The sequence below is a fragment of the Manis javanica genome, chromosome 8, assembly GCF_040802235.1.
Source record: "Manis javanica isolate MJ-LG chromosome 8, MJ_LKY, whole genome shotgun sequence".
Taxonomy (NCBI): Eukaryota; Metazoa; Chordata; class Mammalia; order Pholidota; family Manidae; genus Manis; species Manis javanica.
In genome coordinates this window covers 1,283,294-1,344,916 of record NC_133163.1, presented here as the reverse complement: position 1 = coordinate 1,344,916, position 61,623 = coordinate 1,283,294, and the positions used below count along the sequence as shown (strand labels likewise).

At 57.4% G+C, this 61,623-nt stretch overlaps 2 protein-coding genes across 5 annotated transcripts; both read right to left on the bottom strand.

Annotated features, from left to right (window-relative positions):
* Positions 1-3,481: 3,481 nt before the first annotated feature.
* CDCA4 (cell division cycle associated 4) lies at positions 3,482-32,069 on the bottom strand. 4 transcript variants are annotated; one of them, XM_036991818.2, is made up of 3 exons: positions 32,047-32,069; positions 29,053-29,161; positions 3,482-4,665 (listed from the first exon to the last, which is right to left on the bottom strand). In XM_036991818.2, exon 3 carries the CDS (start codon positions 4,657-4,659, stop codon positions 3,958-3,960), a length of 702 nt encoding a protein of 233 aa, XP_036847713.1. In that variant the 5' UTR covers positions 4,660-4,665; positions 29,053-29,161; positions 32,047-32,069; the 3' UTR covers positions 3,482-3,957. The 4 variants fall into 4 exon arrangements, with proteins under 4 accessions (XP_036847713.1, XP_073097840.1, XP_036847712.1 ...); XM_073241739.1 differs by lacking the exons at positions 29,053-29,161; positions 32,047-32,069 and adding an exon at positions 6,233-6,374; XM_036991817.2 differs by lacking the exons at positions 29,053-29,161; positions 32,047-32,069 and adding an exon at positions 9,629-9,738 and having other exon boundaries at positions 3,483-4,665.
* On the bottom strand, positions 21,571-29,161 carry GPR132 (G protein-coupled receptor 132). The gene is made up of 2 exons (XM_017674053.3): positions 29,053-29,161; positions 21,571-24,048 (listed from the first exon to the last, which is right to left on the bottom strand). The coding sequence occupies exons 1-2, from the start codon at positions 29,057-29,059 to the stop codon at positions 22,940-22,942; spliced, it is 1,116 nt and encodes a 371-aa protein (XP_017529542.3). The 5' UTR covers positions 29,060-29,161; the 3' UTR covers positions 21,571-22,939.
* Positions 32,070-61,623: the final 29,554 nt, after the last annotated feature.

Genomic DNA, 61,623 nt, shown 5'->3' with positions numbered 1-61,623 from the left:
TGGACAGCTGGGCTAGTAGAGGTGCCGCAGGGCGGGGCAGGCCTGGACCCAACCTCCAGCTCTTGGTCTTTGCGCAGAGCCCAGTGTAGAATGCCAAGAGCTCCATGGATGGAAGGAGAGCTGAGAGAAATTCTCCTAAAGTGTGAGGCCCCCAGGAAGAAGGCGGGGAGCTGGAGGGCTGAAACCCCTTAGCAGGCACCTGGGGATTCTGCTACCAAGTCTACAATTTGCACAGGGCAGCTGTGCTCTCCAGGGCATTCCAGGCCTTCAGAGTGGGGGGACCGCCCTCCACAGGCTGAGGAAGGGGCAGAGGAAAGACCCAGAATGGAGACTGAGAAGAGCCCCACAGTGGGCTACACACACAGCACCAGGCGCCAAGTAAGTGCAGGCTAGTCTCCAGAACCTCGCCAGCGCTCAGACCTCAGGTCCGGAGCACCAGTCCTGACACCACCCTGTGGACATGTGCCATCCTCACTGAAGCTGCAGCAAAGTGCAGACCCAGCTTGATGGCCTCCCGGGAACCTGAAGGCTGAATACAATTTGGTTCTTTTATGCAAAACATCCAATGTACAGTAAAATGTACTAGATAATGAAAATTTTGGAAGAAAATGTGACCCACAGTCAGCAGAGCAGAACCAGAGGCGGCCCGTATGGTGAAAGTCAGACTGAAATAGCTCATAAGAGCCGCCCATAAGTGGCGATGGCCCAGTGAGCTGGAGAATTTCAGTAGAAACATGCAAGTTATAAAAAAAAAAAAAAAATGGAAATAACGCTAGGAATGGAGAACACAGGATCATAAACGAACAGTTTAGATGGGCTTAGCAGCAGAACAGATCAGTGAACCTGAAGGCAGATCAGCAGAAGATACCGAACAGAACGCGGAGGAGATACGGCAGAGTCCAGGGTCCGAGGGACGGCACAGACAGTCCGACCTGGGTAGAGCTGCAACCCCATAGCAGAAGCAGAGAGCAAATACTGGAGACTTAATGGCTAAGAACTTCCCAAAACTAAAGAAAGAATGCACAGAGCACAAATCTCTGCGACCGCAAATGGATAAATATGCAGAAAACCATACACAACCTCAGGACTGTGGGGCGGTCACACAAAGCCACACACACACACACACACACACACACATACAGATGCGTGCACACACAGCGCAAAGCAGCAGGACTCAGCTGACTTTGACAGGACGTTTATTACTGATGGGCCAGAAGATTCAACTTAAGGACCAGTTACTGGCCAAACTGTGTGAATACGGGGGCTGTTGGCTGAGGACCCTCGGGAATTTCTTCTCTGACATGACGGCTGCTGGCTCTGCCTGTGAGCCCCACCTCCCCTGCTCCACGTGCCCTGAGCCGCGATGGTGGGGGTAGCAGCTTCCCCGAAGTCCTTCCTGGCCAAAGACAGCTGGCAGCGGCCACAGAAAACCCCTAGCCATGCCCCGCTGTGCTCAGACCCAGCCTCCCTTACCCCCTGCCCAGGCCCGGGGCGGAACACAGTGTACCTTCCTCCTGTGAGGTTCACAGGAGCTGCACCCGGAGCGCGTGGGGCCTGCCCTTCACATCCAAGCCCACTGTCGGTGGCTGGCCACCCGCCTCTGCTCCTCTCAGAACCGCAGGTGTCTCCGGGACAGCGTTCAGGTGCCCTTCAGCCGGCCGCCGAGGGCCCTGAGAGGGGTGGGGAGCAAGGCCCAGAAGAGCTGGGGGAGGGGCTGCCCAGCCTCCCTCCCAGCACGCCAGGGCCCAGTATGCGCGCCCTCTGCTTCTGAAGGCCGGCAGAACACACCGCAGCTGCTATCGAGACAGAGTGAATCCATCAGGACACAAAGTACCACTTTAGGTCTTTTGCTTATAAAATGCCTACACTTAAACTATTTTCCACCAGAAGGAAATACTCTGACTAGGGAGAAAGCTGCCTGTGCAGGCAGAGCCGGCCCTATATTTTGCTGGCAGCTTCTGGTCCCGGTGAGGCGCCCGAGGCCTCAGCCTGCGCCTGCTCCTTGCTTGGGCTCCAGGGCCACTGGCCATGCTCCCCACACTCATCCTGCGCCCCCATCCTGCTCTGGAGCCTGGGAGAACGCAGACGCGCCCTGGCCTGGGTAACACAGACTGCCCACTGAAACGACCAGGACAACGATGTGGCGGGAGACAAACGTATCTCCATTCTGTTTGCTGGGTACTTTTCTAATAAAGTGAGGTATACGTCGCTGATTACGAATGGTCATATGCACAAAAAAACCCTTCTGGCTGAGGCCTGGGGAGAAACACATTAGAATCGGGGAGCTGGGTGGGGCGAGGCGGGTGAGGACAGTCTTACTCGTAAGCCTGAGGAAAAGATCTAGAAGGGGTGGGTGGTCTCAGTGCTCATGGCAGGTCAGAGGGCGCATGCACTGCACCCCCGAGCTCGCCTAAGAGGCACCAACCCCACCCCCCCACCCACTGCCCCCAGTTGAGGGCCCATCGATGAATGTGTCCAGATTTCTTTAATCTTAATCTGAAAAAAATTTTGTCCCAGCACCAGTTCCAGAGAAAGTGTGAGCATCTTCCAAACTAGTGGGACAGACAGGCGCCCTTTTCAGACAGCCCAGCACACTGCAGCATCCGTGCAGCCGGCCAAGGGATCACGGTCCAGCAGCAAGGCGAGTGCTCACCTTAAAAATAAAACAGTAGTTACTTTACCAGCAAAATGGGTGTGCTCAGGAGTGGCAGAGACCTGCAGTCCAGGACATGCGAGCTACCGCGCCCAGGCAGGTGCCGCTGAGGAGCTGGCGCTTCGCCGGAGAGCTGCAGGGGCTGTTTTGAATGAAGTGTCTTGGAGGGATGTGCGAGGTCAGGGTGGTGACGGCGCCTCTGGCTAAGGTGCAGGGGTGGTGGGCTTCTTGAAGGAGATGCTGTGCACATCTTGCCCTGGTGGGGCCTGTGATTAACTATCCCTTCCTGTTGCTAATTTCTTCTTTGGGGTCCACCACTGAAAATTCCTGTAACTGGTGTGGGGTGCTCAGCAGCCCCTGATGGCCTCCTCTTACTGAGGGGGTCCTTCACTCATGTTCACACAAGGCAGCGGCTGTACCAGGTGGGCACCAGAAGGCAGCACCTTCCAGGGAAAGGCCAGTTGTATTGGGAAAACCTCACGAGACCCCGAGCCAGAGCCTCTGGAGGCCCTGCCCCAGACACCTGGGCACCTGAAGATCAACTGTACCACAGATCTGCAGGAGGGCTACACCTGACCTTCACCTCCAGCGCTTACACCTAGTAGGTGTACACAGACCTGCCAAAGCCTACACCAATTCCAGCAGAGACACGCTTGCACCACAGGCCTGGGGCCGAGGTGTCGCTGTGCAGGCCCTGGGCCCTGATGGCCTCTCGCGCACGCCACAGACGTCAGTGAGGTCATGACCGCAAATGCTGCCACCTGGGCGGGCAGTGAAGCTCGCCATGAGACAGGCAAGCTCTTATTTAAACCTTAAAAAATGAAACGCACCAACTGCAATCGTTTAGGCTGTAAAAGTTTCTAATGTAGCAGCAAAGAATGTTTACAGAAAAAATATACTTTTAAGGATATAGCTGAAAAATTCTAGAGATAAAAGTTTAAAAAATATATTTTAAGATAAAATATTGCCCCAAACATAAAAAACTTAATTTTTAAAAGTAAACATAAAGTTAAACGAGGCTGAGTGCATGTGGCAACTTGAGTCCTCCACGAAGCCACAGCAGGACACAGAGGGGCGAGGGCGCTGGGCTGGAGCGACCGGCCCCAGGACTGCCCAGCCGCTCAGGAGGGGCCGGGGTGGGGAGCAGACCGACCAGACTCCCCTCCAGACATGTTAGTCACAGGCAAGCCAGAGGCTGGCCCTGAGGCTGTGGGCGGCCAGCGTCCACAGACCGAGAGCTCTGGGCATCCATGGGTCTTACAAGTCCGCCTGCTTCGTGTCCCGTGGGCTGCACAGGCAGAGGCTCAGGTCTCTACCAGGATCTCCACCACGTGGTCCAGGTCGCCCAGGTCCGACCTGAAGCTGGAGCTGGGAGGTGGGGCGGCCGCGGAGGCGAAGGCCTGGAGCCCGTCTCCGCAGTGGCCCGCCACCCCCGTCAGCATGGCATCCAGGTCGTAGTAGGAGCTATCCGCGTCAGCAAACAGCTCTTCCACGGAGCCGGGGGTCTTGCTCTCCAGCGTCTCGAGTATTTGATCGAGAGACTTCTGGAAGCTTCCTCTGCTTCCGGGAGGGCTGTCCACTTCCAGGGGACCACTCTGCGGGCTCCCTGGGGCCTGTGCAGACGGGACCATGGCAGGTCCAGAAACCAGGTCTGGCGCGTGGCTGTCTCCCAGGTCAGGGCTGGGGCGCCACCCCTCCTGCTCCCGAGCTGCCGTGCGACAAAGGAGCTCCGTGGAGACCAGGCGGTCAAGGGGCGCCCGTCCGGCAGCCTGGGGCACCACCACCTGCCACGCCCCATCCTGGGTCATCTCTCTCTGAATGTGCCGGACAGTGTTGGCTATGAGGACAGAGCGGCAGAGACTGGGCTCGACCAGCATGTGGCACAGCTGCAGCTTGACCAGGGACATATCCAGGAGCGACTGCCGCTGCAGGCTGTGGCCAGCCAGGCCCCCTTCCACGGCTTCCTCGGGGTCCACGCACTTTCTCTTCAGCCCTCTTGTAAACATTGTGTCCTGTGGAAACAAGATGCGATTTAGAATGCCTCAGTCCCTAGCAGACACAGGGGACATGGATGGGAGGCGGGGTGGGGCAGCTCCAGCTACTGCGTTCCTGCAGGCCCATCTGTGGAGGGGTGCAAACCGCACACCTCTGAACAGCAGCACAACCAACTCCATCAGAAAAGGTGATGGGGCTAAAAGCAGGAGAAATTGTTTTTAATGAGCTGAAAACCTACACCAAAATTCTAAGGGTTGCTGCTTCTAAGACAAGAATTTGCGCAAAGCAGGATATCTGCCTACCGTGCAACCTGGCCAGACTCAGGGCCGTGGGGTGGGACAGGCGGGTGCAGTGAAGGGTCACGGTGCTGATGGTGGCGCCCTGGCTGCAGAGCCACCTCGAGTGTCACATGGGAGGCTCCCACCCCTCGCGGCCTTCAGAATGAAGTCCTTGCACAGTGGGACAGCCCTACAAAAAAGCTGCACAGGCGCAAGGCCCTGGGACCCCCGGGCGGCCACCACTCGGGAACCAGCCCCCCGGCCAATGCCTGACCACCACGTTCCCTCCCTCCCTCAAGGAGCAGCAGGCCCTAACTCTCCTGGGCTCAGTGCAGCAAGGGCCTCCATGCCTCCGGGCCACATCACCCCCATGCCAACCCTTGCCTCCCACAAAGCACCCAGCTGCTGTGGGGAGGCTGCTCTGTGTCTTCTCTTAGAAGCAAAAATACGAGGGACCAGTCCTTTTGAATGGATTCTGAGTGGAGAGATCTTCGAGGAATTAAAATCCAAGCAAGAGGGGCGGGGGCCTGGCTTCCCACTGCACCTGGCTGTGCACTGCGCTGGGCAGTCTGCCACACCCCAGCCTGCTGCCCATCAGGACCACCCTTTCTAGAACAAAGCTATGAGATAGTGCTCTCTCTCAGGTTTACCAAGTGCCTAAACATTTTTATCTCAAGTAATTTATCTGAGTTACTCATAAAGAGGTTAGAATCTTTTAAATATGCAAATTTTTAGATTTCCTTTTTATAAAATCAATCCTGTGGCTCCCAGGACTGCTGCTGGCCTATTACTGTGGCATGCCCAGGGGCTCCCCAAGAACTGGGGTGGGGGTGCTTAGGGCCCGGGGCCAAAGCTGAGACAGTTCTGCCAGGCCAGAAGAAGAGGCTGCCACCTGCCCTGGGGAACTCTCTGTAGGCCCGGCAGATCTCACTTCCCATGTATTTACTATTTAAAGACATTTTAAATTAAGTGACTTCTTGGGCATTTATCCCAGAGCAATGAAAACCAATGTTTCATGCAAAGACATGTGCAAGAATGTTCACAGTAGCTGTGCACGTAACAGCCCCTCCATGGGGAGTGGTCATCCTATGGCACACCCACACCACGTGCCACGCTCAGCACTACACAGAAGGGCCCATGCACGCGGCTGAGTGAGAAGCTGATGGCAAAGGGCGGCGCTGTGACCTGCCGTCTCTGTAACCTTCCCAACATGGCAGACGGGGCGAGCTCGGGGACATCTCGGCAGGGAGGGACTCGCCCGCTTCTGGACCGCGGGGAGTGGATCCAGGAGGCTGCACACACTCACACATGCTGAGCGGAGGCTGGCTTCTGGGTGTGGGCGCTGCGTCCATGCGCCTTGTGTAGATGCCAACTCTGGGGAGGCAGGCGAAGCCTGTACCAGCTTCCTGTGGATCCAGACTTATCTCACAGCAAAAGGTCTAAGCAACTAAGGAGCCGCAGTGCACTCCCCTCCAAGACTAATTTCCCGACGAGCAGACCCGTCCTCACCCGCACAGCCCCTGAAACTGCCCGCCAGTCCGTCGTGACGCCCATACACACCAGCTCAGCAACTATTTTAAAATGAACAAAAGGAAGAGTTTACCGCCAAACACATGTAAAATATCTCAGCCACTTCTGGTTATAAGGATTCAGGTTTTCTTGGCTGCAAATTCGACTTTTACATTTCCCCCCCTTAATCACTCGTGTAAAAGTCATTGGCTTAAAATTGCCAAGTATGCTGAAAATACAAGATTACGTCAAACTATGAAGATAGCCTGTGTTGGGGGAAAAAGTCAAGTTCCAAGAGTTCCCCTGTGGTCGTGAACTTCACTTTTTGGCCCTTAGTATCTCATCCACCAGGTGTACAATTCCAACTCTGCACAATGAGCCATTTAATTTAGGGACCCAACCAAACTCATTCAAATGACATGACGCTCTAGTTTAGGGGTGAAGCTGCCTGCCTGCTGGCCTGTATCACACAGCTCTATAGAAGGTGGGGGATACCACGAGGGCTGGCGGGGTGACCACAGCTCACACACAGTGCCCAGCACCACCAGACTCTACCTGTTCCTCCAGGGGTCCTTGGAAAGCCCGGGGTGCACATTCATGAGTGGTCAACCCACTGGAAGCCCTTCAGCGCAGACATGGGGGACAACACTAGGGTCAGGTCACTGCCAGGAGAGCAGCCTGACTGCCCTTGTTGACATGCTGAGGCTGACTGATGACCAGGTCCCCCGGGCACCAACCCCTCACTGCAGCAGCCTGCCCTGCATCACACCCGTGGGTAGGGCTGCCAGACCTCTACCCCAAAGGCTTCTCTAACAGGGCCCCAAGGCCGGGCTAGGTCATGGACTGAGGGCTTTGGGCTTGAGCCCAACCTAGGACACACAGGAGGGCCAAATGCGCTCCCCAAGCCATCCTGCGGGCCACCGGCTGCCCCAGCCCCCCAGGTGCCCGAGCCCCTTCCCCTGGGCAGTGCTCCCTTTCCTCTGCCTGGTGGTGGGGGCTGCATCCCTGGCCACAGCAGCTCTGATTATACACCCTTTGCTCTTCCCAGGAGGCCGCCTGTGTCACCAGGAAGAGCCCCGCAAGGTACAAGCCCGCGCTGACCCCTGCCCCTGCAGCCAGGCCTCCGCACTCTCCTCCCCTCCCGTGGAGCTTAGGCTCATCTCAGGTTTTGCCTGTCTTACCACGGTTTCCGCATCACATGCGACGGTGACGGGTGCTGCACTAATCCTTCCATGCAAACACAGCCAGCTGTACTGGCCCCTTACCCAGGGTGTTCACACCCACTCACTACCTTCCCGCGTGCGAGCTTTGGTTGTGTCGCTACTTCCAGTACTTGAGTTTCGATCTTATTCCTTAGAGATTGTACCAGGGCAAGGGGCAGGAGCATTTTTAAGGCACACGGTGAACACCTTCAAGCTGCTTCTGGGACAGCTGAGCCAGTGCCCTCCACCGGTTTTCTCCCCCACTGATTTTTCCCCTTCCCCTGGGCAGCGCTCCCCTCTCTCTGCCCCAGACTCTGAGCAGTAGGGCTGGGCAAGCCAGTGACAGACTCGCCTCTGACCTGTCACTGTGACCTCTGGCCACTGCCAAGCATCCAGTGAGCCTTGGTTTTTCAGACAAATGCACAGGAACACTCCTCGTTTCTGTCACACCGTCAGACTTGCTGAAATGCTTCATCAGAGAAAAACAGAAAGATGGAGCACGCGGAGCCACTTGGGGCTGCTCAGCCTGCCTGACATTTCTCAGAAGTTAGTATCAGAAAGTTAATTTGGGGTACTTTTGTTATGCGGAATGAAATACACAAAACTTTGCCTGGAAACATATTTCAATAGGAAGTTGAGGTGAACTTGCTTGTCCTCTTTCCATGAGAAAGCCGGCCACTACTTCTAGAAAAAGATCTTAATTGCCTTTTTACTCGATTTCAACTTTAATTATAAAACACAGTGAAACGTGAAATAAAAGAGTAGTTGTATGCAGGAAGCTGTCCCGTGCAAGCAACACAAGGTCCTGGGAAGGGGAAACGCAGCCAGAAAGTCCTCTTTGTGGACCAGAGCATCTCCCAGCAAACTGGTACCCGAAGACCTTTTTTCCTGGTACTCCTATTTTAGGGGCAATAAACTGCTGAAATGTAGGGTAAGCCTGCCTGTGACTTGTGGAAGGGAGTTTCTGGTACCTTCCCCAGTCGCAGCACGGCCACCTCCCAAGTCTGGCTGGCTGCTAGGCGGGGCAGGCACAAAGACCACAGACACGGTTCACTTAGCAGCCGGGGTCTGGAAACCCTCCTCCCCAACATCCAGTCCATCCCTGGTGCCGGTCTTGGGTGGACAGGGCAGCCTGGGCTAGCTGCACAGGAAGAGAGCCAGCCTCAGGCCACCCAAGGCTGGCATCACGCACTCCCTGACATTCCTGTAAAGACGAGCTGGTTACTGCACTTGGGGGAGAGAAGCCCTCGCAAAATATCTTCGATGTTCCTTTCCGAAGCCATTAACACCAAGAAACAAAGGAAAAGATCTCAAACTGAACACTCACAGGCAGGCCGCCTGCGAGAGGCCACCCTGCCCTCCTCGGGTCCAGAGAAGGGTGCTCCCGGCCGGGCCATCCTGGCGGGCATTATATTCCCAGCAAAGCCCGGTTTTGCTAGAGGGAAAATTCCAGTTTTCCACCGCTAACATCCTTCAGACCCCTCGTTCTACAAGGAACGCAGATGAGGAAGGAGACCTGGAAACGCGGCCAGGGAACCCCCGCGGTGATGGTAAGAGGGGGGCGGCGTGGGCAGGAGCGCGGGCAGCTGCGGGCACTGGTCGGGGCTGGACGCCCGGGTGGGTCGGGCACGGGCCCGCCGCGCGCCCGCCGGGAGGTCTTCGGCAGCGCCTCCGCGGGCAGCGCGCACCGCCCCTTCCCAAGCCGGGGGGAAGCCGGCAGCCCAGGAGCTCACCTCGGTGGTTCTCTTAGGAGGAGCCCCAGCGCTAGAGCCGACGAGTTAGTTCTTGGTTACAATGTTACCGAACAACCAAAGTTGAGGCGGTGGCGGCACGAGAAGGAATGCCCAGACGGCGGGCGACCGGCGGGGGCTGGCGGGGGCCCAGTGGCGGGGTCGCGCCCTCTCCCGTGACGCTCCCGTCCCGCGCCCCCTCCCGCCGGCGCCCAAGGCTGCCCGCGCTGGCCCGCAGCCCCCCGCGTCCCGGCCGCTCACCTCGCCGCCGCCACCATCCGCGCCGCTCAGAGCCCACGCCCACGGAGGGGCGGGGCTGGGGGCGGGCCGGGCGGGCCGCGCCCACGAAGGGTCGCCTTGGCGCCCACCGCCCCGCCCTCTGATTGGCCAGGCGCGGAGGCGGGGCCTTGGTTCAAACCGCGGGCGGGGCCTAGCGGGCGAGTTCCCGCGCGGCCGCGTTGGCCGTTGGGGCCCGCGCCCTCGGCCGCCCCGCCCCCGCCGGCTCCCAGGTCCCCGCGCGCGGCTCTAGCGCGCCTGCGCCCGGTGACGGGGGCGGGTCGTTCAGGAGGGGCGGGGAGGTATCCGCCCTCTGGAAGTCCCGCTCAGGCTGGCGTGCTCTCGGGTTGTCCTGTAAGGAATGAAACCGTAAAAGGTGAAAGGACGTTAAAAAAAAATGATCACTTCTTAGTGGGAAAGTGTCAAAAAGGATACAAAACCCTGGATCCATAAATACAAGTAACATCTTGAGTGCAGGCCAGGGCTGCTGTGACAACCACGTGCAAGCCACAGTCCCCTGTGTCACGTGATGGGGGCCGGACGCAAGCAGATGCCTGCAGCACCCGTGGGAAGTGCTGTCAGAACCTGGGAGGTGGGGGCCCTGGCCCTACAGGCCCCTAGGGTAAGGGGCATCTGCGGAGACTCCAGAGGAAGGAGCGCATTCCAGGCAGGAGCGTGGCTGGGTGCGGTGGGAGGGAGTCTGTCACCCAGGTGTGGGTGAAATTGTAACATTTCCGGAGTATCTCTCCTGGCCTTAGTGCATCTGCATATCCTCAGGGGTGGAGAGAAGTTCATCTCACGTCACCTGGGCAACCGAGGGCGTGTCTGAACCTGAGAGATTTGAGGGAGGGGCCGGCCTGCTTGCTCCCTGGCTTCTTCCAGAGCAGGGGAGAAGGACGGCCCGGGACTGCAGTTTGTGAGCAATAAACGGGTTTTAAACTTTATTTCTCCCTTTCACTGATTTCGGTTTTTAGAGGTATTTTGCCCCGGGATTTCCTTTCCCCGGACAGGGGCATCTGTGAAGATTCCAGAGGAGAAAAGAATGTGCCTGGGTGCGGTGGGAGGGAGTCTGTCACCCCAGGGAAGTTTGGGGGGACTTGAATGGGTTGGAGAGCCCTGAAGGGTTGCGCAGTAGAGGGGTGGGTGCTGAACTGGGCTTGAAAGGAACTACTGCTGAGAATAGGTTTGCCCGTGGTGACCGTGGAAGTGTTAAACTCAACCCCCAACAGAAGTAGGAAGTCCAAGCAGGTCAGGTTCCCACCGTACTCTGGGAGTAAAGACTGGACGGTAAGAAATGTGATTACATGCCAATTAAAAATGCATGCATGCCGAAGGGAGTGGCAGGACGAGGGAAGAGTTTATTCCTAGAAACAGTCACACAGAAGGTTCCATTCTTCCGACCACAGGTGTCCTGCAACTGAATACAAGAACAAACCAGTGGAAAGTGGACAAAGGATATTAATACACAGCTCAGAGCAGAAGAACCAAAATTCTCTTGAGCTAGTGAAAAGCTGCACAGCCTCAGAGTAAGAGCACACTGATGCCTGTTACACCACGCCAGGTACTTCAACATATGGATTTGGGGTTACTCGACCTGTAGCACATTTCTGGAAAAACAGATTAAATTAATAGTCAAGCACAACCATCAAGTGAACAGTCAATACAGGGATATCAGTTATAATTCTATATACAAGTAACAAACCATTATAAAATAAAATTTTAAAGTTTTTCATGGAAATTGACAGGTTGATTCTAAAATTTATAAGGAAATACAAAGGGCCAGGGCGAGCCAGAACAATCTTGTAGATCTGCAAAGCTGTGAGTTGGGGTGATCAGTTGCTTTGGAGAACCACGTCGGGGAAGCACGCACGGCCTCTAAGAACAGTTCTGCGGCTATGCGTGTGCCTCTGGAAGTGTGTACACAGGTTCACAAGGAGGTGTGTGCAGGTGTGTTTGTAGGAGGATTATCCATGACACCACCAAACTGCAAACAACTCAAATACTCCCAAAAGGGAATGGACACGCAAAGCAGGGTATTCCAGCCACCGCACACCGTCAACTGAGAGAATAAGTAACCCTTGCTGTACACGACCAAGTGGTAGATCTCAAAACATAATGTTTAGAAGAAGAAGCCAGACTCCAAAGTGCACAGATGGAAAGTTCCAATCGGGGTGGGGGAGCTATGCGTGGATGGGGGTGTGAGGGGGTCACAGGGAGTCTGCTGGGTCCCCCGGTGACTGTCTGTATCTTGATCTGAGAGGAGATGGCTAATCTTTGTTTAATGTGCTCCATTTGGGAACATTCTCTATTTGTGCCTCAATAAATAAGCTAATCGAAACATCTAAGGCAGGGCCCACAGGAGCTGCCCCAGTGCCACCTCAGGAGGCGCACCTGCTGTGGTGCCCAGGCTGGGCTGGGGCCTCAGTATCTATTTTGTACCCTTGGAATTACTTACTGTGCATGTGTATTACCTAGTTAAAGAATACAGCCTTTTCTTTAATAAATAAAAACATGCCGTCCAGCCTCACAGCTCGACCCCTTTGCCCAGGAATAGCCTTGCTGCATGGGACAGGAGATGAGGAGGTGTAGCCCCGATCTGCCCTGTCAACCCCTCAACTCCTGGGCTCAGCAGGCCCACACTGTGGGGAGTCCACTTCTCTGCCTCCGTGGTTGGGGCGGGGCAGCAATAGATCTGCTGCCAAATAAAATAGGATTTTATTTAATCAGAGGATTTAGCTTACCAATCCCATTTCATTTACCCAGCCCTCTGGATATGGCATGCTCAGAATTACACTTTGATAAGTCAAGTTTGCTTAAATTTCTAGAGCTTTTAACACATAAATGTGTGGCTTATTTTGGTGAACTTTCCACAAGACACCTTTAAGCAGCTAGGCCTGGAAGTTCCATCATCTGTCGTCTGTACCATTTACAAAAAATGGGGGAAAAAAAAGAAGAATGAGGCTAAGAAAAGGCTTCCTTTGTATTGTTTGGTATTTTTATCAGGAGCCATGGTCACTAGCAAAGCTGTTGCCATTAAATCATAGAAAATGTCCCTGTAACTCCAGGGAAAGGAAATCCCAGGGCAAGATACCTCTAAAACTGAAATCAGTCAAAGGGAGAAATAAAGTTTAAAACCCGTTTGTTGCTTACGAACTGCAGTCCCGGGCCGTCTCTTCCCTGCTTGAGCAGAAGCAAGCCCCCCCCCCCCCTCACCTCTCAGGTTCCGATAAGTCCTTGGTTGCCCAGGTAATTGCCCATCCATACGGAGACGAACTACTTCTCTTTCTCCACCCCTGAGGAACGCCTGTTGATATGCAGATGCACTAAAGACAGGCGAGATATTCTGGAAATATTACAATTTTACTCACAGTCTCCATCTCGAATAATGCTGGACCTGCTGCAGGGACAGAAACCCACCCAGCTGCCCAGACAAAGAAGGGAAGCAGAGGGTCTGCGGGGGTCCAGGGCGTCAGGGAGGACAGGAAGCAGATTCTGGCCCTCGGCCTCCCCTGTCCTCCCACCCCAGCCCCAGCGAGCCCCTCCCACCTGTCCCCAGGGCTGCAGGGCGCAGTCCCAGGTGTCTGCCGACTCCCGCGCCTGGGTCTCAGCTCCTGGTCCCTGCCCCGAGGACAGTGCGGATCACTATCGCATCCGGCCACTGGGGGGCCCGGTCTCCAGCTCCAGAGGCCCTGCCTGCCTCCCGGCTGAATCTCCAGAGGCTCCTCCTCTCCGGTCCCCCTGCTGGTTCCTCCTCTCCTCCCCCTTCAGATGTTGGGGCGCCCCAGGACCCAGTCGTCAATCCGCTTCTCTGGCCACACCCACTCCCCAGGCAGCTTCGCCCAGGTTCATGATGAAGCACCATCTACCCCACAACAAAGAATTACGACGCCTAATTGTAAGATTTGCCATTATTTCATGCACTGCTGGGGTAGACCGGTTTCTAAAACCAGCTCCCAAGGCTCACCGCCGTAGTAAGCCCGGAACCTGGGACCCTGGTGAGGCCTCACTCTGTCTGTGCTGTTACAGGGCAGGTTGACCAGAATACCAGGCTTCCTGGAGGGCCTGACCTGGCCACACAGGCCCTTGAAGGAAGAGTTTTGAGGGCCCCCTGCTAGTTTTTGAGAATGGAGGGGCCTCGTGAGAAGGAACATGGGTAGTTCTTGCAATCAATAGCCACAAGAACATGGGGACAAGAAAGGACCCCTAGCTCCAGAGAGTAGGTGGCTGCCCACCGCCATCCACTGCATTGCTGCGTGTCTGACCCACAGACTGTGATCTGAAATGCAGGTGTAGTTTCGAACCAGTACGCTTGTGGTGACAGAAATGGAAAGCTCACCAAGGAAGAGCGGCTGCTACTTAGCCCACGGCCCCTGGGTGAGACTCGCCTGGCTCCCTGACTCAGCAAGCGAGTGCTGTTGCACACACATCCATGTGACCCAAATGCACCCCTCCAGTCTTGCCCCGAGCTCCAACCCAACATGTTCACCAGCTCCTCCCTACTACATCTCCCACCCCCACCCCCTTACCCCCATTCTCATGGATGTCGTGAAACTTAGCACATTGGAATCAGAAGTCTTACCCCCACCCAAGGCTTCCCAGCCTAGCCCCTGGCTCCATTAGCCACTCAACACTCGACCAAAAACCTTGGGGTCCTCCCGATACGTCTCTAATGCTCACACTCACCCGTCTGCCAGCCCCAGTCCTCAGCTCAGCCCTAAGCAGATACAGAGCCTGCCCACTTCTGCCCTTTCACTGTTGCCACCCTGTTCAGACCTGTGCACGGACCCTCGCACACCTGGGAACCCACTCCCACGCTCCCACTTTCCAGAACCTGCCAGCCACCTGCCTCAGGAGCTGAGTCAACCCCCTGCCAATGGTCAGCTCTGGCCACTTGCTCAAGGTCTCAGAGAGTAAGTGACAGCAATGGGGTTGGAGTTTGAACCCAGGATGTGAGGCTCCAGCGTGTGTCACACGTGGGTCCCCACCACTGCCAGAGCCACCACCTGCTCTTCCCCAGCACCAAGAGCAAATCTCAATAGAGTGTTGGACGGGTGGCTGGCAGAATGGAGGTCTATTTTTGGCCATGTGCAGGTGTCCCTCCCTAAGGACAGTTCAGACATTTCAAGTGGGCCAAGAACAGATGTCTGGGAAAACCTGGCTTCCAGCTCTGGGCCACTAGGCAGAGCACTGGCCCTGTCCCACTACCCCTGCCCCCACAGTACATAGATCTTGAATCATTTCAAAAATGGCAACTTGTTGTAAGACATGTAGAGTGTGTTGTTTTCACAAAAGAACTAAACATCACACGCTGGCCCTGCTGCCCTCCAGGCAGAAGCCCTGGCAGCACGCCTTCTGACTGTCTTGTCAGGAGCGCATCTTCAGGTCTCTGTGGAGACAGGGGGCGTCCCTGCAGGTGGAGGGCTGACCGGTTAGCCATCCAGCAGTCAGGAGAACGCCCCCCTCCACGGCCTAGAAGCACAGGCTGGCTAGCCGTCCCCTGAAAAGACTGATGTTTCCCAAACTCAGGGTCCCTCAGCTGTGCACATAACATCCTCCTGGGCCTGTGGGGTGTGGGGGGCAAGGAGCTCCAGTGCAAACACGAAGTCCCCGCAACTCAGTGAGCTATACACTCCTTTGGCCACCACCCACACTAGCCTGCAAGGTCTTGACACTCACCTCCTTCCCCTCCAAGAGCCTCCGTGGGGAGGGGCCCTTGGCCTGTCCAGGGAGCAAATAAACAAATCTATGAGCACATGATGAAGAGCGCTCAGAGGAGCTGCCGGTTAGGAAAGAGGGTGGATGAGACCAACACCCAGGTTGTTGGGTGGGAGTTGGAGGTAGCAGGGTGGCCTTGCCAACGCACAGCTTGATGTAGGTGGACGCAGGAAGAGACTGAGGTGTGTATCTGCATGTGTGTACACAGACATACACAGACATTCCGACTCAGTGAGCAGTGCCGTCCCAGCAGCAGCAAGCACCTCGAGGGCCCAGAGCTTGGTTTCTAACCACACTTCCTGCAAAAGGAGCCAGCACTCCTTGGAGAAAAGCCTGACTCTAGGGCTGAAGCAGAGAAAATTCAACATCTTGTGGTACCAGAAAGTAAGGCAGTACCCAAAGAATGACCGATGAGATGTGTCAGAAGGCTGCAGGAACCAGCTGAAAGTTACTGCTGGTAGCCCCTTGAGGAAAGTAGCAATTCAGAGCCCATAGCAATGTGAATATAAACACAGGGACATACACCTATGAGAGAAGGGAGAGCCAGCCTCACCAAAGAAGCCTCGCGCTCTCTCCCCCAAAACTGCTTAGCAATTACTTATTAATTAATGAGTGCAACAAGGCTTAGCAGTTAGCTTCACAGAGGGGAAGCCTGCCACATGCCATTTTAGCCACGTGACAAGAGTTACCAGCAGCGCCTGGTCTATCAGCACCATGGGCCTCCAATGGGACACGGTGGGAGCTTAGCCTCACCTCTGGGGGGGTCTTGCCAGAAACACAGAAATCCTAGGACCAGACAGCTAAAGTGAAGGGCACTCCGCAAGACCCATAAAGGATGTCATCGAGACTCAGGGGCATCCGGAGGGGCTGTAGATTAGACGAGGACATTAGATCAGTGGTGACTTCCTGATTCTTAAGGTCGCCTTGTGTAGGCATTAAGGGTAACAAGTATTGAATCCGCAACTTATTCTCAAATGGTGAAAAAAAAAAGATGTATGGAAAGAGTAAATAATAAGGCAAACGTGTTAAAATGTTCACAACTGGGGAAACTGTATGAAGAGAAAGAGTAGCATTCTTACTGAATGTACCACATTTCTATAAATTGGGATTATTTGGAAATAAAAAATCAGATAAACACATATACACAAAACAATTCCATATGGTTCGCATGGGGGCCTATATAGGCAAGTACATGTTCAAGAAAAGTCTGGAAGGATGTGCAGAAGTGATGACCTCAAAGGAGGAAAACGGACTCAGAGGCAGTAATCAAAAGAACGTCAACGGCCTGTGGCGAGCGACCCACACGTTTGCAAGGGGAAGGCATTGTTGTGCAACCTGTGTAAGTAAACATGGATGTGACAGTGGAGGAAAGAAAACGGTGTCCTTGTGAAACTGAGGAAGGAATGGGGCCATGGCAGTGTGACAGAGCTGAAGGAGAGGAAGGGGCGCAGCAGGGTATGGCGGGCACACCTTCTGATGAGGAGCAGGCCCTGGGCACAGGAACTGAGGTGGGTGGTGGCAAACACCACAACCCCTAAAGAGGCCGATACGCGGGATGGGCAGGTACAGGGCACAAAGGCCGTCCCCTGTGTGTGGGCTTCCTACTTAGACAGCCTCACCCACAGCATCAGACTGGCTGCAGCAGCTCTGGAACCTTGCCTCCAGTCTCACAGCAGGTCCAGGGACAGAAAGGGCCTTTCCTCCAAGAGGCAAGCTGAAGTCCTGCCCCGCCCCTCACTGGCCAGAAGTGGACACATGCCGTTCCAGTGGCGTTTGGCGGAGACCAGAGGTTCTCAGGGTGTGGGCCTGCATGGCTGGGAGCAGCATCTCCAGGGAACTCATCTTGGATGCAGAGTCTCTGACTCAGACCCCTTGGGGCAGGGGCCTGTCCATCCCTCAGGGCTGTAACAGGCTCACCAAGTGATTCTGATGCAGAGTGACAGTTGAGAAGCAACCAGAGCCCACCTGGGGCCCAAACCCGGAGGCAGAGGGCAGGCAGGGCTGGGTGGGTTTGTTCTCCAGGCGAATCAGGAACGATCACTCTCCTGAGCAGCAGAAGCAGCAGGTGCCCGCTCACTGCCCCGCCTGACAGCCCCAGGGCAAGGCTGCGGGCAGGGCCCAGGCAGAGCCCACCAGGTCCCTCAGCCACTCCGCCTCCCGGCTCCCTGGGACTACAGGGGCCTCTCAGTGTCACTGGGGGCCGTGCAACCCCAGAGCCACAGCTGGGGGCCTGTGGGGGCTCCAGGGACTGAGGTCTATCAGCCCTCCTTCCTTTGAGCTGTGGCGACCCCAGACTGTCCCATGGGGGCTTTGGGGCTGCGGTCGGGATGGGGGTGTGTGTCAGATGTGTCTCAGGTTCTTAAACAGCCCTTTCGATGTATTCCCGCCCTTAGAGTGCGCAGGCCCGTGGGCCTTGCAGGCACAGGCGCTCGGCCATTGCCCTGCCTTCCCGTAGACGGCCCCTGTGGTTTCCCCACATTAGTTCCCCTGAGGCAGGCTCCGCATTGATGTCACCGTCAAGGGCAGTGTGGCTGTCCCTGGTCACCGGGACTCAGGGCTGCTGTTTCTCTTTGCCAACCCGCTTTGGGCCCTAGGTGGCTTGGCTGCCCATGCCCCCCAGGTGGTCCCACGCGCTTTCCTCCCTCACAGCAGTCCTGGGGGTCCCGTGGGGAGGGACCACACGGCCAGGCCCCCAGGGCTCCTCTGGGGGTGCCACTGGGGACCCATGGGCCTTGGTCCTGAGTGACTTTTCCATGCTGGCTGGCCCCAGCAAAAGGCCACCGAGGAAGCCAGGGTGAGAGTCTGGCTTCGTTTTAAGCACCTGCGCTGTGTCAGGCTGGCTTCCATGCAGGACATATGTGATCTTAGTTAGGGGCCCTGCAGCCCCGAGCAGATACTGTGGACAGTCCAAATATGGGTGATGAAACTGGCCCAGAGCAGTGAAATGACCTGTCAAAGGAAGCTGTCCTTGGAAGTTTGGGGGCTCCAGACGGCCTTGGAACAGTCTGGGCCCGGGGTTCTTTCCCCACCAGGTCTGGGTGCTCTGGTCGGTGCTAGTGTCCCACAGCCATGGGCCAGCAAGCTCCAGCGGGCCTGGCATGTGGGGCACCTCCAGCACCCTCCCCTCCCACGTCCCTCACACGAGGGAGGCCTGGGGCTGGGACTTAACCTCGGGGAGCTGTACCGCCTTCCTAGACCAACTCCAGACCACGGGACCCCAGAACTCCCAGCCCGTGGGGCACCTTCCTCGGTCCACCCCCCAGGTGGGGTACCCAGGAGGCGTGCCAGTGGCTGTAGCCGCGCTCAGGGCCAGCTGGGGTGAGGGCGGGCTGAGGCGACCTGCCCTGAACTCGTGCGGGTCTGTGCCGCAGGTCTGGGAGCTGGAGAGAGTCAGGCGGCAGGGTCCTGAAGACCGGTCGGTAGCTATTCAGTGTCTGGACCTGTCAGCAGAGCCGGGGCGGGTCTCCGGGGCTGGCGCGGTGCGCGGCCATCTATCCCTCACGTCCAGATTCAGGCAGTGACAACAGGGGGTCTGCTTAGGAGCAGGCCTGTCCAGGAGCTGGGACACAGCAGTGAAAAAATGGCGGGGTGGCCTCTCCCCTGGGAGCCTAGTCTGGGGACACACCTGAGGAAAGAAAGAGCCAGGTGTGAAGGGTGGCATGCTCAAGGCGGCGGGGCCACCCCAAGGGGTCTCAGGGATCCCCCCTCAGCCCCCACCCCCTGCACAGACCCCGGGCTGCGAGGGTGGGTCTCACTGCGCCTGCCTCCCTCAGTCCCTTGGGGACCATGGGGAGCATTTTGTGCAGGAGAAGGAATGGGGGGCTGGGGGAGTGAGAATGTGGGATGGGTGGGTGGGTGTAGGACTCACCCGGCTGCCAGGTCGGCTCTCAGCCCTCAGTAACCCCGGGCTAGCCCGAGGACTTTCCACAGCACCACGAGTCAGAGGAAGGGGAGAAAGGTCTGTGGTCGGTAGCTGCTCACGCTGTCAGGAGGGGGACGTGGCAGAAAGCGGGAGGTGCAGGCTGCCTGGGCCAAGGGCGCCTCCATCGCTGGCCAGCCCCTGCCTGCCACCCCCCAACACTGCCCCCATCCAGCTGGGCTAGGTGCACCCCACCTGCTGCCCCCCAGGGTCCCAGACTCCAGGGTAGGGCAGGCCTCACTCCCTGGGTTCCCCTGTGTCCAGCACTGAGCTGGCACGTGGCAGGAGCCCGGTCCCCCTTCCCAGTGTCCCCCACCCCCACTGAGGCGAGTGCCAGCTTGTGTGTCAGCACAGATGTCCGAGCTGGCTGGGCCCTCAGCACAGAGCTTCTCCTGGTACCCAGCCATCACTGTCCCTCCCGGTATCCATGTTCTGATTTCATGCGGCCCCATGTCATCACTGCAGGCCCCTTCTGAGGCCCCCAGGGAGGACCCCCCACCAGCCTTCCCACCTGGTGATAGCCCGACAGTCATTGTGCCAGGCGCAGCAGGCGGCCTGGGACCTGGGCCCTGCTCCAGCAGCCCGGGCGGCCTGGGTGGCCAGTGAGCTGCTGACACGATCCCGCACAGGAAGGAAGGGCTGTTTATTGACCAGCCAAAAACCAAAATGTGGAATTAAAGATCCACCTAAGTGGGAGATCCCAGCCTGAGTATGAAGAGGTGGCCATGAACCAGCCGTGAGATCCCCTTGCTGGAGGCTGGGGGCCTCATCCAGCCATGCCACACGACACACGCCCAGGACCGGGTGGTCCTCTGACACCGTCCCAGGTCAGGGAGGGAGGCGGCGGTGTCCAGGCCGGGCTATGCCAGCGGCTCCTACGCCCCCGCACCAGAGTGGGTGCCCATGAAGCCTCGTGGGCAGCTGTGCTGGCAGGCCTCAGGCCTCACCCGGGCCCCACACTTTCCAGGTTCTCTCTTTCGTCTTTTCTGTCATTTAAAAGAACAAGTGCTTCGAGCTGAAGTTTGGCTTATTTATCCCCAAAAGCAGGTGTGTCTTCCCAGTCCTGTCAGTGTAGAGGCGGTGGGAGGGCCCGAGGGCAGGGGCAGCTGGGGCGGCAGGGCGTCCGGGCGCCCACCTTCACCAGGGGACTGTGTCCAGGCCGGACCATGTGCCCATCACCCGGGAGTCCCGGGCCGTTCAGGGAGTGCTGAGGCTGGGCAGGCTCCTGACGGGGAGAGGGCCCCCAGGCGCATCGGACAGTAGAGGGGCTGTGAGAGGGGAGGTACCAGCCTGTGCTGGGCGCCTCGCAGGGGTGGGTGACAGAAGGGCAAGGAGACTCAGGCACTGTGGGCGTCAGTGCCCCCAAACTACTTTCTGCTCCTGCCCCCCTCCCTGAAGCATCAGCGACAGCGTGGGACTCCAGGCAGAACAGAGTGGGGTAAGGGCTTGTACCCCAGGACAAACAGGGCCTCCTGTCCCTCGCCGTCCACTCCTAGATCTGGTGGACACTCACAGTCCCGTGCTGCTGGCCTCGTCACTGCAGCTGGAAGCACGAGACCTAGAGGCACCACCCGTGGCCAACCCCAGCCTGGCCCCACCACCCCAGCCCTCCACCCTGGCCCCAGCCAGCCTTGGCCCCGCCCACTCTGGTCCCCCTGTGTCCAGGCAGCTGGGCCTGGGACTCCCCACCGGGACTACAGGAGGCCTTCCCCATCTCCCAGGAGTGTGGTACGATTATAGGCGGTGGCCTCCACCAAGTCCCTGGTGCAGAGCTCGCCCCCTCGTGGTTAGTCCACATGTCCTCTCCTGTGCAAAAACCCAGGTCCTGGGGCAGTACTGGGGTGTTGGGACCTAGGCAGCTTGGGGTTGCTCCTCAGGCTCAGGGCTGGAAAGACCCAGGAGGGCCCACCAGCTGGGATTTGGGGGAAGCACCTGCTCAGGGTCCTTGGGCAGCCTGGTCACCTGGTGCCCATGAGGCAGGTGGAGCACGATGGCTAGGATGACCACAGACCCCGCAGAGCCAGCAGCGGCTGTCCAAGCGGCCATGCTCTTGAGACCAAAGAGAGACATAGAGACACAGAGGAGGCAGCCACATAGGGCTGGGAGCAGAGGTGGGAATGATGGGCCACAAACCCACCCTGAATATTCCAGACCGTTCCTAGACCCCCGGCCCATCACTTTGGGAGCCCGCAGTGTGTGGGATGGGCCCTCCAAGACAGCCCTAGAGGTAAATGTCTACACAAAAAGGTAAGATGACATCATTTCATTTAAAAAGGAAGTTGGGACTGACATGTATAAAAATACACAAAATCGTTTTTATTTCTAAGCATATTTTCCAAGTGTGTCTTGTGAACACCTCTCACGGTGGACAATGACGGCCGCCCTAGGGACACAAGGACATCATCACATGATGGCAGCACAGTGTCTGTGACGTGTACATACATGTGCCATGCCTGGCGTGGCCTCAGGGAGCCTGGGCCTCCACGGGGCGCGTGTGCCTCTGTGGGTTACCTGGGTCTCCCTGGGGTGCCTGGGCCTCTGGGGAGAGGTGCTGGGCTGCTGGCCTCTAAAGTGAGCGCCTGAAGCAGAGGTAGTGGGTCAGCCCCAACACTGACCCGCTAAGGTAGGTGTCATTGGCCCTGTTACAGACAAAGAAACTGAGGCAGCGGTGTGGCCTGGCCTAGATAAGGCTTGCCAAGGGCCGAGCCAGGATCTGACGCTAAGCTGTGCGGTTTCCAGGGAGCCGACTTTTCCACGGCCGCGCATCAGACTCAGTTCCGTGTTCCATTCGGAGAGGCCTCGGGGTCGTCACCCGCTGGACCCTGATTTGCTGTCCAGAGCCCCCTGCCAGCTTCTCCCCTGACAATGAAGGACATCCAGCCATACTCTGGGCCTTGGTGGCAGACGTGTCGCCCTTCCTGGGGTGTCCGCCAGCATTTCCAGCCGACGGGCGTAGGGGCTGTGGGCACCCGGGGCCTCCTGTGGTGGACACGTGGGTCGCCCTGCCGGAAGCCAGAGGAGCTAGCGCTCTGCCCCATGGCTCCCCTAACGGTCCGTGGCGGCCTGAGGCCTCGGACCTGGTCGGCACAGCCGAGCCTGGCCGAGGGCCCTTGGGGCTGGGCTCCTGCTCCTTAGGCCCCAGGCTATCCCACGGTGGCCAGTTACTGCTTGAAGGGACACGGTTTGGACGTTCTAAGGCAGGAGCACAAAGGCCCCATGATGCCATCCAAGAGCACTTGCTGAAAAGCACAGAAAATGAAGTCATTACCCTGGATGCTGACTGGGCACCTATGGTGTGCATGGCACATGCCAGCTGCTGGCAGCACCAAGCAGACACATGGCCTTTGCCAACTGCCCTGCCATTTGCTAGTAGCCAAGGGGTTAAGAGGCCCTCCTGGGCTCCCTGCCACCTGGGAGCCTCGCCTACCCTGGGCATGCTGCCCCCTTCCATGAGGGGCCCCGTGGGAAAGCCTAGGGGGCTGGGACCCCCATGGGCAGAGGCTCACGGGGAGCATGACTCCAGGAATGAGACATCAGTGGTGTGTCTTCCAGAGGGGGCTCTGGGGCCAGCACCACAGGCACAGGCTGTCCGTGCCAGTGCATGGGGAAGCTGCTGCTGGCCTGGACTCCGTGCCGGACATCCCGCCTGCAGTGCCCTGGGCTCAGCAGGATTCCTCACTCAGCCCCTCGGGGACACACCGTGAGCCCTCAGGCTGGGACCCTGGTGGGTGGACTGACCTAGGGAGCCTGTAGCCATTTGGGAGCAACATGGGCACTGGTGCTTCCTCGGAGTCCTTCAAACATGCGAGCTTGGGTCCTTCAGTCCTTGCAGGCCAGCTTCTCCACTGCTGGTGGATTCTGGACACTTTTTGCCGTGAATGTTCTGTGGCCAGCACATAGATGATGGGGTCAGCCACGCTGTTCACCGTGGACAGGCACAGGAACACGGCAGAGACCGTGTGTAGTCTGGCTTGGAAGGCGCACACGGAGTCCGCGTCTCCTCTGTAGTAGGAAAAGGCGACAGCACTGACCAGGAGCACCAGATGGTAGGGCGCGAAGCAGACCAGGAAGATGGCCACCACCGCGATGGCCGAGCGCTTTACCCTGGCCTTCTGGGCGGCCCCCAGGCCCGAGCTCAGCCTGATGCTCCTGAGGATGCGCTGGTTGGTGAACGTGATGATGGAGAGAGGGACGGCGAACCCGACGGTGAAGCGCGCGTAGTAGTAGCCGGCGGTCCTGCCGTCCATCGGCAGCGTCTCATAGCACGTGTCCCTGTCGGGCATGTTGAACACCGGGTAGTGCACAAGCGCGACGAGAACGAAGACGCACGCAGAGACGAGGACGGCGGTTTTCTGGTGGCGGCGGCCTCGGCTCTCCAGGGTGTACACCACCGCCAGGAAGCGGTCGCAGGAGACGCAGCACAGGAGCAGGATGCTGACGTAGAGGTTGCAGAAGAAGATGTAGGCAGTCACCTTGCAGGCCCAGGGGCCCAGGGTCCAGCGGTGCTGGTTCTGGATGTAGATGACCCAGAGAGGCAAGGTGCTGCTGTACAGCAGCTCGCACAGCGCCAGGCAGAACAGGTAGACGGCCAGCACGTGGCCCTGCAGCGCCTGCTGCAGCGTCAACCAGGCGGTCAGGCAGTTGGTGGGCAGGCCCACGGCGCACACCACGCTGTACACCACCACTAGGAACACTCTGCTCTCCTCAAAGGACACGCTGCAGTTTAGGAGAGGCACGCCGGGGCCAGGGCTGGTCACCAGGGTGGTGTTTCCTGTGGGACAGACACAGGGTGAGGACGGGCGTCCCTGGGAACCTCCTCTCAGAGACTTAACGGTTGAGGACAGATAAGATTCAGGGTGACTCCGGACTAGACACACCAAGTGTTTAAAGGTGCCCGAACCCAGTGAGCGTCCTAAAGTGATCGTAGGCATCGACCTCTAGACTGGTGGCATCACGGACAGAGCACAGTCTGTGCCACGCTGAGTCCCTGCAGCTCCCTGAGGTCATTCTTCAAAAGTGTGGTCTGCATGCTCAGGAAGAAAGGCCATTGGCTAATTGCTGAGCACATACCCTCCTCTGTGCGACCCCGACAGCGGGGTCAGTCCTGAGAGACGGTGCCTCTGCTTCTTCACAGCTTTTGTGCGCCAGCCCCCCAGCTCAGGCCCGACCACCTCTTGCCTCTCCAGCCATCAGTCACCGGGAACAATGACTGACCGCCCCTGCTGTGACGGGCGATCTGTTCACCTCAACATGGAGTTCTCTCAAGGTCGGCCTTACGTGGTTCATCGCTGCGTATGAGTTAAATACGGTTCTGTTTTCCCAGCGAACTGACCCCTGTACCATCACGCCATTTTGCTCTTCATTTATGCAGGCAGAATAGTGCCTCCCCCACGCAGAGATGTCCACCTCCTAGTCCCACAACCTGCGACCGTGGTGGCTTGTCTGGCTTGTGTGTGATTCTGGTTACATGGCAAAGGGCAGTTAAAGATGCAGATGGGGTTCAATTTGCTCATTAGTTGACAATAGTAAAATAAGGCAATTATCATGGATTAGCTGGACAGGCCCAGTGTAATCCCAGGAGTCCTTGAACGCAGGAGAATTAAAGGGGAATGGCGGGATCCGATGTGAGAACACTTCTGCCAGCCGCACTGGTGGTTTTGAAGGGGGACAAGCAAAGGGAAGCAGGTGCCTCTAGCAGCTGGAAAAGGCCAGGAATGGATTCTCCCCAGCAGCCCCTGGACAGGGCACAGTCTGCCCACACCTTTATTTTAGCCCATTTCTTACTTTGGATCCCAAGAAAAATAAAGACAATAAATTTGCATCTTTTTAAGACTCTAAGTTTGTAGTAATTTGTTACAGAAACAATAGGATAGTAACATAATTTCTAATGGTGCTTTTCATGTAAAGTCTTGCTTATTATTTGGTATGAAAAACATCAACTTTTGTGGATTGCTGTCTATTTGGTATATTTTTTTCCAACCTTCTACTTCCAACCCATCTGTGTCCCTATGTTTTAGATGTGACACTTAAAAAAGTTTATGGCTGAATTAAAAAATCTGACACTCTGCCTTTAAGGATTGAGTCAGGTCCATTTGTATTTATAATATTGTGGCTGTCTTTTGATCTGTTTTCTCCATCTTGTTTTGTGCTCTTTTGTCTGCTTTTTCTGTTTAATTTTATTCCTGTTTGCCTTCTGTAAGGGTGGAATTGTGTCCGCCCACAAAAGGATGTGTCCTCACGCCCAGGACCTCAGAATGTTGCCTGTATTTGGAGCCAGGGTCTTTGCAGAGGTGATCAGGTTAGAATAGGTCATTAGGATGGGTGCTGGTCCATGGTGTCCTTATAAAAAAGATGACATTTGGACGCAGGGGCACACACAGAGGGAAGTAATGTGAGGGCACCTGCAAGCCGAGGAAGGAGGCCTCAGAGGCACCAGACCTGCTGGCACCCCGACCTCAGGCTGTGACCACGCGTCTGCGGTTCAAGCCGCTCCCCCTGCTGTGCTGGACAGCAGCCCGTGCTGACAAGGGCATCTGTTTTTGGATTTATTGAGTTTATTTCTTACTGTTTCCCACCTCCCTTTGGTTTGGAAATGATTAAGTCTCTTTTTAATCTTACGGAGATTCCCCCGGAAATGTTAGTGTGTGTATTCAACAGTGCCCGCAGTTAATCAAAGCCTTCACCCTGCGAGCTGCCTGCAGGCACCCCACGCCCCTCGTCTGGTCATGGGCGATTCTGGTCCAGTTATTGGAGTCGTTTGCTTTTAACCCCACAAGTTGGATGTGTTTGCAGTCGTGATTCCTCATGGTTCCCCTGTGGGTACCAGCCCGCGGCGGCCGGCCTGCCGCTCCCCGTCTTCCTATGGCCTCTCTGAGGTCACTGCCCTTCCCTGAGGACCACCTTGACAAATTCTGACATCGAAAGCCCGTTGGTGCAAACTCTCCCCAGCTCTTGTCCATCTGAAATGACTTTTTGCCCCGATTCTTGAAGACGGGGTCCTGCGGGTCCACTAGCTGCTGCACGTCGAGGCCCTTGCTCTCCTGTCTCCTGGCTCCCAAGGCTGGGCGAGCAGGCGGCCGTTGGTTCATTGTCGTGCCCCTGGGCCTTCTGGATCCCAGACGGCGCATGTCCCGCGCTCGGGGCGGCACCCACTGCTGCCTCCTGCGGCTCGGGCGGGCCCTTCACACCCACGGAAACCCTCCCGTCTGGGACCCGAGCGGCCCCCGCCCCGCCCCTCGCTCTGGCCACGCCCTCGCCACTGCCCGCCCCTTCCTCACTTCGCCCTCGCCCCGCCCCTCGCTCTGGCCACGCCCCTTCCCCGCCCCGCCCTCTATGTTCCGCCCGCGTTCCCTTGTTCTGTGATGCTCTTGGGTGAGCTGGTAGCATCTCAGCTTCTGTCCTGAGCTCCCTTGACGCCTAATCAGTGTTTTTTTTGACTCGTTCATGGAGTTTGGAATTCAAAGACTATCTTTGGCTCTGGAAGCTCTGTTGGCCTCTCACGTCTGTCGGGGTCGCCGCTGGCTCTGCTCCGTTCTCACTCTCTCCTATTTCTTTGCACCATCTGGACTCCGTGGGACCCTCCCGGCACCTGGGGTCTCCGAGGGGGACTCCAGTCCCGCGGGGCTGGCCCCTCGCACCTCTCCTGGCTTGGGAGCTCACGTTTGGTGGGGCATTTTCCCTGGAGGTTCCTTGAGTGGAAGGGGCTGTGCTCAGAGAGGCCATGAGCCTGCCGACACCAGTCACCTGGACCCCCACCTGAGCTCCAGTGGCCAGCAGGAGGGGATCCTCAGATTTACGCTGGGACGGGTTGCCAGCCAGACCTCACACCTGGGCTGCCCTGGGGGTCCCCAATGCAGGTGTCTCCCTCTGCACCTCGTCGGGCCCTGTCTCCCGGGAGCCTGTGCTCCTGGCTTTGGCCTGCTGGGAGCGCGGGTCCCTGTACTCAGCCTTTCCTACCCTTGCCCCCCCTCTGTGATCGGCAGGGGGACTGCACAGTGGGGGGACAGGCCTGGTGTGGCTGCAGTGACAGCACGGGAGGTGGCTGTCGCTTCTCCAGCCTGAGTCCTAGAAGGCACTTGTGTTACTTAGTGTCTGGGCATAATGACCCCTTGACCTCTTCATATGGATGTCCAACTGGTAAGGAAAACCCTGGGCATCCCGAATGCTGGGAGCACCCTGGAGTGTCCTGGCCAACTGTGTGCAGCTGGCCGGGCGTGCAGCTGCCTGGAGGTCCCAGCTGCCTGTGCCCACAGTGGGGCAGGGCAGTGCCCAGCCCACCACTTTTTTCCTTGGCTGAAGGCTCGTCATGGAGCCAAATAGCTGGTCCCCAGAGCATGGAGCAGGCAGCCCACAGCATGAACCTGAGGCCATTTCGTGCCACCCACTGGCTCTTCCTGATTTTGTTTATTCTTGTAAAACACACGCAATATAAAGTTCACCATTTTAACCATTTTTAAGTGCACAGCTCAGCAGCATAGCCACCACGACCATCATCTCCAGAACGTTCTCGTCCTCCCAAACTGAAACTAACCCCCGTTAGACACTCCCCACCCCTCCTCCAGCCCCAGCGCACCCCTTCCTACTTCCTGTCGCTGTGGGCCTGCCGGCGAGGGGCCCCCACGTGAGTGAATCACACAGGGGTGTCCTTCTGTGTGCACGCTGCGGCAGGTGTCAGGACATCAGTGCCAAGGGCTGGACAGCACCCCGCCGTGGCGTGGCGGGGACACCGGGCTCATCTGTCCTGGATGCCCAGGCCGCTCCCACGTTCCGGCTGCAGTGAGTCATGCTGTGTGAGAACTGGTGTGCACATCTCTCTCTGAGGCCTCACTTTCAGTTATTTTGGGCGTGTACCCAGGAGGGGATTGCTACATCACACGGTAGCTCTATTTTCACTATTTTGAGGAATGTTCAGGGTGCTGTCCGCAGTGGCTACAGCAGTTTACACTCCTACCGGCCACGCACAGGACCCTGTTCCTCCACATCCTCACCAGCACTTGATATTTTGGGTTTTTTTTTTAGAGTAGCCACCCTAATGGCTGTGAGGTGGTCCTGCTGCTCACCTCTCTGTCCCCCCCCCACTAAACTTGGACACATGCCGCATCCCTACATATGGATGGAGGGGTTGGGTGCCCTCAGCCCCCTGAGTGGCTCTGGAACTCTCCCAGCTCCCTACACACCCCCAGCACTGCCTGCCCTGGGGCCTGGCTACCAGGCTCTGAGTACAGTTCCAACACATCACCGACTCGGGGCCACACAGCCTCTGGTGGTCACCCTGCCATGCCAGGTCCCACCTTCACACCCAATCAGCTGACCAGCCCAGTGCAGATGAGAGCATGCCCCTCCCCCAACAGGTGCACACGTGGACCCTGACCTTGTGGGAGAAGAGGACAGTGAAGACAGGTGAGCCCCTAGGAGAAGTGGCGTGGCTCCCGTGGGGCATCGGTGGCAGCTCTTTGGCTCAACACTGGGTCTCTCACAAGAAATGGGCACACTGTGAAGTCCAGATGGACATCCCAGAGGCTCCAGTGCTCCCCAGGCCCATTCCTGGCGTGTCTAGCACTTCAAAAGAATTAAGGCATTGGTACTTCCTGGTACCTTGATGGAGAGCCTCTGGCTTTACTGTTTCTGAGTTTGCTTTTATTTTGATAAATCTGCTTTTACACACTGATTTTTGAGGTTATTACCTGTTATAAGACAAAGTGTACTGTGAGAAAATTCTCTGGGGCTCCCTCTTAAGTGTCTAAAGCCAGGGGAGGCGTGGGCTAGGCACTCTCACCTGGCATGTCTGCCGTTCCTGCTGCAGGCTGGCTCCGCGGAGGACTTCTGGGCACACGTCATGTGTCCTGCTGGTCCCCCCGGGAAGACTCCTGAGAGTGTAAGGTAACCTGGAGAAAGAGCAGGTGGAAATTGCTTTAGGAAAATCAGATCAAATCACAAATTAAGTCATTAGCCCAATGGTTAGCTGGCATCTCTTATGTGCTAAATCTTGTGGCTATCCTGTGGGACACATAGCAGATCAATATATAAAGGACCCCAAAATTAACAAAAATAAGAAATTTCAAAGCCAGTGAGCAGATAATTCTCAGAGGAAATAAAAATAACTACTAAAAATTTTAAAAATACCCAACTCCACTTACAATCAACAAAATGTGAACATAAACATCTGAGTGGTGGTGTTTTTTTGCCTATCAGGTTGGCAAAAATAAAGAGCTTTAGTTCTTAGTGTCGACGAGACCGAGGAAGTGGGGATCCTTTTCTGTGCTGAGGGGAGCATAAGCTGGCACAGATCTTTCAGAGCACAGTTTTGCAATGTGTTTCCAAAAATCTTCAATGTGCTTAACTTCTGATTAGGTAAAATCCTTTCTAGGAATTTTTCCTGGTGAAATAATTACCCAGATGTGAAGGGCGTGTGAGCCAGAGGCATGCCACAGCACACTGCCCCATGGAAAGGGCCAGGACCCAGGAGAGCGTCCACGGTGCCCTTGGTGCAGTGGGGGCAGGTCTGAAGGCACAGCAGGCCCTGAAAGATGGGGGTGGCATTGGGACCCCTTGTCTCTCTGCTTCCTTCCCTAACCAGACGTGCCCCTAAAACCGCCTCTGTCCTGAGCAGCCACAGGGTTTAGGGGAGGTGAGGCTCTAGGTCTGGCCTCAGGCAGTGTGGCCAGAGCACCAGGCTCACAGGGGCCGCCGGGTCCTGCTCTACTGTCCAGGCAGGCACACTTCCTTCTTGGTCCTGCAGACGGGACAGAGGCTGGGTCCAGAGGGGTCACCGCACGGGCTCCAACCCCACCTGCCAGACAGGTGTGAGGCAGTCTGGCCTGAGAGCAGTTCAGCCTTCCAGGGGAACCCACACCTGGGGCCCCACTGCCCAGGCCAGGACTCCTCAGGGCTCCTCCTGCCCCCTGCCTTTGTCCCTGCTGTTCCCCACCAGACGGACTATGGGTTCAGGTTGCAGCCACAGGCCTCCGCCTGGGCTCTTCCTGGGCCTGGAAACCCCACTCCCGGTTGCCCCCTGCTCCCACCCTTACTGCCACCACTCCAGCTTCTTCCCCGTGTGTCTCCTGGCCCCTCGAGGTGAGCAAGGCCCAGAGCAGCCAGGGCCTCACCCCTGCCTAACTTCAAAAGGCCCTCCCATCATCCTCAGCGGCCAGCCCTAGGTGTGGAGTGGGGGTGCTGACCGTTGTGTCCAGCCAACAGAGAGGCAGTGGGCCGATCCTCTCAGCGTCCCTAGCCCACCAGCCCACCAGCCCCAGAATGCCCATCTCACTGGTGGCCGGCGTCCTGGGCAGAGAGGGCTGCCCACCCCCAGATGCAGGCTCCTCCCAGGCTGGGGTCGGGGGGCCTGGGGCCTCTGGGCCTCTGGCGGGCCTCAGCGGGAGCACATGGGTGGAAGGCAGCTCTCGAGCTCCGCCACGCTGGCAGCCCGGCCACCCAGCCCGGCCACCCTTCCCGGCTCCCCCACCAGGACCCACCCTTTCCTTGAGTCACCCACATCTGGCCCACCTTTGGGGACCCAGGGAGGCGGGCCTGGGCTGTGGGTAGGTGGAGTAAAGGACCTGTGGTTCGGCGCCCGAGCAGCGCTGGCCTGATGCAGGAATGGAGGCGGCTCCCAGCCCGGGTCTCAGGGGACAGCGAGGCCACCAAGCCTCAGTGAAGCCTGGGCGTGGACCTTGGGGGCCTTCACCCACCACGCTCTGTTCTTTCCCTGCCATGTCTCCCTTGACATTTTTAAGCAGCAGTTCCTTATCCCACTGCACATTTGTTGAAAACCCGGCTCCTCTGGGTTGGCCTGTCTGCTGGGTTCACCATATTTTCTGGACCATTTCACTGCTGGACATTTTGGGTGATTTCCAGTCTTCCTACACCCAGATCTCTGACTCCGTCTCTGCTTCTGCATTCATGATGAAGGGTGGGGAGGCCATCGCTGAGTTCTATCTTCGAGTGCTTGGCAGGGGAAGCACCCCTGCCTCCCCACACCCAGCGCAGGGTGCGTGGGTTTCTGTTTTTCCATCGAGAGTTTCGTTAGTGCACTCACTGAAAACCCATTAAGTCTGCCTTATTTGAGGCTGATGAGGCTAACGCCCCATGCGTGCCCGCCCTCCCTTGTCTGATCCCTCCTTGGCCTGAGTCGCCTCTGCTCTGCCCCCTCTGCCTGGAGGATCCCCTGGGACATCATGTCACCCACCTGGGTACAGAGACACCAGAAAAAACGGCCCCACCCGACTTGCCCTCCCTCAGCCCACCCTGCCCGCCACTCACGGCAGACATTTATGGGACACCGGACTGTGCCAGGCCTGGTGCCATACGCTGTCCTGAGAGGCGTGCCGAGACCAGGCTGGCCACCGACCCCTCCAGAGACCCCGCTGTCCTGCCTGTCCCTCCCCAGGTCCAAGTGGCCCCTGGACACAAGGAGCCAGGTGCTTTGCAACCCAACCCCACTGAACACCCTCAGGGCCAGCGACAGCCACGCGGCACCCAGGAAGCTCCCCAGGGCTCAGGAAGACAGCAAGGAGACTCGGCAGTGAGCCGGGCCCTGACCCCTCACTCCGGCCCCGGGACCAGCAACCAGGCGGAGCGCTTACAGGAGAGAAGTTCAGGGTGGATAGAGCCCTGAGGAGGGACAGAAGCCATCGCCCCCTCAGCGGCCCCCTCCTGCCCCGCCAGGGGAAGACCCTCAACCAAGCCCCCACCCTCACTCCCACAGATAATTCCTTGGAGGCCCTGCCCCGGGCCGACCCCGTCTGCCCCCCAGCACAAGGCCAGGACTTACTCCGGGGCCTCCCTGGCGGCAGCCTCGTGCTCCCTCCTGCAGGCCCAGCAGAGAGCTTTCAGGAAGTCGCAGGGGTCCAAGTGTTCTAGAACTCCCCTGACCGCACAGAGCCCGGGGTTGGCCAACCAGCTGACGGCAGGAAATGGAAATGGGCCCTACTCACTTCTCCCCTCCACCTCCCCAGCCGACGGGGCGGGACAGGGACTGCCCGGCATGAGCTGCTTGCTGCCTGGCTACCTGGACAGACCGGCAGGACGCACAGAGGGCAGGACACCCAAGGGACGGGCTCCAGCCCCTCCAGCTCGAGCTGACTGTGCCTCCACAAGGGCCGGCCCAGGCTCCAGAGGCTTGTGCCCCCGGGAGCACCCACCACCCAGGGTGCTGGGGGCAGGGCTGCAGCCCGTCTGCTCACTGTGCCTCCCCACTTGCCATCCTGGGGCCGAGTACTGCTGGGGGAAAGGAGCCCCACGTTCTGGCCCCAGTGTGTCCAGGTGTGAGGCAGAGCCACCTAGGGCTGTTGCCACCTCCCTGCCATGGCCAGTGGGTCCCGAGTGGCAGCCACTTGGGGTGGGATCAGCCAACTCCTCCCCAGGATTCTTCTAGGGGCCTGGGAGGGAGGGCTGGGCCCTGGGGGCAGGGGTGAGGGGTGTGAGCTGGGGCCGGCTGTGCCCGCCTGCACCCCCGGGGCCCCTATCACCCCTTCCTGAGCAGCGAGGAGGAGGGGGAAGGTGCTTCAGAGCAGGAGTAGGGCTGAGGGACACTGGGTGGGTCAGGGTGCAGAGAGCCAAGGATGGGCTCCTCTGGCTGGGAGTCTGGGTGCTTTTCCTGAGGGCTGAGTGTCTTCCAGGCTAGGGGAAGGCAGCCCATAGCCGCCTTGTGACGGTGTCCCCAGGGGGCCTGCTGCCTGGGCCTGACTTCCCTTGCAGCCTGGAAGGGCTCCTCATTTATCCCAAGGCCATCTTCATCGTCTCATGTAGGAGAAAATCATTGCCTATTTAAGTGGGTTGGATTCACAGATTGAAATTCCAGGAGATAAAACAGGGTGGCAGTGCCAACTTTGTCTTGCAGCCCTCTGCTCTTGGGCATCCCTCAGGGCAATTTGCACATCCAAGCAGCCTGTGTCCCCTCTCCTGCCGATTTCCTGATTTCCAAAGTTTTGTAATGAAAAGAAGAGTGCCGGGAACCCCACGTAACCACCACCGAGGTTCAGGGATCGTGAAGACTTCCTTGTGCAGACTTCATCTAGAAATGTTCAGGCTTCTAAGCGGAATGCGGACCCTGCACACCCAGCACCCTGCATGTCCCAGGGCTACGCACCTCTCCTCGTAGCCAACTCCCTGGGTGCCTGGCAGTTTGCTGTGGCTGCTCCAGAGCAGGGTGCAGGTCAGGACACAGCACTGCGACTGCCATCACGGCATGGGTTCTTCCCCTGGGAAGCAGTCCCTGCCGCCCTCTGACCCAGACAGCGACTTTTCCAAGTGTCCTGGTGGGCGGGCTCAAAACTGTCCCACATTCTGAATTTGCTCGATGGGCCTCCTGCTGTCTCGTGTTCCTCTAGCACCTGTTTGCCAGGACCGGGAATTTGTCCCTAAGGCCCTGGTTAGGGTCAGCCGGGCGGTCCTGGTGACAGTTCTTCTGTACAGCATGTGACAGCACATGTGGAGGCTCCTGGACTCCCGCTGGGAAGCACAAATGCCATGTGTGATGTGCATGTGGTCACCACACATCTGCTCACCAACCTGTGATTCTGGAGCCCTTGTCTGGCCCCTGCTCCTCAGACCAGGACAGACCCTGAGTGGGGGTCGTGAGTCGTGGTTTCCATGGTTGTCCTGTGTCCTGGTTATAGTGTTGATACAGTTCATATGTACATAAAGTTAGAGTGCATCCTAGTTCAGCCAAGACAGGCTGCCCACCACCCCAGAAAACCCAGGTAAGTGTGCTAAACACACAGGCATTTTCTCTCTTCGGTGGCCTGGCAGCTTCCACAGCCTTAGGTAACATGTTGGGTGCCTTACCTCATGGTCAAAAATGGCTACCTGAGCTCCAACCTGCACATGTACATCCCAGGTGTCAGGAAGGAAGGAAGTCAAGGCCAGATGACCCCTCCCCTTTGAGGAGACGTCCCAGAATTCCCACTGGATGCTTCCCGTCCCGTCTCCTTGGGAATGTCCTCCTGTGTCCGTTGATGCCAGTTGCTATTCCTAAGCAGAAAGGGGCACATGGGGGGGCTGCCTCTTGACCTGGAAAGGGAAGGTCCCAGACAGGTGGATGGCGTGCACCCCATTTACTTTGGTATTTCTGAGCCCACCACCCCGTGAGTGGAAACCATTCTCAAAAGACCACACTTTGGTCCAGCATCCTGGATACTAAGAGTTACTCCTGGTCAGGTGAAAGAGGAGATCAAAGCTTAGATTATGGGGTGTTTGGAGAATAGCCAGTGGTTCACGCTGCACAGGGACCACGTGGAGCTGGTGGGAAATGGGACAGCAGAGCTTTGGAAGAAAGCACAGCGGTTCCAGCCCTGGGGGGTGTCCCTGGGCAGGTGGGGTCGGGGGCAGCCGGCCGGCCGAGGACAGGTGGGGAGTGCTGCGCCGCATCGCTGGCCCCTGCTGCTGGGTGGCCCCTCCACCACAGCAGGACGGAGGCGGGCCAGTGTGGTGCATCCACAAGCTGCGTGTGAAATGGCAAAGGCACAAAGTTAATAAAAAATGCGTAGGATGGCTTGGCAGCCTGGGACAGAGGAGGACTTAGTACATTTCCAAAGCACCACATACGGCAAAAAAAAACAGTGACCGTGATGACATCCACAGTGAGGCCTTGTCCACCCGAGGGCGCCTGCACAGAGCGCCTGAGGAGAGAGCAGAACGCAGGTACTCCGTCTAGAGTCAGCAAGGAGTGAGCGCTCCGGGTCCACAAGCACCCCGCACACGAAGGGCAGCCCCGGGAGGCAGGTGTGCCAGGGAGAGATGGCACGCCACGTGGGCACACCCAGGGCCTCTGTCCAGAGCACCCACCTGCCTCCCGTGTCTTCTGCCCTACAGGTCATCCCTGGCTTCCCCAGGGGGGGAGCCTCCGCGGGTAGCCCCCCAGCTGGACAGTCTCTGCGGTGCTCGGCACGCTTGGCCAGGTCAGCGGCTGGGGGGCCTGGTGTCCCGGGCTGGCTCCCAGGACTCAGAGAGGAGCCGGGGAGGGGCAGCGTCGGGCTCTGCCTTGGGCGGGACTGGGCTGCGTGGCACACGCAGGAGGCCCCTCACTCGGCCGACAGCTGCGGTGTTAGGCTTCTGCTGTGTGCCAGGCCCGCAGGAACGCACACTCTCCTCACCCAAGTAGGCAGCCCTGCTCTCCTTCAGCCTCTGGTCTCCCAGACCATTGCCCCAGACCCCAGTACCCCTGCAGCCCCTCACTCCTCCCAGTGTCCCAAAGGAAGGGTCCCAAAGAGCAAGGTCACCCCCAGGCCTCCCCCAGGAGACAGCAGAGCAGCCCTGTGTCCAGCAGGCTCTGCAGTGGGTCAGCTGGGAGCCGGGGAGAAGCAGGAGCTCCAGAGAGCAGCTCCCCTGCCCCCCACGCCTACCGCAGGGGCTCTGCCCAGGCAGCCAGCCGAGCACTGACAGAAACCAGAAATGACAGTCAGCTCAGGGCACAGAGAGGGCAGGGTCCCCCCTGATGGACCCCACCGGGTCTCATCCTCAGCCTGCACTGTGGTCCCCCGGCAGGACCCCACCCAGAGCTCCCCCACCAGGGCGATTTCACCCCCAAGGGGATGTTTAGCTTTTCTGAAGACATTTTTGGTTTCACATCTGGGGTGGGGGTGCCACTGGCATCCGGGGAGTGGGGGTGTGCAGAGCCTACAGTAACGCACAGGACAGCCCTGCCCCCACCGCAGTCCTGGGGCCCCAAATGTCCATAGCGCTGGAGTGGGTAGCCCTGATGGCCTGCGGGCATTGGGGCGGGTTTAGAGCAGGCCTCCTTCTAGGAATTGCCCCGACAGCCCGAGTGAGGGGACTACAGGGGATGCAGGCTGCCTGCTGGAGCCAGGAGGCCAAGCAGGGGAAGGGGGAGCCCCGAGGTGCAGACTCCCAGCGCAGCCAAGGCCTGGGCAGCTCGGCAGCCCCACCTGGGGGCCCCACGGGTGCAGGGGAAGGCAGAAGTGGCCCTGGGAGAGGATACTAGGGTGGAGCTGCAGCCAGCCCCTTCCCGCTCACAGCCCTCCCCAGACAGACAGCAGTCCCGTGGGGAGAAACACCGCTCACTGCTGGAAGCAATCTGGCTTCCTCTGCAGGGGGCTGGGGTCCAGCCAGCCTCAGTGCCTGCAGCTTGGGTAACACGCAGGGTGTGGGCCCCAGGCTGCTGGGCTGGGGGGACGAGGGCGGGCAGCCCCTGGCTGGGTGGGAGATCTCAGGCCCCCCAGGAGCCCACGGCCTGAGGAGGAGGATCCTCACTTCAGCAGGCACTGGAGAGAGACCACAGTGGGTACGGGAGTGTGGCCACAATCCCGGGGTGTGGTAGAAGCACTGAGCAGGACCTGGGGCCTGGACTGAGCTGGTCAGGGCAGAGGGGGCATCAGGGACACCCACAGGCCTGAGACTGGGAGAGGCCAGTGCAGGGCTGGGGTGGGAGGGGTCCTCCCCCGGAGCCCCAGGGAGGCAGGGGCTGGCACTGTGCCGCTCACCTCCCGGGGCTGGCAAGCCGGGCGCGCCATTCCAGGAGGGGCAGCTGAGCTCAGGCCACGTGCTGCTGTGCCGGGCAGGGCGAGGGTGGGGACAAGAGCACCAAGGGCGACTGGGGCATGAGACAGAGAAGAGGTAAGGCGGCGGGGGGCGGGGGCTTGGGCCCGCTGGGTACCAGAGGGAGAGGGAGCAGGGAGAGCCAGGCCCTGCCAAGCGGACGGCCGTGCCCGGGGCACTGAGGGGCTGAGGGGAGCCAGGGCCTCAGAGACCACACAAGGCTGGCCCTGCCCAGGGAGATGTGGGGCCAGACCGGAGAGCAAGCGCAGGTGCAGCTGACCAGCTGAGGAGGCTCTGCTCGGACCCGATGGGCTCAGCAGAGAAGCTCCTTCCACCTCAGAGAACCCGGGTCAGGAGGCTTTCTCCACGCCCTGACTTCACCTGCAGGCTCCACACCCATTTCCTGTCCCCTGGGGCTTCCTTCCAGGGTGGAGGGTGGAGGGTGGAGGGTGGAGGGTGGGGGTGGGCCCTCGCCCGCCCCTGACCCGCCCCACCCCCACCCCCACCCCCTGGATCGGGCCTCACCCCAATCCAGCTAGCACCCCCTCAGCTTCTCACTCACCTTTACACACACACACACATACGAACTGGCTGCATGCACAGACACACACGCCCACACTCGCACCTGGACTCACACAGGCACATGCAGGAGCCCTGCTGTGGGGCCCCAGGCCAACCAGGAGGGGCCTGGGTGCTTGGCAGGCCCACATCCAGCAGTGTCGTCTAGGAGGGTCCCTGGGAAGATAGGGTTTGGGCAAGACCCTGGGGGATGAGACAGTGCGCAGCACTCACGGTGCTGGGGGTGTGGGTGGCAGAGCCATCTCTGCCCTCAGGAGCAGAGAGGAAAGGCTGTGCCAAGCTGGGACACTGGCATCAGGCCCCGCCCGTCTGGCTGCCAGACAACCTTCCTTCCCTGACACCACCTGGCTTTCCGGGGCCAGCCCTTTGCCCTTGAGATTCGGGGAGCCCTCAGGCTCTGAGGGACAGATGGGGAAGGGGAGGGGTGGGTCTCTGCACCGGGAGGGTTAATTCCCTCTGTTATTTGGGGTCTCTTGAGATTCCATATGAATTTTATGTTTGATTTTTTCTATTTCTGCAAAAAACATCCCCAGGATTTTGATAGGGATAGCTGTGACTGTGCGGCCCCTGTGGGCCTGATCTTAGCAACCCCGAGTCTTCTGTCTGAGTCTGGGGTGCGTCTCCGTTTACCTGTGACTTTACTGTCTTTCAGCAGCACTTTGTAGTTCTCACTGTACAAGTCTTTCACCTCCCTGGAGAAGCTACTTCTGTTCTTGACACTTTCTGATGCTATTGAAAATGGAACAGATCCCCTAATTTTCTGTCCGTGCTGTCACCGTGAGCGTAAGGACCGCAGCTGATTTCCCCGTGTTGACCGTGTACCCCTCCTCTTTGCCCCTTCGAGTCTCAGTTCGTACAGGACTCTGGGCTCTAGTTTTTCCCACCTGTTGGATGGCATTTTCTGCAGCTACTTTTACTGCTCCCCGAGGGTCAGCCCGCGTGGACAGCCTGTTCTGTGCCGTCTGCACAGAGCCCTCTCCGCCCCGCTTCCATGGGGTCCTGCCTAGGAAATTAATCTCGTACACTCATTCTGACAAAGGCCCCAGACTTCCCTTTACTGTCGGTGGTGGTGTGCCACCCCCTGAGCCACAGGGCCTTGCTGGGTCCCAGCCCGTTGCCCAGCCCTGAGCCTTCCTGTGGGAGTTTCCTTTTGCAAGTCCCTTCAGCCTTCTCTTCGGCTGTCACAGCGGGCTGGGATCAAAGTGCACGGGCCGAGGCTGAGCCTCAGAAACCCAGGGTCCATGTGTGGGGTGGGGGCTGTAGCAGGTCCCAGCTGCAGCCACAGGCTCTACTCCGGCCGGCGCCTGCTCTCCAGGGCTCCTCCCCATGTGCTGGAGCTGAGCATCACCCATTAGCTGTGGTGAGGACAGCTGACCCTGTGCACTGAGGGACTCAGGGCTGATGCACACTGAGGCCACCGTCCTCCGAGGCTTCACTTGCCAAGTGGGTCCTTCAGGCCCCAGATGCCCACATGGGAAGACGAATCTTGCTTCAGTTGATCTTCTAGTCACGGGACATTGGTGCTTTTATCCTGGCTGGCTCTATTTTTCTAATACCTTGTCCATTTCGTCTGTTTTCAGAAATGGTGACATACAGATGTTTACAGTATTCTGTTATCTTTTTTGCTGGAAAAAAATTTTTTTTTGCATTTTCAAACGTTTGAATTTACATATAGTAAAATTCACTCTGATGTTTAGTTCTGTGGGCTCTGACAGACGCTACAGCTGTGTGCCTGCCACCACGGCCACGACACAGACAGGCTCCATAAGCCCTCCTCGCACCCAAATCCAGGCGACCACTCGCTCCTTTCCCCTCTTCTGGTTTCACCCTTTCCTGTGTGTCATGCAAACGGCGTTACACAGCTTATTCATCTGATGCCTGCCCGCAGGAAGCGCCCTTAAATCCACCCATGCAAGCACACAGAGGGCCCCCCTTACATGGCTGTGCAGCAATTCCACTTCCTGCATCTGCCGCAGTGCGTTTTCTGTTTGCCAAGGAACACCCAGCATGTCTCCAGGTTTTTCTGATTATAAAGTGGTTGTCAGATCTGTGTGGGGCCTTTGCATGAACCTAAGTTTCCTTTTCCCTGAGTGAACCCCCGGGAGGGGGGTTCCGGGTCATCACCTGGCACGCACCTGGCACCCAAACTCCCACTGTGGCCGCTCACTCGGCACTCTCGCCGTGGGAAATGTGGGTTCCCTTCGCTTCACCTTGTCGTCAGCATGTGGGGTGGACGTTTTATTCACTTGGTGACTCTTTGCTGCCCCATGGCTGTGCAGCTATTGCCCTGCGGGTTTAACCTGTACTCGCCCAGTGACGAGGGCCTCTGCGCTGTCCTCTGCGTGCCTGTCCTGGTGCTGGGCTCCGATCTCTCGTACTGGGTTGTTTGTTCTCTGCTCTTAAACTCCAAGAGTTCCTGGTATATTCTGAGTGGTGGTCCTTTATCTGATTCATGGTTTGAAACATTTTCTGATAGTTGGGGGCTTCTTACTATCTTTGAAATCTGCAGTTATAACGTCTTTTTGATTCATGTTATTTATTTATTTGTGTATTTTCCTTCCTTTTTGATGTGTTTTGTTTTATTATTCCCAGACACTGGTCTGTTCCATTGGTCAATTGGTTTTTTCTAAGAACTAACTTTTGTCTTCATTGACCTTCTCTAGTGTGTCTTTGTTTTCTATTTCATTGATTTCCAATCTTACTTTTCTATCTGTTTACAGCTTTGTTTGGGCTTATTCTAATTTTTCCCAACTTCCCCTTTTCTTTGATTTACAGAATCAAGGAATAACTCCCACAGTGTGATGTGCCCCTGTGAGACATGCAGTCTGACTGGACAAATGCATCCAGATGGCTGTTAGCTCAACCCAGATATGAAATATTTCCATCGTCCCCCAAATTTCCTCATGCCCCTTGCAGGCCCTCCCTCCTCTATGCCAGCTCCCAACTTCCTAAGGAGACTGAGCTGCCAAACCCTGAGGCTTCCTTCTTTTCCAGTGAAAGCATTTGTAGCTATTTCCCTGCCCTCCACAATTCTGGATATGCAGTGTTTCTACTAACATTCAGTTCTAGGCATTTTTTAAATTTCTATTACCATCTCTTCTTTAGCTCCTGCGTTATTTGGCAGTGTGTGTGTGTGTAACTGCTTGTGCGCAGAAATTTCCCCAGCATTGCATTATATTTGCAAACACCGAGCACAGTTTAAAGGATCATACAGTGGAACCCCATATCCCCACCACCTGCCACGCTCTGGGCCTCATTTTCCCACCCCTGGCCCCCACCTGGCCCTGGAGCACCCCCAGGAACATCGGCACAAGAGGAGGGGGGGGACCAGCGTGAGCAGGATGCATGGCCCGGACCCCCAGCCCTTTCCCTGTCCACAGTCCCCTAACCCTTTCCCCGTATGTGGAGGAAGGAGGCTGCTGGCCCCAAGGTCACAGGCACTCTGCCGGTGGCCTGATGCTGGAAAGCCCAGTGACTGATGGCCTTGTACCCCTCCCGCTCTGGCAGACTCCCGATGCCACCTGGGAGAAGGGCGTCCAGCCCAACCCGTTCCCCCTCTGTGGAGCTGGGCCCTGGGCGGGCAGGCATGCGGGGAGGAGAAGCCCACTGGGGGCCCCAGGCTGGTGCCTGCAGACGAGCCTCGGTGGGGAAGCCTTGTTGTCCCCACTCCCTCTGTCTCTGTCTCCCTGAGAGCAAATGACTAATGACCCCGGCGCTGCCGCCTGCTGGACATTTCGGTGATCCAGAGAATCCTCCAGCCGCCCCGAGTCCCCTAGGTCCCTAGCCTGCACTGACAGACATTTCCCCCAGACCACATGGCAGGGAAGGATGCCGGGGACAGGGTTTCCCTGGTGGGCAGAAGGCAGCCAGAGCTGGCCTGAGGCATAGGTCTCCCGTGCTGAGCCAGGCTCCTGCGGGCACAGGGAGGGGCAGAGCCCTCGGCAGCCAGCTCCTGGGCCTCAGATCCCTCCCAGGGGCCTCCTGGCCCACATGCCTGCAAAGCCCCAGCCCCTGGGCAGGAGGGACAGCATGCAGGCCAGCCAGGCCCTACGGCCCGAACCCACTGGGGCCAGCCCATCAGGATGTGCTCAGTGGCACCCCATCTCAGAGTGGCCAGGCCCTGGTAGGAGATGTGTGTGTGTGCCCAGCCCCAGGTCCCATGGCCGGCCCCAGGCTCTGCTCAGGGGCCTCTGGTCCCAGGTGATCCTCTTCTGGCTCAGCCACTCCCCCAGCCTCCCCTCTTCCAGCCCAGCCATCCGCCTCCTCAGGGGTCCCACCTCCTAGGGCGAGGAGGACCCTCAGCCTGGGAACCCTCTCACTGCTGCATCCCTCTTGTGTCCGTAGCGGGGACAGAGGCACAGGGAGACGGAGCAACTCGCTTCAGGTCCCCCCAAAGAGGCAGACGTAGGGGGACCTCAAGTTCCTTCTGCATAGCCCTCAAACCTCCCTGTCCCTTCTTCGCAGGGACTCCACGATGAGGCGTGGTGCCAGGGGCCTGGTTCACCATCTGTGCTCCCACCAGGCACCCCCGGGAAGGGGCGGGCAGGCCAGAAGCCAGCCCACCTAAGAATGTCCTCTCAGCTCCCGCAGCCGCGCCTCCCGGCTCGGCCCTGCCGCCCTGTGGCCAGTGTCCACCCTGCGCGCACACGGCTGGCTCCGGGGGTTGCTCAGGGGATCGCTCACGCCTTTGATTTGGGGTCGCTGGGGTCGGTGGGAGGCTGTCGCTCCAGTGCCGCTCTGGTCCTAGCTTCTGGCGTCTGGGTGGATGTGGGCACATCCCCTCCTTCCAGTCCAGCGCCCCTGCCGGGCAGTGGACAGCGAGGGGCATGGGAAGGTGGGGGTGGCGCACAGGCTCAGCCTGCGCTCAGGGCTTGCTTCCCCCCACAGAGCCGCCAGCGTTCCTCCAGCAGCCCATGGTGGGGGGGACCCCTCAGCACCCGGTGCGCAGGGACGGCTTCCTCAGCCACAGACCCCTACCCAGCCAGATGCTCTGCAGATCTGCAGCCTCGGGTTCCCTGGCAGTGAATGGGGTGTGCAGCGGGAGAGGGTCGGGGGTCTCTGCGGTCCCGGAGGCCCTCCCGCATCGCGGATCCCGAGATCCCCTGCTCCTCTCCCTCACCCCATCCGGGCCCGGAGCTTCCCTGTGCCCCCACATCCCTGTCTGTTGTATTGTCATCGCCACCCGGCAGGGCAGCCCCGGAGTGCGCCGGGGCCTGTTGAGACAGCTGGCAAAGCAGCGCCGGGGCGGTCCTAGGGCGGGCGGGAGGCTCGGGTCTCTGCGCCCCGAGGGACTTCAGACACCCCCGGGGAGCCAGGGCGGGCGGGGACCCGCAGGGCTGGCCTGCTTGGCGTGTGCTGGGGTCCGCGCACGCACGGGCGCCGGAAGGGGCCTCTCCACTGCACAACAGCCCGGGGCGGTAGGCGCAGCTACTGTTGCCATTTTCCAGATGCGGAAATCGAGGTGCTACTGGGATTCGCACCCCAGCTCCAGAGACAGGCCCCCAGACGCCGACCCCACTCTCGCAGGGTTTTGCACAGAAACAGGCTGGCGTTGGTGAGCCTGCGGGTCGTCACCTGTCTGGCAAACCTGTCGGGCAGAGCAAACCTCCCACGAGGGTGAGAATTCTGGCGAACGCGGTGCCCCAGGCCCCCGTCGCCAGTCAGAGCCCTCTGGTGCCCGCCCCTCCCCGCGGAAACGGCGAGCGCGTCGCGGAGACAGCAAGGGGTCCGAGGGGGGCCGGCCGGCCGCAGCCAGAGCAGCTCTGGAGCAGGGGCGGGTCCCCGGCCCGCTCCCGGGAACCAGCTCTCCTGCCCGAACGGCCGGCCGAGGGGCTGGGGAGTCTGCGAAGCGGAGCGTGGACCCAGCCCCTGGAATTCCCAGGGGAGCCAGCGGCCAGCGACCCCGCAGTAGGGAGGGGCTGCTCCCCGGGCGGCGCAGTGCCCCGGACCTCCTGCTCAGGGAGTTAGCCCGGCCCTGAGCCCTCCAGGTGCCCCCTCACCGCAGCGGGCCTCGGGGCCGTACACCGGGTGGTCCGCACCTCAGTTTTCCCATTGTGCAAAGGGTGTTATTTCATGGTAGGACGGTTGGGGACGGTTCAGCGGACACGCGAATGTCCTGAAGGGGGCCTGGTAACCCCTCACTAAGGGGTGCTGAGAGGCGCGAGGTGACCAGCCCACCTCTCCCTCCCCCGCCCACAAGTGTGCATAGGCTCACGCGCGTGTGTGTGTGAGACAAGTATGTGTGCTCCTGGGGACGCTGGGCCCCCCACCTGGTTTGCCCAGCCCTCCTCTCCCTTCAGTCCACCTCGCCAAGGAGCACTTGGACATGTGGGAGTCCTGGGAGTGCGGTGGGCCCAGCCCCTCCAGCAGGCAGGCCGGTGTCCAAGCAGATGTCCAGTCCAGCTCGCCCTCCAGGCCAAAGGGACCCACTGACAACAGAGCGCAAGAAGTGAGCCAGCCACAGCAACCATCCCCAGGAAGCCCCCCACTCCCAGAGCACGCGCCACAGGCACCCAGGACAGGGACACTCAGCAGAGGTCCCAGGGGGAGGGTCCTGCTGGGCAGGCACACTGGACAGCTGGGGACCAGAAGTCCAAGGATGTGTGCAATACTCTCCCCGTCCCAAGAGCTGGATGCGCCTTCCCAAGCAGGGCCCAGAGCTGCTCCCAGACCCCCTGTGCCTGCCCAGCCGCTCAACCCCGCCCCCTCACAGCAGTGCTGGCAGAAGGAGCAGGGGCCACAAGGCTGCAGGCCGAGACTTGTCCTTTCGCCCTGCACCCAGAGACCAGGCAGGAACTGCCCCCGGCCCCAGCCTGAACCCTGTTCCAGCCCTACCCCAAAGGCCAGAGGGGCCCTGAGGACTGGCTTGGCCCACTTGTGCCTGTGTGACCTTTGCCCTGCACGGCTCCCTTCTGGCCCCCTCTCTGTGCTCTGGAGGCTTGGGGATGACCTGAGTCCTGCCCATGCCCGGCCTCGTCCCTCCTGCCCTGATACCGCAGTGCCAACCATCAGAGCCCACCGGCTCTGACCAGGAGGGGCAGCACAGTGCCTGTGGCTGGGGCGAGCAGGGAGCCTACCTGAGGCTCCTCATTCTTTCATTCATTTATGTCTCCAATAAACACAGACTGTGGGCCTCCCAGGCCACTGTGCGGTGGCTGCCACATGGGATGTGTTAGGGTGACAGTGGTCCTCTGAGGGTGGAGGAGCAGGGGGAGACCCACAGAGGCTACCTGGCACTGGAGTACCAGGGTGGCTAAGATCCCAGAAGGCTGGCCTCCACTTCCCAGAGCCTGGTGCACAGAAGCTTCAGACTGTCCACAGGACCTGCTCCAAGCTCCTGACCTGGAGACGCCCCGAGGGACCAGTATCGTCCCCAGGCCTTCCGTGCATGGACCAGCCCCCAGGGACCTGCTCCAGCTCAGCGGCCCCTCTGCCCTTGGCCCCCACAGCACCTTCCCCTGGTGGACCCTCTCCACCCTATTCAGGCAAACGTTGTTCATCACCAAAGCAGAGGACAGGCGTCTCACACCATCAGTGGCCACCAGAGGGCAACGTGTTTCAGATGCGGCATTAGGGTGCATCTGCTCCCCTTATCTGAGAGCTGCAAGTGGGGCCTGAAGGCAGAAGGGACTGCCACTGGCTGGCACCTTCTGGGCTTCTTGACAACTCTGCCAGGTGGTTGCTGTGACCCTATGTCCCAGGCAAGGACACTGAGGTCAGGGAGGGGACTGTAAGTCCCCACTCTTGGGACTGTAAGGGTGGGTCTGCAACGTCTCCCACATCCACCTTGAATCTGCTGTGTTGCTTCCAACTTACTGTGTGACTTTGGGAAAGTCACCCAATCTCTCTGGCCTCTATTTCCCCACCTGTTAGGTAGGGGTGGAAGGGCATTGCCATGCTGGGCAGGGCCAGTTACTGGACAGAGCCAGATGCTGGCTGCAGCCCATGCCTGGCTGGTCTCTGCTCTGAAGGAGCAGGGCTCCACCCACCCACCCTGAGGGGCCCTGAATGCTGCCTCTCAGCAGGCCAGTAGCCTTGTGCCCATGGGGTGGGAGGCTGCAGGGCCAGGTCCCCCCTGCTCTGGCCAGCAGAGGGGAGACCATCCCTGGAAGATTCTGGGCTTCCTGCCTGCCAGAGAGCGAGTTGCCGCAGGCTGTCCGTGCATGCGTGAGCACATGGGAGTGTGCCAGGAGCCTGCTGCTCCACGTGACCCCTCCCAGCAGTGGCCCACCCAATACCTCTTCCCCCTGGTCTCTGTCGACAACACAGATGAGGCCGGGTCTGCCAGCACAGAGGGCCCGTGGGGGTCAGGGCTGCATCCCCAGATAGTGAGGGTCACTAGCCCGCTGGTGTGAGTGGCTGAGACCAAGACCCCACCCTCCTCAGGGAACCCCCCACCTCCTGGCAATGTACACCCTGCTTTGGCCCTGCTGAGGCCCTGAAGGGAAGACAGAAAGGGTAAAGGCCACAGTCCAGGCCAGGCAGACGGTGCCGCCTGCCGGGGCGCTGGCAGCAGTGTTGTTGGTGCCGGTCTTGGCACCCCAGCCCTGCCTCACCCTCTCCTGTGGCAACCATGGCACCTGGAATGTGGCTGTGGATTCCGTCCCCCGGGGCCACGGATTCCTGTCTCAGTGGGCGAGGGCTTTCCGCCCTTTGATCCCTGCCAACTCCAGGGAGCCGGGCGCGCCCAGGCCTTGCCAGTGAGGCCACAGGGGAGGCAGGGAGGGGCCTGCTGGGGGCCATCTCACACCTTTGCTCCCCCAGGCCTCGAACCCCAGCTCCCGGGTGCCCCATGAGTTCCTGAGACCTTTCACCGGCTGGGTGGTGGTCCTGGCCCCTCCCCTCCTTCGGCCTGGGCCTCTGCAGCACCAGCCCGGCCCCAGCCCAGGCTGTCCTGCTTGCCCTCCACCCCCAGATCCCCTGGCCAGAGCTGACCTGCCTAGGCCTTTGGGGTGCCTGGGGCCTGTCAGGCACTTGGACCACCCAGGATCAGGAAGGACCCCAGAATGCCATGGGCCTCAGCCCTGCCCACAGGGAGTCCAGGCTTGTGGCCAGCCGGCACACCCAGGGCTGCAAACCCCCAGCGTCTCCTGCCGGCCACAGCCTGGGCTGGTGACAGATGCCCACCCATCGGTGTATGTGAGTTGCCTCTCCTGTGTCCAGGTGCCACTGACCCTGGGACAAGGGCCACCCCCTGAGCCTAGGTTAGGGAGTCAGAGTCTGAAGATCCCCGGCGGGAACGGTGTCAGAGGGGTCTCATCTGGAGCCCCAAGAGGCAGGGGGGTCCAGGAGGAAGCCTGGCTCAGCTCTGCCACTTCAGCCAGTGCTGTCCCCCCCTTTCCCCATCTGCTTGATGGAAATGACAGCAATGAGCACACACAGCGCCCCGAGGCTGGTGGGGCCGAGGGCCAGAGACCTGCTCCATCCACTGCCACAGGGCCCCCAACACCTCCGCAGCCGCTGGCCAGGGGCTAATGGGGAAGGCGAACTCCGGCCCCAGGTAGGGCGCTGGCCCTCGGGGAGCCATCCTGGGGAATTCTCAGGCAGGCGTAGCTCCCATTCTGCTCTCCTGGCCACCCCGTCTTCGCCCCCAGCCTCTGCCAGGCCGTGGGTCTGCCAGAGACTCTCCTTTCCCAATGGGGCGGCTCCCTCTGGGGACATAGGGGGAGCCAGGCCGGGCCGTCAGTGCGCACACAGGGGGTGAGGGGGCGGGCCCGTGAGGACGGAGCAGCCAGGAGCACTTCCTGGAGGAGGAGGCACGCATGGCTCCTTGGGTGCAGGAACGCGTTCCCAAGCAAGGCCTCGGCGCGAGGTGGGAAGACGGAGAGTGGCGGGGCCCACGCGGAGCCGGGCATGCCCCGCAATGCGGCCGAGCACTTGGCCCGCGCGGGGGCGGGCGCGGCGGGGGGACGGGACGAGGGCTGGACGCCTCGGGGCGGGGCGCAGAGCGCGCCTTTGTGCACCGCGTCCCGAGCGTGTCGCGGCGGGCCCGGCGCCCGGCCTCGCTCCAGCGCCGCCCCCGGCCCGCGCGCATTCCTGGCTGCGGGCGGGTCCGCTGGCGGGCCGAGGACCCCGGGGAGGGGGCGAGCCCCTCCTGGCGCCCCTCCGACGGCCGCGCCCCGCGGCCGTGCCCACCGCCTGGCCGCTGCAGGCGTGGACCCGGGCCCGCAGGGAGGGGGCCCTGCCGGTCCCGGGCGGGCCGTGGCCGCGCGGGGCGAAGGAGGGAGGCGAGGCCGCCGGGCCAGGAGGCTGCCGGCGGGGGCGGGCGCGGCGGAGCGCGGAGAGCCTGTCTCGGCGCTTCCCGGCCCGCGGCCCGGGCAGGGGGCACGGCGGGGGCAAAGAGGCGCAGGTGCGGCGGCCTGTGCGGGCCGAGGAACCGCAGGTCCGCGCAGCGCGCGGCGGGCGGGGTGGGAGGGACGAAGGCCGGAGCGGGAGCCGCTGCGGACCGGGCCTGGGGGGCCTGCGGTAGCCGGTGTCCGCGCTCGCGCGCCCCGCCTCCAGGCCGCCCCCATTCCTTCCCTGAGCCCCCTCCCGCTCCGGCCCGCGTCCTGCCGGGACTGCACCTCTCCGCCTTCAAGAGGCAGGGAGGGCCAGGGGCCAGCAGCAGCTGGGCAGAGCGCAGGAGAGCGCCAGGGGCCCTGGTGGGCTGGGCCCCGGGCATGAGCCAGGGGGACTGGCTGTGCTGGGCGGCTTCCTCCCAGCGCTCAGCTGCCAGCCCTGACGCACCCCGACAAGCCCCCGCCCAGGCTGGGCACTGGACGCAGCCACACTCCCCAGGAGGACCTGCTAGCTGAGAGGTGCTGCGCGCGAGTATGGGCACGGTGGGGGCATGGCGGGGAGAGAGGCAGGAAGTGCTCAGAGGGCAGTGGGGAGCCGTGGGAGGCGTTTGAGCGGGGTAGCAACCGTGGTCGGGTGTGCGTGTTAAAGGTCACCCCACAGACCTGGGGAAAGCATGATGTGCAGTGTTGGGGAACGATCCATCTTTCAGGTTAGACCAATGCTTCCTTAATAAATCCTCTCTGTTGCATATTAAGGTGGTTTCCAGATTTCTGGTTAGAGAATTCCGCAGTGAAAAATCACTGTCCATCACTGTTTGCATTTTGAGTCATTAAGACAGATTTCTAGCATTGAGTCAAGACTAATCATTAGCTGCTGGCCCAGGAGTTGTGCCGACTTAACACAGCTGGACCATTACAGGTACATGGTCTTCCTCCGGCCCTCTCCCTGACCCTCTTGACTGCCACAGGGACCTGACACACCCCCTGCTGGGTGACTCGTGAAGCCCCCAGCTCTGGTCTCCTTCTGTGCCAGCACCTCTGCCCTCCCTCCCCAGCCCCAACTCCTGATCTCCAGTGGGGTGCCAACTGGCCTCCGGACCCTGCCCTGATACCACCCACAGGCGCCATCATTCAACAGCCCCACCTCCTTCACAGGGAGTCACCCCTTCTCCCTTCCCCATCAGTCCAACCTCCTAAAACCACAGTCCACCTTCCCTACTTCCCCCTTTGCTGAGCTATTCCAGCTGCATCCCACCTCCATCCCAGCTGGCTGCCAAGAGACATCTCCAGCACACATCCGACCTGCCCCTCCCCTGCTTTAAAGCCCACTGTGGCTCCCCAGTGCCCTCAAAATCAAACCCAAGCTCCCATGGAGTCCTGCTCATCCAGCCTACCCTGTCCCTTCTCAGCTATTTGCAGACCCCCTACTCTTGTGTCCACCCCCAGTGCTGGAACTCAAGCAAATTGCCCTATTGCCCTACTGCTGCCCCTCCTCTGTGCCTCCCCATGCTCCCCCCACAGCCCTGCATGCTCCCCACATAGCCCCATACCTCCTCCCTACCCTGTGGCAGTCAGAGGCTGACCCTCACCCACCCAGGCTGTGTCTGGGTCACTGGGCAGCCCTGGCCTGCGACATCTTCACATCCCATCCCCGAGCCCAGGTCAGACTCTGCGTCCCCCAGTTTGGCGGGGAGAAACCTCACCAAGGGCCTGCAGAATGGGACCCTTGGCCAAGGCCAAGGCTCATGGGTGGGATGCAGCATCCCAGGGAGGTTTAGTGACCACCTTGGTATCATGAAGCAAGTCCAGGGTCCAGGTGGCTGAGCACAAGAGAGCATCCCCTGGCATGCCACCTGCAAGTGCCCCTGAAAGTTCAAGGCCTCCCGGGCCCCGGCCCCCTTGCCCTCCAGGCTCAGGGAGGAACTGACTCCAATGTCCTGCAGGGTCCAGCCCCAGGCACCCAACACCCACCATACACACACACACACAGAGCAGCTCAGCTGAGCCAGGCTGTGGACATGGGCATGCTCTAGCATGCCCTGGCATTCCTGGCCCAGTGGGCTGGGAAGAGCTCAGGCAGGCCTGGTCACCATACGTCTCTCTCAGGAGCTCAAGCCATGGAGGGCTGAACAGACAAAGCCGACAGAGCCCACTGACCCATGACCAACTGTGTGGGCTAGAGGGGCCAGGGCGTCTTGTCCCTGGAGCCACAAAGCCCAGCATGGGAGGGGCAGCCTTGGGAAGGCCAGCTCCCAGCACAGTGGATTGGGAGGGCTGGGGCCCAGCCCATGGATGCTGGTACCGGGGTCCAGCTGGGGTCTAAGGCAGACCCAGAGACCCACCTGCTGCTCAGAGCCTCCTGCAGGCCTCTAAACCCACAGGAATGTGGGCACTCGAACCAACAAGAATGGCTAAGGCACAGGGGTCTCCACCCAGAAATGTGGCAGAAAGAGGTCATCTACTCCAGTCTTCTGTCAAGGCCTGGAAAGATGTTTCAGGATTTCCTCCTCCTATAAAGGACTTGTGGGTTCCAAAATTAATACCTGAATATTTTATAATTTTTGTTCCTTTTGAAAGTAATATTTTTCCCTTTTTTTTCTTTTAGTGACTTAAAGGCTATTGACTTTTGTATTGGGCAACTCTGTTGAACTCAGATTGGTACTGATAATCTATTGTTGACTGTTTTGGCATTTCAGTATAAATCATGTCATCTGAAAATACATGATACAATTCTGTCTCCCTCCCTGTAGTTCTGAAATTACTGATTTATTTTACTTGTCTTACTGCATTGGCCAGGACATCCAGAATAATACTGGACAGTAACTATGAGAACAAACACCCTATGCTATTTCTAACCTTAAAGGAAATGCATGTAACTTGTCTCTCTCATGCCTTCTGTTGGTTTGAGGGAGACGGCCCTTCTCAACTCAGGAAGATTCCCTCTAGTTCTTATTTTCTATTTTCTAAGTTTTTTTAAAATCATGACCATGTATTATACTTTATTAAATTCTTTAATCTGCATCGATGCAAGAATGGTTACTTTTCTTCAACTTGGTGAATTGCTGTGTTAAAATTTCTGATTTGAACTACCCTTGTGTTCCTGAGATAAACTTATATCACTGCAAAATGTGTTAGATTTCAGTTAGTTAGTACTCTAAGAGTTTAGAAATTCATGCCCCAAAATAAAGCTGGTTGAGAATTTACTTATCTTGTGCTCTTGTGTTTCCTTTTCTAACTCTACACTAACTTCATTAAATGCATTGGACCACCTTCCCTCTATTTCTCTTTTTCTGGAACAATTTATACATCTTATGGGTTATCTGTTCCCCCAGGGATTGGTATGTCTAACCTGTGACACCTGGACTGGGGGCTTTGGGGAGAGGGAGTGTGTGTGTGTGTGTGCACTGCAGGAGAGGTTTGGTTACTATTTTAATTTTTTAAATGTTTATTAAACTCTTGTGGTTTTCTATTTATTTTTGTCCCAATTTTAGTATTTTTAATTTTCTATAAATCTATGCATTTTGCCTAGGTCTTCAAATGTATTGGTGTATACTTTTAAAAAAACATCTTCTCCATTTAAAATAATGCTATATAGTTATAGTTATTTCCCACTTTGTCCTATGTTTTGTTTTTGATCCCCCCTCTCTTAATTGGTCTTGAAATAAACTTCTTAGAGAGCCAGATTTGATTTTGTTCATCACTTCTGATTTTTGTTTTGGTGCCGTTGTTCATTTACACCTTCATTATTTCCTTCTTCTCTATGTCTTTGGACTTATTCTGAGCAATTTTTATGGGGTCTTGACTTGGTCGACTTGTTTTTAGCCTTTCTTATTTCCAGATAAACATCCAAAGCTATCCACTTGTCTCTAATACTGTTTTAAATGTGTTCCACTAATTCTAACTTGTAGGGGTTCCATTACTATTCAATTCTAAGCGCTTCATAATGAATTCCTCTTTAAACCGAATGTTCATTAGTACTTTTTTAGAAAAGTTTCTGAATATAGCATTTTTAAGGCCATATTTTTGTCACTGGTTTCTTTGTGGAAATTTATATTTTATTTATTTCCTGAGCAGGTAATAAGTGCACAGGTACTAAAGTCAGAGAATAAAGAATGCCCTCTGCGTCCAGACGCCGTCTCCCTTCCAGAGAGCCAAGTGGGGTTGCCAGTTCCTCCCGTGTCCTTTGAAGGCATCCCAGGTATGGCCACGCTCCCTGATCCCGGAGTTCTCACCGTCCTTCCGTCCAGGGCTCCGTTTCCCGTCCCCCTGTGCTGCCTGGAGCCTCGGCGGACCCAGCAGCACCTGCTGGAGGAGCGGCAGGAAACATCGGCTTTTCCCTGGACAGTGACGCGGGCGAGGCTGGCTGGCCCTGCCTCTTTCTCGTCCCTTCTCCTGGACATGAACGCTGCCGTGATCGGGGAGGTGAGGCAACATCTTGTGACTATGAGGCAGCCGGGCCGAGGGAAGATGCCGCCTGCTGCCAGGGCGGGATGGAGGAGAAAGCCCGAGAAGGTGCACCCAGCCCATGCTGGGACCCCCTCCTCTGGGCCTCTGTGTGGAACACAACCCTTGCCTGCTGACGTTGCTAACTTAAGTTTTCTTTTACTTAAACCAAACCATGTCTCACAAAGAACTGAGTGCTGTTCCCTCAGCACCCTGATGTTCACGTACCCACCCATCTTGGCAACGGTCCTGCTTCGGGGCCCACAGAGCTGCGCCCCTGGTTCACAGTGGCACGCCACCGCTGTTCATTTCCACGGTTCATGTACCTGGCCTGTTGGCCTAGATGTTTCCCGTGTTACAGACAACGCAGAGTGGACAACCTCACATATCCTCCATTGCACACGCGTGAGCCCCCCCTGCAGGATGAACCCCAGCAGCTGTCTCCACGATGCACAGTCTCCTCTCCCGGGTGCTGTGATCTTCCCATGCTGTGGTCACAGGGACCTCTCTTCTCCTGTCAGCCTTCGTCCTGCAAACAAGCTGTCTGTTGCACAGACCACGCATGACGACTATGTTGCTCTTGTCCCAGCCACAGCACCGAAATACTGTCTGTAACAGATTTTAAATCCATCCCTTAGGATGCCCCAGGGATTTAATCAAATCGTCTGCAAAAAGTGATACCGTATTTCCTCCTTGCGATTTTTATACCTCATGTTTCTTCTCAGTTGCAAAAGTATTAAGGGGCAGTGACACTAGAAGACAAGCTCCCTGATATCGCACCTCGACAGGCGTGCTCCCCTTCCCCTCCCCCACTTGCTGTGGGGGTGGCTTGGGGTTCACGTAAAGTGCAGAGGAGCCCAGTCAGCGGTGCGTGTCGGTGCTGGCCATGCCCCTGTGACCGAGTTATACTTACCCTCCTGCCGTCAGCAGCTATAAAACGGGGCCAATGTATGCAGCGATTCTCTACAGGAATTGGGCATCAGGCAGAGCGAGTCTGTGACCCTCGAGAGAAGGGCAGTGCCCGAGGGAGTCCTGCTCCGGCCCTGGTATTTACCCCGGGTTTCCTTCCAAGTACAGAGAGGCGGAGCTGGAACAGGTCTGCAGCCTCGCTAGCAGGAAGCAGAGACCAGCGGGCTGCTGGGGCAGCTGGCACAGAGCGGGCCCAGACCAGGGCGAGCTGCGTGCTGGGGGCTAAGCAGTGCGAGTCTGACACCACGTCCCCTGGGGGGCTGCTCAGACACCAGCTGGGTGTCCTACAGTTCAGCACAGCCTGACCCCGTCCACCTGGAAACAGCATCAGACGCCACAGGTACAGGATGCAGGCCCACAAGACTGCCCCCCCATCGTCACAGGCCAATCATAAGTCCAGGTCGTCTCCTGTGCTTCTGACCAACCGGTTCCAGATCAGAGGCTCCCACGACCCCCTTGGATTTAGGGATTGATGAACTTGCTGGTGTGGCTCACAGAACTCAGAGAAACCAGTTTACTCACTAGATTACCAGTTTATTTCAGAGGATGCTAAAGCATACAAGTCAACAGCCAGATGAAGAGACACGCAGGGTGAGGCCCTGAACTTCCATCGCCATGAGGTCTGGGCACAGTAGCACGTGGGTGCATTCTGGTTCACCCACTTGGAAGTCTTTGACCCCATCTGTGTGGGTTTTTGTGGAGGCTTCATTACATAGGCCTGCTTGACTGAATCACTGACCATTGGCGATGGACTCAGCCCCTCTCCTGTCCCCAGAGGTCAGGGGCTGGGACTGAGAGTTCCAACCCCCTAATCACATGGCTGCTCCCCTGGCAACCAGTCCCCGTCTTTAAGTGGCTTCTAAAAGTTGCCTTGTTCCTACAATGAAAGACGATCTCTAATGATTTTATCACAGGAAAATCCCAAAGCTCTGTGTCAGGAATACGTATTTCTTATTGTAAATCATAAAATCACAGTAAGCCTGCCTGAAGGTTCTCCTCAGATCCTCGGCTGGGGGCCAGGCCGTATGTGAGCAGGAAGTCCTCCATAAAGCCCAGCGGAAGTGGCCCTTGTGGGGCACGGAGCTGACATGCAGAGAGCGCCTGTGGTGCAGTGCTGGGCGGCACTGTCGTGCTTGCCCAGCCAGAGTGGAGAACCCTCACTGGGCATCTCATTTCTGATCACCCCAGAAAGGCCAGGGCATAGGAATAAGAATTATACCCCAGCTTAAGGGCCAAAACCGAGGACTCAGAACAAACCTGAAACAGATTCACCTTCTAAAGCACCCAGCCAAGCCTGACGTGACTAGAAGATCCACCATCCAGAACAAAAGAACATCTTTGAAAAGAAGACACCATCATTTATTTATACTCCTTTCAGTAGAGCGACAACAATGTCCAGCCTATAATCCACAACTGCCAGATGCAAGAAACATATAAAGAGGTCCCATGATCAAGGGGGAAAATGTGCATAGAAACAGATCCTCAGGTGACACATTTATGCAAATTTAACAACTGTAAAACAGTCATTATAAATATGATAAATAGGAGCAAATGAACACGCGAGGAGACAAATTTCCCAACAGAGAAATGGGAACTATAAAACAGGACTAAACAGAGATTCTAAACCTAAGACAATATCTGAAGTGAAGAAAACATCTCTGAACATGCTGGCCAATAGACGGACACTGCAGGAGCACGTGCCAGTGAGGATAAAGAGGAGAACAGAAAGAAACATAGTAAAAAAAGATCATCAGAGATGAAGTGACCTCTGGGACAATGTCAAGAGGTCCAACACATGTACAGGGTCCTAGGAGGAGAGGAGAGATGGAATAGGGCAGGAAAGATTTTTGAAGAAAGAATGGCTGAAAATTCCCCAAATTTGGAGAATCAACCTGAGGTGCAGTCAGTTCGGCGTACCCAAACACAGTGAGAGCCACGCCAGGCCCTTCGTAGCCAAACGGCTGACCACAAAAGATAAGGAAAAGGCAGCTACCACCGCGACCAGATACCTCTTTCCATCCACGTAAATAACTAAAATGGAACACGGCCAACACCGAAGGCTCAGGTGTTCCCTCCCAGGGGAAGTCACGGGCTCACGGAGCTCATGCCTGGCCGCTGAGCATGTAACAGGGGCACCGCTTTGCAAAACTCTTTGCAGCTACATTCCCACTACCCCAGGGCCCAGAAAGGCCACCCTCAGTTAATTTTCCAAGATAAATGAAGACATACGACTACAAACAATTTGTACCAGAATGGTTATAGCAGCTTTTTCCATAATAGCCAGAACCCGGAAAGAATCTAAATATTCATGAACAGGAGACTTGATAAGGAAACCATGATGCAGTCACCCCCTGAAACACTCCTCAGTGTAAACAAGAATGAATTACTGACATGTGCCACTGCACGGACGGCTCTCAAAAACATTAGACTGAGTAAAAAAATGCCAGACAAAAAAACACGTGTGCTTTATGATTCTGTTCAAATGAAGAACAGACCAAATGAACCCCTGGAGACAGACACCAGAACCTTGGCTGCCATGGGGTAGGACACCTTCACGGGGCAAAGTAACTTTTGGGGTGCTAGAAATGCCCTATATTCTGATTGGAGGCATTGATTACAGGCTGTATTCTTTTGTCAAATTTTGTTGAATTGTACATTGCAGGTGTGCATGCTGAAATACCATTCCTGGGTTGGGCTGGGCTGAGTATAGGATGTGCTTGCAACACTTTATCTGCCAGACAATAATGAAGCAGTCACAGAGTACAAGGGCCGGGCTGCAGGGCTGCATGGCACGGCCACACGGCTTTGAGTTTCCAGATCTGGGCAGTGTGCTCTGATTCTTGGGAGAATAGCCTTGCTTGCGGGAACTTCATGATAAAGCATGTGGGGGTCAGTGACTTCCTCTGAAACAGTTCACTGAACAAAAGTTGAAATTTATCTGTGGGTTTAAGATTGTTTCAAAAGTTTTAAGGACCTGTCCATTTGACTGCATGTAAATTTTTTCTTTTTTTAAATTAAGGTATCATTGATATACAATCTTACAAACGTTTCACATAAGCAACATTGTGGTATCTACATTCACCCATATTATCAAGTCCCCCCAGCACCCCATTGTAGTTGCTGTCCATCAGCATAGCAAGATGCTATAGAGTCACTACTTGTCTTCTCTGTGTTTTACTGCCTTCCCCGTGACCCCCCTACGGCATGTGTGCTGATCATAATGCCCTTTAATCCCCTTCTCCCTCCTTCCCCACCCTCTTCCCTTTGGTAACCACTAGTCCCTTCTTGGAGCCTGTGAGTCTGAGTCTGATGCTGTTTTGTTACTTCCGTTTTCCTTCGTTCTTATGCTCCACAGATGAGTGAAATCATCTGATACTTGTCTTTCCTTGCCTGGCTTATTTCACTGAGCATAATACCCTTTAGCTCCATCCATGTTGTTGCAAATGGTAGCATTTCTTTTCTTTATATGGATGAATAATATTCCATTGTGTATATGTACCACATCTTCTTTATCCATTCATCTGCTGATGGACACTTAGGTTGCTTCCATTTCTTGGCTATTGTAAATAGTGCTGCGATAAACATAGGGGAGCATCTGTCTTTTTCAAAATGGAGTGCTGCATTCTTAGGGTAAATCCCTAGAAGTGGAATTCCTGGGTCAAATGGTATTTCTATTTTGAGCATTTTGAGGAACCTCCATACTGCTTTCCACAATGGTTGAACTAATTTACATTCCCACCAGCAGTGTAGGAGGGTTCCCCTTTCTCCACAGCCTCGCCAACATTTGTTGTTGTTTGTCTTTTGGATGGTGGCGATCCTTACTGGTGTGAGGTGATACCTCATTGTGGTTTTAATTTGCATTTCTCTGATGATTAGCAATGTGGAGCATCTTTTCATGTGCCTGTTGGTCATCTGAATTTCTTCTTTGGAGAAGTGTCTGTTCAGATCCTCTGCCCATTTTTTAATTGGATTATTTGCTTTTTGTTTGTTGAGGTGTGTGAGCTCTTTACATATTTTGGATGTCAAGCCTTTATCGGATCTGTCATTTATGAATATGTTCTCCCATACTGTAGGATGCCTTTTTGTTCTATTGATGGTGTCCTTTGCTGTACAGAAGCTTTTCTGCTTGATATAGTCCCACTTGTTCATTTTTGCTTTTGTTTCCCTTGCCCGGGGAGATATGTTCATGAAGAAGTTGCTCATGTTTATATTCAAGAGATATTTTACTATGTTTTCTTCTGAGTATTTTTTGGTTTCATGAGTTACATTCAGGTGTTTGATCCATTTTTTGAGTTTATTTTGTGTATGGAGTCAGACAATAATCCAGTTTCATTCCATGTAGCTGTCCAGTTTTGCCAACACCAGTTGTTGAAGAGCCTGTCATTTCCCCATTGTGTGTCCATGGCTCCTTTATCATATATTAACTGGCCATATATGTGTGGGTTTGTATCAGGGCTCTCTAGTCTGATCCATTGGTCTGTGGCTCTGTTCTTGTGCCAGTACCAAATATCTTGATTACTGTGGCTTTGTAAAAGAGCTTGAAGTTGGGGAGCATAATCCCCCCAGCTTTGTTCTTCCTTCTGAGGATTGCTTTGGCTATTCGGGGTCTTTTGTGGTTCAAGATGAATTTCAGAACTATTTGTTTTAGTTTGTTGAAGAATGCTGTTGGTATTTTGATAGGGATTGCATTGAATCAACTGCATGTAAATTTTACCTCAACTAAAGAACACATACATTCAATTCTATCAAAGGCCTCTTCAAGCATCTGAGGAGACATTGACATGACTCCTGTCTTCTGATTTATTAATATGATGAATTGTGTTAAAATCATTTCTGATAATGAACCATCTTTGTATTCCATAAATAAATCACACTTGGTTTTAGAGTATGATATTTTTAATCCTGTTTACTAACATTTTAGCTTTGGTATTAATGAGATTGGCCTGTAATTTCATAATTTTGTGCTATATTTTTTGGAGTTTTGGTGTCAATGTTGTTTAAGAAATATTTTAAGATAGGAAATTTTCCTTAGTTTTCTGTATTCTGGAGCACTTGACACAGTGTTGGAGTCACCCTTTTCTTGAAATGTAGAGTATTCTTATGAAATTGCTCAGGCTTGCTGACTTCTGGTGTACTTAGATCTTTGAAACTCTTAAGGGATCTGTTATAACTATAATTATTAGTTTCTTAGAAAATCATCTGTTTTAAACCAGGCTTTATTTATTCCCTGAGGGTTCATCAAAGTGGCCTCATAACTATAAACAAGTTTTCTGTATCTGTGATGATTTTCCTCTTATTTCTTCTGTATATTTTAACTCTCTTCTTTTCTTGATTCAGTTTTCCAGAAGTTTCTATTTCATGGTGATTTTGTGCTCCAAGAACTGGCTCTTAGGTTACTTACTGGTTCTAACCAGCCTTGGGTTTGACGGCGCCCATTTTTCTGTTGCACTAGTGTCCCTGCTCAGCGGCAGCTGTCACCCTCACGCCGTCCGGATGCCTGTCCAGTCTCGGCACCCCTGGCTTGCTCCGCCTGTGGAGCACAGCCTCTGGGTGGTCCCTGGTTGCCCGCACTCTGCCTGCCCTCAGCCCTCAGGGCCTGGTGACCGGAGCCTTGCAGCCTTCCTGGGGCCAGCGCTGGGGAATGCGTGGTTCGTCCTTCCTTGCTTTGGATTCCTCTTTCTACATCATCCGGCCTGTCCAGCAACCGCCCCACAGCCAGTGGGCAACTTTGAGCTCAGGTTTCCATCGACCAACCAGGAAAATAGGGAGAGACACTTCTAGCTTCTTGAGCTAAAATACTGTATCTTAATTCCTTGTAACTGCACACATCAGGAAAGATTCAGTCCAGTCCACGTGATGTTTCTCCTCCCTGGCCCAGGACTCGCACAAAAAGTCCCATGCATGCCAGTCTCCTGAGAATCTAAGTGACAAACCTTGATGTTAAGACTCCTTTTTCCAAATTAGGTTTGTGCTCAGGCCCCTGGGATGTGCGAGGATCTGATTCTAATTGCAGGTTTGGAAGCAGGAGGGGTGGTAGAGGTGGAGATGATGGAAGCAGGCGCCTCTTGCAAAGTAACCGCATCAGGTGAGGCCACTGTGAGGCCTACCAAGGGGCGGGGTGGCCTCTGCTCAGCGTCCGCACCAGCGCTCTCCGGCGGCCGGGGCTCCCTGGGGCTCCTCCCGGCGCTGGCACCTGCCTCTGTCCCAGCCAGGCCTTAGCTTTCCCAGCCAGGCCTGTGGAGAGGATGTTGCTGGGTCTGTACGGGGACTCGGCAGCTCTGGGGCAATGCTCTCTCAGGGGGAGGGCGTCAGCTCAACAGCCTTAAGGTCAGAGGTTCTTTAGTGATTACAGTAGCACTCCTGTTCTCTGTGCCTTGAGCTCAGTATTCAACAACCCTGACTCCATCCTTTTATTTTCTTGGACCCCAGCCCACCCCAGAGCTCCATGTGCCTCAGGCCCAGTGGGCTGCACTGCTCACCCCCAAAAGCACTCCTGCTCAGGTGCCTCGTCCCCGCTGAGCCCGGCGAACTGGCCCCCGGGACCCGGGGAGCACAGGCCGCTCTGTCAGCTTGAGCTTCATCCCGGGTGAGTCATCACACAGCCAAAGGGCATCGGAAGCGCCTCTCCAGGAAGCCGCTGTCCTGCCACACCGGGGGGTCAGGGGCCCCCCTGAGCTCCAGGACCTCACACGGCCAGGAGCAGTGGTGGCAGGGCAGAGGCCCCACCCAACCAAGTCTGGGTGCCTCAGTGGCCTGTGTCGTGGCCGCCCCGGAAGGGCCGAGAACACCCCAAACTCCGGGCACCCTTGCTCCCCGGCAGCTCTCTCCTGAGGGGCTGTCGGCATTCCCGGGGGCCCGCTCCCAGTGCGGCCTCCCGCGGTCACTCGCCCCCACCCTGGGACTTGAGGGTCTCATCAGCCCAAACTGGAGGGAGGGCAAGGCCCTTAGTAGCAATACTCCCCACGACCCCAGACCCAAAAAGAAAGACAGACAGACCTGACTGTACAGGGATTCAAGGCCTCCGATCAGGAGTCACAGCCGACACGCACGAGGAGACCCCCAGGCACACCCCGCCCCGCGACGGACAGGGCCACCCACGTCCATTCAGGGCTTATACCGAGCGATGGCACACAGCCCGGAACTCGGGAAATATTTCCAACACACACAACGGAGGAATTGGCAGGTCCGACCGTGTAATCTAGAGGATCTCATAGCAAGAGACACCAGAGACAGACACAGCTGGCGCGACCTGCTCCGCCGATAGGGCTCGTGTTTCTGTTCTGGTCAGGAGCCCTGCCCGCTCTCACTGCAGGGAGATGTCTTCCCTCCCTGGGATCGCCCCAGGGACACAGCCCTGCACGGGGCAGCCCCACTGGCCCCTGACATCTGAATGAGCTCCTTCCGAAGCAGGGCTCCCACAGTGAAGATGCCGCCCACAGAGGACCTGTTGCTGGGCCACCAGGACAGTGCACAGGAGCCGGGCCTTCCCACCCCGGGGCACCGGCAGCAGCACAGGGACCGGATGGCCTGGAGGCTGAGGGCAAGGCCACTTCCTCCTGCTCAGGAAGGCTCTGTGTGCCCCAAGCAGTGGAAGCACGGAATTTTCAAAACAATAGTAAAACGCATGGCTAAGAGGAAGAGCCGGAAGGAGGGCTGGTAGTGGACGTGGCTGAGCAGGCCTGGAGCCTGCAGGGGCAGGGCTGTGAGGCGCCCAGGGCCATAGGCCCTGCATCCACCCAGGCCTCAGCGAGCCGCCTGCCAGTGGGGAGTGCCAAGCGCAAATGCTTCCAGAGTCAGCGTCCTGTCCCTGAGGGCTCCGTGCGCTCTGGGGAGATGCACGTTTGTCCACGTATGAGCTCTTATAACATTCAGAGGCCCCTCCCAGAAGCACCCACCTCCTGCAGCGGCAGCAGGGACCTTGTGCCAGCTGCCCTCAGGCTATCTGGTGATGCCTCATGGCCTCTCTGCACCACGGTCTCTTACCTGCAATTGGGAATAGTGACGACACTCCCCAGCGCACCCCTCCTGGGTGCTGGCGGGCAATCATGGGGCCACTCCAGCGGAGTGTCTGGGATGAGGCTGAAAGCCTTCGTCAGATGAGTAAACAGGCCTGTCCCTGTTTTCTCGGCCTGAACAGTGGGCTCTGAGTCAGCCCTCATCCAATGGGGGCATTAGTGCCCAGCCCAGCTGTCACATAGCTCAGGCCAGGAAGCTCAGGTCACAAAAAAACATGACTCCATCCTCCTGGGGTGCCCATCCTGCATGACAGACCCCCAGAGGTCTGTCCAGTGCCAGTGCGGGCTCTGCGCCCACGGCATGCTGTGGGCCTGACGGGTCCCAGGCGGGGAGGAGCAGAGATGCTGAGGATTCTGGCTGCTGTGCTGCAGACACGGGCCCTCAAACCCCATTTTCCACTGTGGGGAGGCCAACACTACGCCTACAACCTGTTGGGTCAGAGGCCAGGCCAGTCTCAGCAGGGACTCTACCCCAGGTTTGCTGTTCGGCTGCTGACCACTGTCATGTCCCACACCTGCTCCTGCCCCTTTGCCCTGCATCTGGGCACAGCGAGAGGACACCCTGTGCTC

Coding starts and splice junctions, on each gene's coding strand:
- CDCA4 (XM_036991818.2), bottom strand. CDS start 4,659: ATGTTTACAAGAGGGCTGAAGAGAAAGTGCGTGGACCCCGAGGAAGCC.